Source organism: Schistocerca americana, chromosome 1 (genome assembly GCF_021461395.2).
Source record: "Schistocerca americana isolate TAMUIC-IGC-003095 chromosome 1, iqSchAmer2.1, whole genome shotgun sequence".
NCBI classification, from domain to species: domain Eukaryota; kingdom Metazoa; phylum Arthropoda; class Insecta; order Orthoptera; family Acrididae; genus Schistocerca; species Schistocerca americana.
This window is the reverse complement of record NC_060119.1, coordinates 727,196,008-727,268,096: the sequence shown is the minus strand read 5'-3', so window position 1 is coordinate 727,268,096 and position 72,089 is coordinate 727,196,008. Positions and strand designations below refer to the sequence as shown.

The following is a 72,089-nucleotide window of genomic DNA, read 5'->3' as shown; positions in this document are numbered from 1 at the left end:
TGAAAGTGTGGTGCCAGCGCTCGACTAGCCCGTTACTTTGCGGGTGATATGCTGTGCTACAGATGCGCCGGATGCCGCAAATGTTACAAATCCCATTGAACAGGGCCGACTCAAATTGTCTGCCCTGGTCAGTCATGATGATAGCTGGACATCCAAAATGCCATACCCATGACTCAACAAAAGCTCGAGCAACAGTTTCTGCAGTAATGTTGGGGAGGGGGACAGCCTCGACCCAGCGAGTTGTTCGGGTCGATAGACGATAGAACATAACGAAAGCCGTTAGAGGGGGAGAGAAGGCCAACAATGTCAATGTGAATATGCTGGAAAGGCCCAGGAGGGATCGGAAAGGTGCCGAGCATGGGTGAAGTGTGCTTGTGAACTTTGCAGCAATGGCACATGAAGCAGGAGCGTGCCCATTGCTGGCAGTCCTTGTTGACATTTCTCCACACAAAGTGCTCCGCTATGAGGCGGGCCGACACACGAACACCGGGGGTGGGCTAAATGATGCAATGCATTGAAGACAGCTCGACAGAGCATGGTTGGGATGAGGGGGCGTAACTTGCGCGTACTGTCGTAGCACCAGATCTCACCAGAAATGCCAGGGAAGGTGGTGCGGACGAAGTGTAGTGAAGAAGTAGAGTCTGAAATCAGGTTTTGTGTTTCCTCATCAGCGGGTTGGTTGTTAGGCAGTTCAGAGAGGTCTAACAGCGAATGGATGCTGTCTACTCATGAAAGGAAATCAGCAACTATATTGTCAGCACCCTTTATGTGTCTGACATCTGTGGTGAACTGAGATATGAAGTCCATGTATCTGAAGCGGCAAGGAGACGGGTCAGCTGGCGGGTTTGTAATGGCTGCACCCAGGGGTTTGTGGTCCGTTAAAACATAGAACGGTCGTCCCTCAATGTCAGTATTAAAATACTTAATTGCTTCATAGACCGCGAGCAACTCCCTATCAAACGTGGAATATTTCCATTGTGCATTGGTGAGCTTGCGCGAGAAGAACTGCAGAGGCAAAGTTTGGCCGTCGATTGTCTGGCTAAGGACAGCACCGATGGCAGTATCACTCGCGTCTGTGGTTATGAAAAGCTGTGCATTGGGATGAGGATGCGCAATGGTGCAGGCCTCGGCAAGAGGATTTTTGAGGGCAGTGAAAGAGTCAGTCATAGCAGGGGTCCATGGAACGGGCCGAGATCCAGAAGTGTTGGTGTCTTCCAAGGCAACCGTCAGTGGAGCCTGAATCTCTGCAGCCTGTGGTAGATGTCAGAGATAATAATTAACTGTCCTCAGAAAGCGCCAGAGCTCTTTGAATGACGAAGGTCTGGGTAGGTTTAGTATTGTTTGCACTTTCTCAGGGGGCGGTGAAATGCCGTCGGTAGAGACCTGAAAACCAAGAAAAGTGACAATGGGTTGATGTAGCTGCAATTTGTCCTGGTTGGTCACGATGCCTGCTGCCGCGAGAGTATTCATAACAGTTTGCACATGTTGAATGTTATCCTCGATGGAGGAGCAGAACACAAGAATGTCATCAAGGTATGCAAAGCAGAATTTTAGGTCGAATAGCACTTCGTTGATGAAGTGTTGCCAGGTCTGGGTTGCGTTTTTCAGATTGAAGGGGATGAATCGAAACTGAAATAACCCGATCGGGTTGATGATTGGTGTCTTCTCGATGTCTTCAGGTGCCATGGGGATCTGGTGGTAGGCCCGTTTGCAATCAATGACAGAGAACGTGGTCGCACCTTCGAGGAAACTGGTAAAGTCGGCAATGTTGGGTATGAGGTTCGTGTGATTAGTCAACGGTAGTCTCCGCACATGCAGCAGGACCCATCTTTCTTGAGTGTCATATGTATATGCGTAGACCGGCTACTGGGAGAAGGTTCAATGATGCTGGAGCTTAGTTGTTCAGAAATCTGATTTTTAAGGTCGGAGAGGCGCTTGGGACAAAGTTGACATGGTTTACTGGAGATCGGGCAACCTGTTGTGAGGCGAAGCTTGTGAACCATGCCATTGGTGACGACAGAAATGTTGCTGGCGGCACGGGAGGCGGTTTGTTTACAATGTGTGGCAGGTGGGGCAGGCGAGGCATGGTCGTGGTGATCGGAGCCACTTGGCGGATCCGACGGGAGCCGAGGTGGCAAAGTGTACCAGGAGTCAACGCGACAAGATGGCCGCCGGCCCGAAGCAGTGGCACCATGGTTGGGTGAGCTCGGTAGAGCTCATGAGTCGTTAGTGAGTCCATTGTCTGAGGGCGCAGCCTGTGGCAGCATGGTTGTAGGCGAAATGCTTGGCGCGAGTGCACTGTTTGTGTTGTCAGTGGCGGTCGCACGGCGGCACACAGGAGCCGAAGTTGAATAGTTTGAGATGCTGTTCATGAGGGGCGGGGTAGGAGCTGTCAGTTTGGGAACACATTATGCTCATCGCACATGCGCAATTGTGTCCGGCCAAGTGTCAAACGCTGCCGTGTTAGGAGGGGGTGGCCCTGCGGAGCTGTCAGTACACGTTATGGCAGTCTTGATAGCACAGTTGTGAGGGGTAGCGGCAGGTAAACACATGGAGGTTCGATTGCTGGGATTGCAAGCAGATTCGGTGCACTTACTGACTTTGCTTTGTCCTTGCTGTAGTGTCTGTAATTCCTTTGCTGCATCGGAGAGCTGTAGCTGTGTTTCATGGAACCAGAGGGAGAGCTTGAAGTTTTCCTTGCATAGGCGAGCGACGTGTTCAAGCTCGACAAGGCATTTGTGCATGGTTTCTTGTAACGTCGCCGACAGAGATGAGCTTGTACGGATGAGATGAGCCCGGACCGATGTGTCACGGGGGGACCGTTGCTCGACGGAGCACAGGGGAAGTGAGTCTTGGACAGATGATGAAACATGGTGTTTCGCACTAGGCCCAGTGGAAGTTTGTGGTGTCGCAAGAAGTCAATGCCTAGTATAGGTCTGCCAATTTCGCACACTAAAAAAGTCCACTCGAGTTTGCAGTTTGCGGAGAGTGAGACGACATGGGAAGTTGAACCCGAGCATTGTAGTTTAGTTGAATTCATGGCTTGCAGTGAAGTATGATGAGGGTGGATGTTCGACGATGCTAAGGGCGTAGGCAGCAATGAAACATCGGCGCCTGTGTCCACTAGGAAAAGGTATCCCGACGAAATGTCATTAATGTAAAGATGTCCACAATAATCGGATTGTTCCCAGACAGAATGGAGCACTGGGGGGTGCCTGTCATGTTGTGCGCAGGAGGTGGCACCCAGACCTACCTCCGATTGGAGTTTGGGAAGTAGCAGGGTGGTCTGCAGTTCTGTGCCGCCTCACCAAACCATGTGTGGAAGCAACAGTACGGGTAGTGCAGTTGTATTTCCTGTGGAAGGTTCGTTGCCAGCGGTGGTAGCCAAGGTTCGGTGGCCGCAGCAGGTTCGGTTGCAGGAGGGGGCGTGACAGTGGGCGGAGCCGGTGACGTCCCAGCTGCTTGTTTACTGCTTCCCGGAGCGAGCGGAACGGTCAGCACGGTACGGCCCCGGCCGTGTCCAGACGCAGGGCGATGAGCCTGAACATGAGGCTTGTCAGGCAGGCAGTATTTGGCGAAATAGAGCAGTGATGCATCGTGTAGCTTGTCAGCAATTGTCATTCTTTGCTCGACAGGTTCAGGAGACCTTTGAGCCAGAGGAGATAGTTTATCTGACAAGATGGCGAGGAGAGCTGTGTCAGAGAGTAGATCAGTGCTGACCAGGGCACGTAGCCGTCTCCAGAGCTGGGAAGGTTTGTCGTTGCCTAGTTGCTTGACGTGGAGCATTTGCCGTATTGCTGCCTTAGTTGAGTGTGCAAGGTGACGTAGAACTGTCTTTTTGGCTAGAGTGTACTGGGTAGATGAGTCCAGGGCTTCGACCAGGTCAGCAATCAAGTCCTCCTGGTCGTGCAGGTGGGTGATGAGGCACAGAAACCTGGTTGACTCGTCAAGTTTGTAATGGTCGAACACTTCGTACACAATTTTGAACCAGGTTGTTGCTCTGTCGGGATTAAACGGCGGCAGCGTTGGTAAGCATTGTAGAATGTTCGGAAGAACAGGTTGAGTTCGTCGGAGCACTCCCTGAATCGAGCTGTTGTTTGCTGCAGTATTCCAAGAGAGTGTGCCTCCAGAGGATGTGGCAACGACGGCTGTTCAGGTGGAAGCGTGAAAGTGACACGTTGTGGTTGAGCGCGATCTGTTACGATGTGGAAGGCCAATCCGGGTGACACACCGTAATGTGACGATTGCGGTTGCGGCAGCTCAACAGGTTTTGGGTGTGTTCGGATGACACGTTGCAGAAGAGCGACACGGATGAGGCACCGAGATGTGCCGAGAATGGTAGCAGAAGCTTGACTGGAATTGGCGCGGGTGCAACAGGTGAGAAAAAGTTCAAAATTTGAGAACGTGTGTTAGTCCGCGGAAAGCTCAATGTATGATCAGAGCTTGGGCCACCTGTGTTGCAGGGAGGCTGCGGAGGTGATGGCTGTCCAGAAGCACAGTGTGGGAAATGGTGTCGAACGTGGGACGGAATGTGTGAATGTTCACTGTACATAGCCACTCCACTCAAAACGGTGTGCGGATAAGGTGAATGTTGTGGCACAAAACATTGAGGCATAGCAGTAGGACGGAGGTGGAGGTCAGGCACAGATAACAAGCTATTGTTCCTGTTGCAGGCCGAGGTATTGAAGTAGGAAGGCAGTTGATGACGCTGAACCAAGGCAGGCGCAGGCTTGGTCAGATGCTGAGGAGGTAGACCTGTGAACAAAGCAGTTCCAGCCACGTGGCAGGTATCCACGTGGTACTGCACGGATTGCAGTGTGGCAAATCGTTGTCCTGGCGGTAGTAGGTTGTCCGACGAAGCATTTGCAGAAATCGGCATTGGTGCTGCATTACACGGAGATCCGTAAGAGGTAACTGCACAGTCGATGAGGGAGGGCACATGTGGTGGGAACAAAGGCATTTGATAGCCGGAGTCTTGCACACTCCTAACCTCACTTATTGTTGCAAGCTTGAAAATGTCTAGCGAAATCGGCGGAATCATTGAGTGAGATACATTGTGTTGCAGTCCTGGCGGGTGTACATTGCCCCCAACATGATGCATATCGATCACAAAATCAGGCATTAGGTGCTGGGCCGAAGTCATTGTTAGAATGCTGTGTCGATGTAATACACGTGAAAATGACCGACGTGGAGGTCGCGGACACAGTAAAACAGCGAAAACGAAAGACATTACAACTTGGGGTCACCAGTGAGGAGGATTACTGGGTTGTTTGCACCAATAATCACACCCATTTAGCAATAGTTCATTTATTAACCTTAACACATACAAGGAAAACAAAGAACTGAACTGAACATGGTGGAATAGACAAAGATAATGCTTTGAGTCCAAAGATGAATGCATATCAATGTTGGTGTCGATTTCATTGGCACCACAAATGTATACTAACGTCTAGTGTGTAATACTATGTAATAATGTATAATGCATAATAAAAGAATACTATTATGTCATACACTGAAATTTAATGATTAATGACTCTAATGACTGTCATTTGTATTACTTAAAATCATACTTGACACATATCCAGTTTTGTCAATTTTAAGAGTTTTTATTCATGAGGTGATACTATCGACACAGCCCTGGGAGCCACTCATGCTAGTCACACCACTGGGTAATGCCTTCCGGTTGTTCATAGAGATTACTATTCCACATGAAGTAGCTCATCGTAACACATGCATGAAAAAGCTCGGTAATATCAATGCGAAAACGGGGCCAGTATGCTCCAAAGAATCATTGAGTGGCATTTTGGTAACTAAAGAAATAACACTGAATGTCATTTGGTGCAAGAAGATCTCAATGAAATGTCCTGAGTCATTTAAACATGTATCAGTCTTTCCCAGCTGTGGCTGAAGCAGAGCATTTTGCCATTTTATGTGTCAGTAAGCCAGAAGTCTCTACAATCAGTCTCAGCAGCACAGTAATACATACAGCTGAGGTGGTAGGGCTCCTGTGTTGTGCAGGTTCCTCTGTATGTCCGCCAAGAGAGAAGATTGGCCCTTTGTTGTGCAAACACTGCGTAAAGGTGATTTGCAAGCCAATCATAAAGAGTAAAGAGTGTCTCTGAACCACAAAGGACAAAAGGGCCCCCATGCAATGTTCGCAATATAGATCATACCCTGAACATGTGGAAAAGTTTATGTGCGATGACTAAACAATCCATCAACATCAGGATCATCAAACATAAATGGTATTTCAGGATGGGACAAGAGGAGAAATTAGCTGTGCCAGAGAATACCATGTGTGAGACCAATTACACAATAAAATTTGTTGACACAGAAGATCTTGCTGTGAAGAAGCCACAGAAATTCATAAGGATGACAACTGCTACAGTAAGAAAGAGGAAAGTCTCAACCTAAATGGACATTTGATCCCCATGCTGCAGAAAACGATCTTTGCAGGTAGCATGGGGAGAACCACAGTGTCAATGACCAAGAAAAGCCCTCAGACATTGCTGCAACAGGTACGTATAATATCCAGCTGCAGACAACCATCCAGTCTGGCACCAGCAATGGAGGGTGAAGCACTGACATTGCTAGAAACTTGTGCCTGCAAAATGTCAGAACAATCATAAAAGAAACATTGGCCAAAGAACTCGAGACAGAAGCCAACAGGAAATACGTCAACAAGTAGCTACAAAAGCTTCAGTAATTTTGCATTTAGTGTCATAAACTACAACACATTGTTTATGAAACTGGAGTATGTAAGTATTAGGGAACTAGCCTACCAGCAAATTAATTCATATGTAAAGAATAGAAACCCAATAGTTGAGCATGCATTTATAGAAATTATTAGCATATAAGTGCTACTGCTCAGAAAAACAGAGTACTAAATACAGTGTTTCACAATGCTTCACTCCATAACCAGTGCTGTTTTGGCCTTTTTAAAATAACATAGAACCAACAATCCCATACCAAAAATACATAAAATTTTTAAAGTTGCACACAATACAAACACATCAATTAAAGGCAATGCCACACAAAAACCACAGTATTAAATTAAAAAGCATGCAACACACCATATGTATTGGTTTTATGGAAACGGGATAGCAATAAACACGCAAAAACAGTCACAATGCATTTGCATACAGTAAAAAACAAGCACCTGTTACCTCTTTATATGGAATTATGCACTAAATCTCTCTTGAGAATATAATTTGTATCAGTTCTTTGAGTATAGGTTCAGGAGGATCTAATGTAAGTGAAAGATGCAATATATATCCAATAAGGTGAATACTCTATTAAAAACTGAAACATATAGTATTTATGTCCCACATAATATTTTTTTTTATTGTGAAATATTAATTCTGTGTATTTTAGTTTTGAATGTGTCTATGTTCCTACAAGCACCAATGGAATGTTCCAGAAATGAATACTATTATGATATTCCATCAACATACTTTCTGGTCACATATGAGAAAAGAGAGTTAAAATATGTTGCTTAGTCAGGTAGACTTATTTGTACGATATGCAGTAAGTGGTGGCTGCGGTGTAAGAGCACAAGACCACATGAATATCCTAACTACCAACACCTTGCAGATTTATTGGTTATTTTTCTTTGAATGCTGTTAAATGCAACATAGATGCTGCAATCTGAAAGATATGGTACTTAAATCTACCGTGCTACAGCTCCTCTAGACTCTGTGAAACTTAGCATCAGGGTTGTGAGCATGCCTACAGTTATGCACATTTTAAGGAGGTTCTGCACATGTGCAACTTGCGTGATGTAAATGCCTTACAGGCCAAATACATACAGATTTGATAAACAATGTGCACGGTTCATGACGTGCACAACTAGCTCTTGCCACTCAACTACAAGTTTACATCAGTGCACTAGGTGGTAGCACTCTGCAGCTGACTTTTATCCCTGTTTGCTCAGCATAAATCATGCTAGATAATAGCTCACTCCTCAGATATGCTAATTCACTAACTATATTTTGTAGTAAAATTAGATTGGACATAAGTACATGTTAAATCTGTCTTGAAGTAAACTATTTCATGGGTTTCTGAATGAGTTATAGTACATTAAGCTATGAATTTGTATCATATAGTAATCTGTTTGAGATTCTGCGAATCATAAGGGTCTAAAGCACATCACCATCTATTGTGAGACTGTAGCATTTATTAACGCTTCTGAAATCTGTTGATCTTATGGTTAGTCAGGTTTATCTATGTTATACGCCCACATTGAATATATAAAAATTCACGTAAAGCTGTTATCATTGGTTTCTCTAATATTCACTTTAAATGCTACATCGACAGTAGTGTGCTTTAGGCCCTTATGGATCTCAACACCTCAATTTTATTCTAGTCAAGTGACCATGTTGGTAGACATTAATACTTGAGTTTAATTATTTCCACAAATGACACTTTGTGTTTGGAGTTGGTTGTTTATTGTGCGGGAATCGGCTTTTGTGTGCAGTGTAAACTACGTTGAATCTGTTTTAAATGCTAACAGAAAATAAAATTGTGAGGATTGGTTGTGGGTCATGCTTGAGTAGCTCAATTGGTAGAGCACTTGCCCACAAAAGGCAAAGGTCCTGAGTTTGAGTCTTGGTCTGGCACACAGCTTTAATCTGCCAGGAAGTTTCATATCAGCGCACACACCACTGAAGAGTGAAAATCTCATTCTGAGAAAAGAAAAGTAAATTACCAGCAAAAGTTAGCCACAAAGGAACTAGGGCCTCCAAGAACAGATCCTTTGATTGAGAGAGTGACAAAATCAAATAAGCATGACTACAAGCAAACATTTAATAAGGAAGTGCACAGTTAGCACAAGTTGTTGTGTGGGTGCAGTATAAGAGTATCTGATTTTCCACCTGAAAGTAAAGTCGTGAAACAATACATCTGTTGGGGATCTTGTACATTTTCCCGAAAAAATGGTAAAGGAGAAAATCTCCCACTTACACAAAAATGCAGAATGGAGAGTTGTGAAAGCTTATATATTATTTTGTTATTACCATAAACTGTACATAATTATGTACAAAGCAATAAAATTCCACAAAAACAATTCTTCCTTTTGTCAGATTATTACTATTGTTATCATTATTACTGGCAGTGGCCGTACTTGTATGAACTTGATAAGCATAACTGTTATACAGCAGATGCTATTAATTTCACACACTCAAATTTATCTGAATCTAAAAATTTGTGAATACCTGAAATGTATACTCACAAGCTGCCACTGTATGGAGCTATGGTCCAAGGAAACTCATCTGCTAACAAAATCATATCCCAATGCGAGAATAGTACATACATATTCAGTTTTCACACAGCACTAAAACATTATGGATCTGTGCAAACTGCAAAATTAACTATTGTACCTGGCATAGAACTGATGAAAGGTACTTCAACATTTAAAACAGCTACCCTTAATTACTTGTTAAAAAGGAGTATCACAGTAAAGATGAACATCTTGTAACAGGAATATCTATTACTAACTTCATAATAGTAAGTGTGAAATGATAGCAAAAGTCTTAAGTGTGAAAACTGATTGAATGTTTTGTTAAATATGTGACATTTGAATCAGACAGTGTTCTGATATTTAGTCTGCATGACTGCAAATTGTATAAATACAGCAAGTTACCTAGCAGTAGTTCATATCATGTGGAAGAACCATATGAAAATTATCTCACATATCATTGTGATGAAAAGAATAGAGCTTAGATCTACTTAAATATTCTTCCATATTTAAAAAAAAAGTATGATTATGTTAACAGTTCAGGACGGGATCTAGGGGAGGGGGGAAGGCTGCAAACCGGGGTATCTGCCCTGGGCGGAAATTTCAGGGGGCACAAAATTTGTATTCCTGAAGAAAAAAAAGCCTTATTTCATAAAGCGCCTAGCATGCAGTGCATGTTGGTATATCAATTATTCATATGATTTTGAAATGCACTGCTGTTGGTTTTTGAACATTTTTGGCTGTGTAGCAAAACATTTGATGAACTTTGATGAGATAATAGAATCTTTCACACAAAGGAAAGCATGCCGTGTAAAGCTGTAGCAAGATTAGAGAGAAAAAAATGCTGGGACCTAAGGAATGAAGAATTGGGGATTGTCTTGCTTGTCTCGTCTTTACGGATTTATGTTTCTATATTTTATTTTATATCACATGAAAGTTATTAGCTAATACCCAAGGAAGAGGGCAAATTATATGAAGAGTTCTTATTCTCCCAGTCACAGATAATCCCACCCAGTATTAATTGTATGTGTGTATGTGTGTGTGTGTGTGTGTGTGTGTGTGTGAGTAAGAGGCTAGAATGTCAAACCGGCTGTCTGGGAGCACAAGAGGCACCAGAGGAAATTTTGATTTCTACTGTTCTGAATACAAGTTTGATGGCTTCCATTATAGAATATATACATTTGAATTCCACAGAGGAAAATACAGTGTCATGCAATAGAAGAATGCTGTGTGAAGAGGCATGGTGTGCCACTGCACTTTGGCAAACTTAAAACCAAATAACCAAGTCTTACATTTCCTCGAACAGTCATGTTTTATAAATCAAACTCTTCAGAAAGACGTGCACTACAAAATGAACATATTTTTGAAAAATCAATTCCTTTTAATTTTTGATGTCCCATCTCAAGTGCTTGAAGGATAGGGGGCCACTTCTATCAGATTTTTGCCCCAGTTTGGAAATACCGTAGATCTGGGACTGCAGCAGTTCACAGAATATTAATCATGGCAAACTGTTCATAATAACGCAAATTGTCTTGCCCGACATCATATTGCACATTTTGTACAACAAATGATGTTGTTGTTGTTGTTGTTGTGGTCTTCAGTCCTGAGACTGGTTTGATGCAGCTCTCCATGCTACTCTATCCTGTGCAAGCTTCTTCATCTCCCAGTACTTACTGCAACCTATATCTTTCTTTCATTTTATATCCTCCTTTCAAGACACTGCCCATTCCGTTCAGCTGCTCTTCCAAGTCCTTTGCTGTCCCTGACAGAATTACAATGTCATCAGCGAACCTCAAAGTTTTTATTTCTTTTCCATGGATTTTAATACCTACTCTGAATTTTTCGTTTCTTTCCTTTACTGCTTGCTCAATATACAGATTGAATAACATTGGGGAGAGGCTACAACCCTGTCTCACTCAATTCCCAACCACTGCTTCTCTTTCATGCCCCTCGACGCTTATAACTGCCATCTGGTTTCTGTACAAATTGTAAATAACCTTTCGCTCCCTGTATTTTACCCCTGCCACCTATAGAATTTGAAGGAGAGTATTCCAGTCAACATTGTCAAAAGCTTTCTCTAAGTCTACAAATGCTAGAAACGTAGGTTTGCCTGTCCTTAATCTTTCTTCTAAGATAAGTCGTGAGGTCAGTATTGCCTCACGTGTTCCAACATTTCTACGGAATCCAAATTGATCTTCCCCGATGCCGGCTTCTACCAGTTTTTTCATTTGTCTGCAAGGAATTCGAGTTAGTATTTTGCAGCTGTGACTTATTAAACTGATAGTTCGGTAATTTTCACATCTGTCAACACCCGCTTTCTTTGGGATTGGAATTATTATATTCTTCTTGAAGTCTGAGGGTATTTCGCCTGTCTCATACATCTTGCTCACCAGATGGTAGAGTTTTGTCAGGACTGGATCTACCAAGGCCGTCAGTAGTTCTAATGGAATGTTGTCTACTCCCAGGGCCTTCTTTTGACTCAGGTCTTTCAGTGGTCTGTCAAACTCTTCACGCAGTATCTTATCTCCCATTTCATCTTCATCTACATCCCCTTCCATTTCCAGAATATTGCCCTTAAGTACATCACCCTTGTATAGACCCTCTATATACTCCTTCCACCTTTCTGCTTTGCCTTCTTTGCTTAGAACTGGGTTTCCATCTGAGCTCTTGATATTCATACAAGTGGCTCTCTTTTCTCCAAAGGTCTCTTTAATTTTCCTGTAGGCAGTATCTATCTTGCCCCTAGTGAGATAAGCCTCTACATCCTTACATTTGTCCTCTAGCCATCCCTGCTTAGCCATTTTCCACTTCCCGTTGATCTCATTTTTGATACGTTTGTATTCCTTTTTGCCTGCTTCATTTACTGCATTTTTATATTTTCTCCTTTAATCAATTAAATTCAATATTTCTTCTGTTACCCAAGGATTTCTACTAGCCCTCATCTTTTTACCTACTTGATCCTCTGCTGCCTTCACTACTTCATCCCTCAGAGCTACCCATTCTTCTTATACTGTATTTCTTTCCCCCATTCGTGTCAATTGTTTCCTTATGCTCTTCCTGAAACTCTGTACAACCTCTGGTTTAGTCCGTTTATTCAGGTCCCATCTCCTTAAATTCCCACCTTTTTGCAGTTTCTTCAGTCTTAATCTACAGTTCATAACCAATAGATTGTGGTCAGAGTCCACATCTGCCCCTGGAAATGTCTTACAATTTAAAACCTGGTTCCTAGATCTCTGTCTTACCATTATATAATCTATCTGATACCTTTTAGTATCCCCAGGATTCTTCCATGTATACAACCTTCTTTTATGACTCTTGAACCAAGTGTTAGCTAAGGTTAAGTTATGCTCTGTGCAAAATTTAACAGGCGGTTTCCTCTTTCATTTCTTACCCGTTAATCCAAATTCACCTACTATGTTTCCTTCTCTCCCTTTTCCTACTCTCGAATTCCAGTCGCCCATAACTATTAAATTTTCGTCTCCCTTCACTACCTGAATAATTTCTTTTATCTCATCATAGATTTCATCAATTTCTTCACCATCTGCAGAGCTAGTTGGCATATAAACTTGTACACTGTAGTAGGCATGGGCTTCGTTTCTATCTTGGCCACAATAATGCGTTCACTATGTTGTTTGTAGTAGCTTACCCGCACTCCTATTTTTTTATTCATTATTAAACCTACTCCTGCATTACCCCTATTTGATTTTGTATTTATAACCCTGTATTCACCTGACCAAAAGTCTTGTTCTTCCTGCCACCGAACTTCACTAATTCCCACTATATCTAACTTTAACCTATCCATTTCCATTTTTAAATTTTCTAACCTACCTGCCCGATTAAGGGATCTGACATTCCACGTTCCGATCCATAGAACGTCAGTTTTCTTTCTCCTGATAACGACGTCCTCTTGAGTAGTCCGCACCCGGAGATCCGATTGGGGGACTATTTTACCTCCGGAATATTTTGCCCAAGAGGACGCCATCATCATTTAATCATACAGTAAAGCTGCATGTCCTCGGGAAAAATTACGGCTGTAGTTTCCCCTTGCATTCAGCCATTCACAGTACCAGCACAGCAAGGCCATTTTGGTTAGTGTTACAAGGCCAGATCAGTCAATCATCCAGATTGTTGCCCCTGCAACTGCTGAAAAGGCTGCTGCCCCTCTTCAGGAACCACACGTTTGTCTGGCCTCTCAACAGATACCCCTCCGTTGTGGTTGCACCTGCGGTACGGCCATCTGTATCGCTGAGGCACGCAAGCCTCCCCAAAAATGATAAAATAATTAAAAAAGACAATACAATACCACACAATTTGGCTTCTGCTATGCCTCAACATATAAAAGTATGAGACTATAAGAAATGGAGTAATTTGTGACATTCCCTTTTACAAGGACTACTTTTGTGCTACCAGATGTTGCAAAACAACTTCTCTTGAAAAAACTTGCTTTGGCATGAATATATGTACAGAAATTGGAGCGGAAGTAACAGTTTATTCCATATAAAAAAGTTTTTGCCACAAAGTATTTGTCATTTAATGTACAAAACAACAAAAGCTTTGTGATGAAACACGTGATGAAACACGTGATAAAACAGTTACCCAAGATTCAATTCCAACTACAAAAAGTCTACTTACATCTAATCATCTGGTATACAGCTTAGGTAAGTGCAAAAATGCAGTCATGCTTTTCTGAATAGCCAGTTTATTTATGTCTTTTCTTAAGACAAATCATTTTCAGGAGAAAGTTCGCTACAACCAGTTGCCTAACAGAATGCTACAAAGGCAATCATTATAAATCTGCAGGACAATGATGTACACTGCTGTAGGTGACGTGGAAATTAATAATAATCCTTGTATTCTCATTACTTATTTTAAAAAAAATGTTCATTTTTCTTTTTATTACAATCACTTCTCTTGAAAAAACTTGCTTTGGCATGAATATATGTATAGAAATTGGAGCTGAAGTAACAGTTTTTCCATATAAAAAAGTTTTTGCCACAAAGTATTTGTCATTTAATGTACAAAACAACAAAATCTTTGTATTAAAAATAAAATTTATCAGCTTTTAAAAGATTATCGTTTTCTCTTTGGTGCAATGGCTGATTCCAGTTGAGCCTGTAAAGGAGAAATATTTGTATTACTACAAAGGAAAAATGTTTTAAGGCAAACTCTTAACATAATATGTGAAACAATGAACATTAACATGAATTTCCAAAAAAATCAGCTTATATAAGCACTACAAAATAGAATGCAGGAATCAAGTTAAGGCAGATATAAAACTGATTTATTGATGTAAAGAGAAGGTGTCATTTAGAAAAAGACACATGAGTGTTCATCTCAAACTCTTAAATATGAACAATATTCCACTCCTCAATTGGCAAAATAAAACCCACACATCAGGATTCCTTCCATTAGGAACGTGGTAGTTATTTTGGCTAGCGCCTAGCCATTATCAATACACTATTTTCTAGTCTCAATACATGTCAGTTCACTGTTGTTTGGGCATCAGTCACAGTTCTTTGAATACTGCTGTATAATAATCCATACTTCCCCACCTCAGTAACACAGACAACTGTTATCAAACCTAAGGAAATCCTTATTTAATGCTCTTCAAAAAATGAATATTCTAACGGTGGATGAAAATAATTCCTTCTTTAATCATGCAATATCTTTACATTTGACTAACTTTGTTAAGAATCCTATGTAAAACCCACACACAGAACCTGTTAAGGAGTTCCTCTCAGACTAGGGGGTCTGTATTCTATTGTAGACTAGTTTCTCATATATTTTTTTAAAAATGCCGCTGGAAATGAATTCCATGTGTAATTACATATTATTTGCTCATCTCCATACTTGTGTCTATGAGTAAGCACTGCATGTATCAGTTTTGCAGTAAGAATATTTTGAGTCAAGAAGTGACTCGAAAGGTAACTGAGGCAAGATCTCTTAACTGTAGTATAAAGTTGTAGTATTTTTGTGGACACTCTTTTCTGGCCAAAAAAAAAATTCATTTTGCTAGACAATGTTTTGTATAACATTTATAGTCATTGGATATCTGAAACTGATACACATTTGCAATATCAAACCAGTTTGTGGTATATATATCAACTTAACAATGCATAATGTAGAAAAAAGGAGAGCAAGACAGGAACTTTAAAAATGTAGAAAGGGCAGATATTGATTTACAATATTAATGACATTGTTCTTGTAATGAAGCTCACATGACCTTAAGTGCTTGCTTTTTTTATGTTCTTTCTTTTCCCCCTTTTCTTTCTTTCTTATATTAGAAAACTGATTTAACATACTGTCAAAGAGAAAGAGACACCAAAGCAACTGGGAGTAAATTCTAAGGAGCTATAGTAAAATCATTCTGTAATGATAGATTATTTGAGTATGGCCACAATTAAGCAATTACTTATGCTTAAACATTTTATCAAAATACAATGGTAGAGAGATGATAACCCAAAGTCTTGACACTTTGTTAGTAAATTGACTGTGCTACCAAAAAATGAATGAACTATGTAACATAATAATGCTTTCTAGTATCAGAATACTGAATGAAACTGAAAAAACATCATGCACACTATGAACAAAGAACACATTTTTGCTTAAGTAACTTACCTTTAGCTGTTGATTGGTCTTTCTCAGAAATTCAACTTCTTCAGTGTGTTTCTTCTCTTCAGCCTGTTGCATTTCCTTTGACCTTCGTTCTACTTGTTCTGCCTTTTGCCTGAGTTCAATAACCTGCTTTTCCAACTCTTTTTTTTCTGATTTCAGTGTCTGAACCAACTCTTCAAGATCACCTTTACTTTGTTCTGCCTGTTGATAAGTAACACCAAAACCTATTAGCTTTATTAGTTTCTTACGGCCCATTAAGTGTGTTTTGGTTGTCACTTTTAGAGGTTACAAAATTTTTCACGCATAAAGCACATTAACACAGACTGTCACATTACTTTACTTAAAGTGAGCAACAAAAGCCAAATCTATAATGAAATAACTACCGGACACTGTGTAGGGAGACTCTCACACAACTAACATGCCTACAAGATGCATCTGCCACTAAGTACTGACTGTTGCTGCCATTCCTCAGATGGCTACAAGTCGGTGCAGTATACAATTCACTGGAGTGCAAAATGGTGACTACAGTTGTGCTAGCATAAAATGTCTTATTAAATTGAGGAGAGAACAGCTAAGTTGAAGCCTATATTCATTCTTGATTGTATGAAGAAAAAATGTCAAGTTTTTACAGAAAAATTTCTCAATAACACTATCCCAGTGAAGAGTAGCATACATAACTTAGTTACAAAATAGTGTATAACAATTTCAGTTTCAAATACAAAATGAAATAGGTGACCTTTTATTAGAAATCTGCTGGCTATTGCTGATACTGAAAGACAAATTACTGCCAGCCCAAAAAAATTTGTACACAAGTTATCCCAGCAATCTGGTGTTAAATACATAGTGTCATAAAATTTTTCCTGAATTAAAATTGTAGTTATACCGTGTTACAACTGTGACAGAACTGAAGCAGACAGACAAACTGAAATGAATTGATTATTACAACTGACTTCTAAAAAACATTGTTGGTGGACATATAGACCTGATGTCATATTTCACATCAGATGAGGCGCGGCTTCATTTATCAAGCTATATTAATTCATAGAATACCAGCTATTGGGAGGAGAGGAATCCTCACGGGATATTAGAGCACCCACTTCACAATGAGAAAATTAGTGTTTAGTGTGTCATTTCCAATAATTGTACAGTGGGACCAATATGTTCCAACTGGACTGCTGCCATACAGAACTTTACCTCAAAATTTTCAAAGAATTTTAAACATAATTAACTGGTAATGAAAAAGAATACAGTTTCTTCCAACAAGATGGAGCAACACATCATAGATCGAAGGTTTCACTTAATTGCTTCCAGCAGCTTTCACACATGAAGTAGCCAGACTAAAGAACTTTGGTCTTCACATCACATGCTAAAGTACAATGTTTATGCATCAAGTGCACACAAAACACGCAGACACCCAAATGCAAACAGTGTGTGCTTCGGTGTTTATGTGTGTGAATGTGTGAGCTACTGCTGGAAAAGACCTAGTGCTTGAAAGCTAGTGTGTATGCTATTTTCTGTGCTCCTCACAATGATCTGCTGTAGGTGAATGGTTGCCTTTCCTTTATTTTACATATTGCTCCGTCCATGTATTCCCATTATTGTTATACATAACTGTGAACTTCCAACTACAAACTGGATCATATCTGTTTTGATATAGTGCTTCTTCTTCTTCTTCTTCTTCTTCTTCTTGTTATTATTATTATTATTATTATTGTCTTTCTCTGCTTCAGTTTCTTATACTGCAACTTGCCAAGGATTAGGCTACAAAAAAGCCTATCTGATGTCCCTTCTTATCCATTTCAGTCCAGGGGCTACTTTATGATGATGTTCACATCGAAACTGGTATCACAGACCATGAGGCATAGTGGCAACCATCATTACCACAGCACAAAGGACAACTAAAACAACTAGAAAAATATACATGTCCAATAAACTTGATAAAAAAGCAGTAGTGTTATATCTCAATGAGGACCTTGAAACTTTTAGCACAGGACAGGAGCATATAGAGGAACTATGGATCAAGTTCAAAAGAATAGCTGACCATGCAGTGGGTAGACATGTTTCCAATAGAACAGTTCATAATGGGACAGACTCTCCACTGTAAAGAAACTTCTAAAGAAACAGAAACAGCTGCACAGTAGGTATAATCAACACATACAACTATAGATAGCGAGATGCAAAACAAAATGCATTTGGCTGTCAAGAGAACAATTTGTGAAGCCTTCAGTGACTACCATAGCAGAATATCGTCAAATGATCTTTCACAAAACTAAGAAATTCTGGTCAAATGTAAAGGCTGCTAGTGGCACCAAAGTTAGCGTCCAATCACTCAAGGATGATGAAGGAAATGACACTGAGGGTAGCAAAGCAAAAGCTGAAATGCTTAACTCCATTTTTAAGTGTTCCGTTACAACAGAAAGCCCAGGAGAATTGCCCCAATTTAATACTTGTACTATTGAAAAGATGAGACTGAGAAACACCTAAAAGCATTAAATCTGAGCAAAGCTACAGGGCCAAATAGAATCTCTTATCAGATTCTACACAGAATTTGCAGCTGAGTTAGTCCCTGTTTTACTTATAATCTGTCACAGATCCCTTGAACAAGAAATTATTCCCAGTAACTGGAAGAAAGCACAGGTCACACCCATTTACAAAGTAGTAATAGAACTGGTCCACAAAACTACCATCCAGTATACATGAGATCTATTTGTTGTAGAATCTTAGAACATATTCTGAACTCAAACACAATGAGGAATCTCAATCAGAATAATATCATCCATGCCACCAGCATGGATTCTACACACATCAGTGATGTGAAACCCAAGTTGCATTTTTCTCGCATGACATACTGAATGCTTTGGATCAAGGCAGTCAGAGAGATGCAGTATCCCTTGATTTCCGATAATCATTTGAATCAATACCATACAAGGTTATTACAAATGATTGAAGCGATTTCACAGCTCTACAATAACTTTATTATTTGAGATATTTTCACAATGCTTTGCACACACATACAAAAACTCAAAAAGTTTTTTTAGGCATTCACAAATATTCGATATGTGCCCCTTTAGTGATTTGGCAGACATCAAGTCGATAATCAAGTTCCTCCCACACTCGGCGCAGCATGTCCCCATCAATGAGTTCGAAAGCATCGTTGATGCGAGCTCACAGTCCTGGCACGTTTCTTGGGAGGAGGTTTAAACACTGAATCTTTCACATAACCCCACAGAAAGAAATTGCATGGGGTTAAGTCGGGAGAGCATGGAGGCCATGACATGAATTGCTGATCATGATCTCCACCACGACCAATCCATCGGTTTACCAATCTCTTGTTTAAGAAATGCCGAACATCATGATGGAAGTGCGGTGGAGCACCATCCTGTGGTATGTTTAGCTCCCTGCTTGCTTTATTCGTCGACTTCCGCGGGCTACGCGTGAAACTTGCCTGCACGCGTTCAACCGTTTCTTCGCTCACTGCAGGCTGACCCGTTGATTTCCCCTTAATGAGGCATCCAGAAGCTTTAAACTGCGCATACCATCGCCGAATGGAGTTAGCAGTTGGTGGATCTTTGTTGAACTTCGTCGTGAAGTGTCGTTGCACTGTTATGACTGACTGATGTGAGTGCATTTCAAGAACAACATACGCTTTCTCGGCTCCTGTCGCCATTTTGTCTCACTGCGCTCTCGAGCGCTCTGGCGGCAGAAACCTGAAGTGCGGCTTCAGCTGAACAAAACTTTATGAGTTTTTCTACATATCTGTAGTGTGTCGTGACCATATGTCAATGAATGGAGCTACAGTGAATTTATGAAATCGCTTCAATCATTTGTAATAGCCCTGTACATATGATGCCTATTATCAAAAGTTAGGATTTCTTGGTAGGGAGGATGCAGCAAGTTATCTTCGATGGAGAGTCACTGACAGATATAGAAGTAACTTTGGATGTACCCCAGTGATGTATGTTGTAACCCTTGCATGAGGTGTTGTGAACCATAAGGGCCGAAAGCATACTGTCATCAATTTTGAAATTGATGCTTCTGACGTCTGTTGATCTTGTGGTAAACTAGTTTGGTTTATATCTGTAGGCCCATACTGTATACATGAACAGCTGGCTCACCAATTTATCATGTAATTCATTTCCATATGGGCCCAATGCACAAAGCATGCCTTTGTTGCTTTTGACTGCTCCAGGGTTCGCAACATAATTTAGTGTCTACATAATGTTTGTATGTAGTACTAGTAGCAGTAGTAGTAGTAGTAATAGTAGTAGCAGTACTTCATAATCAGAGGTACATTGACAGTTTTATCTGAATGAACCTCAAGTCAGAGAGTGTGCTTAATGATAATGATGATAAAAAGGACCACAAAGTGTTGAAATATGTCATAATTGTGTGTCTGTGTATGTGTGGTGCATTTAGTATCTGCTCTTTAAGTTCTGAGTTCTAATTGAAAGTAATTTTTGGAGAGCAAGAGAAATACACTGAGGAAAGCATTATATTTATTTCCTATGTTATCAGCACTATAAATATCCTGCCACTCTTATCCTTTAACCCTTTCGTGGGCAAAATTATTGAGCAATTTTTTTAATGAATGGAGAGCTGATGGTAGTTAACAGATAGGTATATTTATCATACAGAATATCAAATTTGCTCCAACTGTGAAAGTGTGGTCACACAACAAGGTGGGAAGTATTCTTCCCACTGCCCTTCCTTGGAGTTAAATGACAAAACAACTTTTTAAATATATGTCATATTTATTTGAAAAATTTACTTGTCTTGTTACAATGATTCTTCACAATTACTTGCCATGAAATTTTCTGAAACATGGGTCTATGCAAAGTGGTATTTGACAATACGTACAAACACAGCGAGTGCTCTTTTCCGCAGCTTTGGTACTACAATGACGGCACCTTCAGTAGGTTTCTCCTAAAATGGGTTGAGGCTCCCCTACAACCATATGACGAACATCTTCTGGTACTTTACCCCTTTTCCCCAGAAAGACAGGTTTCTGTCCACGGCTTTTTCGTGATGAGAAGCCAGTGATCAATTGTCTGGCTAGATGGATCCTGTATGTGAGCTGATCATGCTGTCCACTTTCTCTTTTACTTATTTTCCACAGGATAAAACTGTTCACTACAGTAACATCGACCAGGAAATAAAATATTCTGTGCCACCATTTTACAGAACGTCTGCCAATAGCATACCTTTCTCGTACTTGAACAAACTTATTGACACCACCCATTATTTTGTTGTATTCTGCCACAACTTCAGGACAAGAAATCTCTGTACTAGAACCATCCTTGTTTTTCCTTTCCACTGTGGCTGTTTCTCTTGGGTCATCAATTGAGGAAAGGAAAGTGACTGGATGGTTATTCATCCATTTTACTGCAGAAATGGCTCCTTTTTGTTTCAAACTGGAATTCTCCTCATTCCAATTTTATGTTTTCCTTCATAAATTTGGGTAAATCTTTCCTGCTGGTCTTCACTGTTGCACATCCATACACACCCTTCTTCAAAAGTGTTGACACCAATTTCATGGCGGTGAAGAATCTGTCAAATGCAACTACATTATTTTTATTATTTATTTCCTTTGTTAGATCTACTACAACCCTTTCACCCAACATCAAGTCACTATCTGCCTATACTTGACTTTGTAAACATCAAAGTCAATTATGTATCCAGTGAGTGAATCTGACAAGCACCACACTTTGTAGCCTCGTTTCACTGGCTTCATTGGCATATACTGTTTCATAGATGATTGTCCTTTGAAAGGAATCATCGATTAATCCACTGACATAAATGATGAGGGCTCACAATTATTCTTACAGCTCTGCAAAAGCTTTTCAATCAATGGCCATAATTTATGCATTTATCATATTCTGGATGATTTCTTGGCTTTGCAGTTTCGTTGTTATTACAGTGAACATTCTCTACAATCTTTTTAAATCTTTTACTTGTCATTGCATTAGCAATTGGCTCTACTTTTAGTATAGGATCTGAACTCCAGAAGTCAGAGAGAGCAGGAAGTTTATGAATTCTCATTACAATAAGACATTCTACATAAGCTCTCATTTCTTGAGTAATTGTGTCCACCCAGGTTTTTGACGGATATCTACTACCACGATTTTGTTTTGCATACAAGTTTGTTTCATTTACAATGAGAGTGAAAACATCATCATCAAAGAACTTAGAGAAATAAGTGAGCTCCCGATCATTGGCACTACAGAGAACTTTTGGTTTTCCTTCCATTCGTGTTTCAAAGTTGTTCTTTACATTGTTGAAGTAAGAACAGTCGCCATTCCATTCTTCTTCACTTTCACTGTCCAACGCATCACTACTGGCAACAGCCGGAAGCACGAATAATTCACTGTCATGTTCATCACCATAAATGTCTTGTTCCACAGAAACATGCCTTGAAGCACTGGTGACGGTGTTATCTAGAACATTCAGTTCATCTGCAGAACCGTCAACTCCTTCAGTTTCTGAATCACATTCATTAGGTAATGAAAATAATATATTGCAAATTTCGTCAACATGTTTGAGATTGTTGAGGTCTAGGAAATGAGACATCTGAAAGGAAAGCAATGCCACGAAATAGAGAACTGGGGAGTGTAAAAAATACTATGAGAGATTCAACAGAAGCAAGCACTTGGTTTGGTATGGTAAACTTGACATTCTTTAGTAACATAATGATCTGTGCATTATTTCTGAAACCCACTACGTCAAAAATGTCAAATAAATGTGGTAAAATATAGAAATATTTGTTCTAGAGACGCAAAACAATGGGCTACCAAAGACACGGTGGGAAGGATACTACAAGTAAAGTCCACAAGTAATGTAAGTAAAACACATTTTACAACAAACAGGGAACACCAAATAATAAGACACCATAGCAAAAATCAAAACTATTTACCTTATGCTATAGCTTTGAGGAAAAAATCACAAAATGTCATGCAAACAGCACTGAAAGGCTCCTCTTCAGAGCAACACTCAGCTATACAATGCCTCTGCGCAAAGGTACAGCAAAAACGGCGGGTACTTCTGAGTACCATACACTGTTCACTAGGTGGTAGCACCACACAGAGGTGGGAACTGTGAATCCCACGGGACTAGGAGTGAGTTCATTGTAGTGGGAAGCATGTTTCCCATGGCTCACGAAAGGGTTAATGAGGTTTCAAAAAGTCTGTGCTGCCACTGGATTAACAGTTATAAATGATTTGTAATCACAGAGTATTTCAAAATGAATATGAGGGTTTCAAGGCTTTGTAGCACATATTATATTCACCTTATAATTATAAATAATACACCAAATGGAAGAGAAACACAAACAGTTTTTCTTACAATTATTCAGTATAAACACCGATCACACATCAAGTCGATAGGTGAGTTGTTCCGAAACATTGCTCAATGAGTCAGGAGTAACTGTTGCAATAACACTATTTCTAAGTCGGATAGATCAGCTGGTATCAAAGGCGCATACACATGATTGCATCAGATCTTGTGTGAACATTGAAGTCATGCATAAAATGCTGTGTCAACCGGCTTCTTGTGCCCAAACCACCGGTCGGATTCAATGTCATTTAACCAGTCGCATACTGAGTTATGCCAGTGAGGTGGTGCACCATCTTGCTCCCAAGTAGAGTTATGTTGTTCAGCTTCTTCCCATTGAGGCACGTGCCATAGCTGTAGCACATCAAGATAAGAAACATCAGTTACAGTTGATTCACCAAAAAAGAAAGGCCCATAAACTTCCCCCAGGAATATTTCTTGGGGTTAAGCGAGAAAGACTCACATTCATTCAACACATTTTTCAGTCACTCTTTGTCATTTCATACTCTTTCCAGTGCGCACAAGTATACAAACAAAACTGTTTGAGTTGCTCTTTCATTTGGTGTATTATTTACAATTGTAAGTTGAACGTGATAAATGCTACAACGCCTTATAATCAGTATGTTCATTTTGAAACACCCTGTACATCAAAAGTTGTGCTACTGTTCGCCTGTACTCTAGTTAGAAAGAATACAGTCTGCATCAAATGATATAAATTTAGGAGGAGCATATCACATTCAGCAGTGTGGCTTAAGGCTATCTGACAGGAACTCAAGAAACCTCTTACACAACTAACGAACACATCATTCTAGGAACGAATTTTTCCAGGTTGCTTCAAGACAGCATTGATAAAACCAATACATAAAAAGGGAAACAAATACAAACCAGAAAACTGTAGATCTATAGCTCTTCTACCAGTTATATCAAAAATATTTGAATAGCTTATGCAAAGAGACTCACTGCACTTCTCACTAACCAGTTTGGCTACCAGAAAGGCAAATGCTCCACAGATTCTAGCATCAATCTCATCAAGAATGTCATAACCAACTTAGACCCTACAAGTAAATATGTAGGAGTATTTACAGATTTAATGAAGGCATGTGACTATGTACAGCACAAAACTTTAGTAGGGGAATTAGGAGTATGTGGTACAAGAGGGACTGCAGTGGACTGGATCCTATCACACCTGACAAAGGAAGAGAAAACAATATACAGAAAGCACAAGAATGACAGAAGAGAAAATAACATCTGAAGCATGAACTATAAACTTCTCTGTTTCAAAGGGGTAATTTGGTCCATTGATTTTTCAATTTATACACAAACTAGGTTAGCATCCGCTAGTTCGCTCTTCGCTCATGTAGAATGTATGACCTACAAAGATTTTTTTCTCTTTGTTTTCATTTTTATGTTGTTCACAAATTGCAACACCTCCTAAGCTTTTCACATAAATTAATGCCATATGAGCATGGTCTTTTCCGAATGTACTTTCGACCAAAAAGCAATTCTGGTCACTGGAGTCCAAGGTTTTTGTTAATCGTGCCTTTTGCATTCTTGTGAAAATATTTTGATAGCAGCTTTCAGCCCCTAACAAATATTTATTTATATCTAACTGAGAAGTGATTTCCAATTTTCATAAATTTAGCTGTAATTTTTTTTTTTAATTTATCGTAATTTTCTTAAAATTTTCATCCTCTATTGCACTCCTTTAGCAGCTGAGAAACACTGAAACACTCATTTTTTTTAAATTTCTATCTGAGAAGTCAAATGCCAACTGTCATAGATGTAGCCTTAAAAATCCTTTAGCAATTAATTATTTTCAAAAAAGCCTTCATCCACTATTTTATCCCCTTAGTCATCGAATTTCCATAAATGCTGAAACAGATCTTTTTTTTTATTTTCTGAGTGTGAAAGCAAATACCAGTTTTCATAGTACTAGTTAAAAAATTCCCTAACAGTGACATACTTTCAAAAAGGCTTTCATTTCATTAGGAATCCCTCTAGGAGTACAATTTTGGACAATCCCTTCTTAAATAATGCCTACACATAACATCCACAACCTCCAAACACCTAATTTCTATTCTTAGCAGTTTGGGCTGGGTGATGATGAGTCAACGAATCAGTCTGACCTTACTTCACCCCTTAGGGGTTGAATTTCCAAAAACAGACACACACAAGTTTTCATCTCTGAGAAGTCAGATAACAGTTTTCAAAGATAGCTTTAAAATTGATTTCGCAATGAAATATTTTCATAAAACATTTCACCTTCTATTTCACCCCCTTAGGGTTTGAATTTCCAAAAAACAGTAAGATATGTATGTTTTATTTCTAACAGAGAAGCCAAATACAATTTTCTTTAGATTTAGCTTCAAAAATGCTTGCATAATGAAATATTTTCATAAAAACTTTTATCCCCTGTTTCATCCCCATAGGCACTGAATTTGCAAAAGCAGTGAAAGGTATTTTTTTTTAATTTTTAACTGAGGAGCCAAATTTAAATTGTCATAGATTTAGCTTAAAAAATACTTTCATAATAAAATATTTTCATAAAAAATCTCATCCCCTATTTTACCCCCTTACGGGTTAAATTTCCAAAAATACTGAAACACATGTTTTTTATTTGTAACTGAGAACTCAAATACTAATGTTCAAAGATGTAGCTTGAAAAATATATTAATAGTTCTAAACAATGATATATTTTCAACCTTTTATTTCACTCCCATAGGGTTAAATTTCCAAAAATTCTGAAACACATATATTTCTTTATTTCTGACTAAGAAACCAAATATCCATTTTCTTAGGTCTACCTCCAAAATTGCCTTGAAAGCCACACTTCTCAAAAAAATCCTTCAACGCCTACTTCACCTCCATACGGTTGGAATTTCAAAAAAACCCTTTCTTAAATGACATATACAGTATATGATCCATACCTTCTGCTAATTGCAAGTTTCTATCCTAAGTGGATTCGGCTGGGCGATGAGGAGTCATCACTCAGTCAGAATATTGCCTTTTATACATAGAGATCACTTCAAAACATTATTAATTGTGGTAAAATAGTTATTTATGCATATGTTGCAACTATACTGTTCATGGATAAAGACATAGAAAATTTAGAAATAAAAGCTAACGTAGAAATAAATAATGCTATTCAAAGCTTTACTGAATTAAATTTGTGTAACAATATCACTAAAATACTCTGTGTAAATTTCAAACTAAAAAAACTTTGTAGTGAAGACATCAATATTTGCACTGATCAGTGCATAACAGAAAACTCCAGATAACAAAATTCCTTGGAACAACAATCAATGATAATGTAAACTGAGATAAACACATTGATTATATAAGAGGGAAAATCAGCTCATACCTATATGTACTGCTCAGACTCAGCTATCTAAAAAAAACAAATATTATGAAGATGATAAAATGCTCACTAACCCATTCAGGATTAAGTTATGACATAGTTTGATAGGGAGGTACCTTAAAACAAACATTAATAGAATTTTAAAGTTAGAAAAAAAGAGTGATAAGGATGATAGCCAACCTTATATATCGAGATATCGATATTGTCGTTCGATTTGAGTTACGAGTGTGTTGTAGTATGGTCTTTGGCTCAACAGATGTTAGTACTGAGTTAGTATTGCGAAAACAAGATTGCTGGAGGACGCTTGACTTTCGAGCAATGAAAATGTATTGTGAAGTGGTTTTTCAAGTTTGATAATGCCGCTGAAGTGCAACGTCAGAGGAGGCTAGAGTTTGAAACAGAACCGCCAACCCGCCTAACAATTAGACGTGTCATTGACAAGTCTGAATTGCATGGAACAATTTGTGATATTCACAAAGGAAGATCAGGAAGACAGCATACAGCTACAAGTCCTGCTTTGTTGGCTCTCACATGGGAAATGTTTGTTAATTCTCCACAGAAGTCTGCTAAGCAATGTGCACATGAAGTGAGGGTTAGCAGTGCAAGTGTACAAAGAATTCTGAAAGCTGCAAAGTGGAAAGTTTACATTCCACAATTACTGCACGCAATTAGTGATGATGATCCTGATTGCCGAATGCAATTTTGCGATTGGTATCAGCAAATGGTAACTGATGACAAACAATTTGTGATGAAGGTAGTGTGGAGTGACAAGGCACAATTTAAACTTGATGGAACCATGAATCGACATAACAGTGCGTACTGGGCAGAAAATTCGTATGTTTATGTAGATAAAGCAGTCAATCTACCAGGGGTTCATGTGTGGTGTGGATTATCATCTAGGGGCATAGTATGACCCATTTTCTTTGATGCTACTGTCACTGGAGAAGTGTACCTGGAAATGTCATGCACATCAATTTTTCCAGGTATACATACACTTTATGTAGCTGATGAAGAGGTCTTCTACCAATAGGATGGGGCACCACCACAATAGCACCTAGCTGTATGAGCTTTCCTGGATGACAGTTTCTGGGGGCAATGGATTGGATGAAGAGGGCCCATTGAGTTCCCTCCATGGTTGCCAGATCTAACACCTATGGACTTTTACTTATGGGGAACTGTGAAAGATAATGTCTATCAACGTAAGCCATACATGCTGGAGGAACTTCGCCAGGAGATTACAGCAACAAGTGCAGTGATCGTCACTGTAACACTGACTGATGTAGTTGCGGCGACCACTCATCATTCTGTTATGTGTATAGCCACTAACGGTGAACATTTTGAACACTTAAAGTAACCATGTGCTAAACTGAAGGTTGCACAATACATGTGTTCAATTATTAAATACAAAATAAACACATAAGTAATACTTTTCGTTCCTTAAAGTGTGTATACATTTTTTCTGGTGGATTCTGTAGAATCAAGTGGCCAGCATTTAAAGATCCTAACACTACTCTGCATACCCTCATACAAGTTCTGTGTTGGATAAAATTCAAGCATGCTCCCGATACTCAAAAGAACAAGAAATAACACAACCATGACAAGAAACAAAAAATATTTTCAAAAAATCTCTCAAAATTTACTTGAGAGAAAACTGTTACTATAGTATAAATGATTTTATGAGTTTCACAGTCAAACAGTGTTACAGTAAATTAAAGTGCACTGCAATTACCGAATCTAAAATAACTGTCACTTATATTTACAATTACAAATAGCACAAATGATGTAAACAAAAACTGCAGTCTACTACAAAATAAGCCTAGAATTTCATTATAAAAAGATCATAACTTACTAAATGCTTAGTAAAAACTGTGTACTTATCAGTGCTTGAAATATGATTATCCAAGATCTATAAAATGTATTTTGTGTATGGATACAATAAATAAATAAATGTTGCTGCCACATTTGTAGCAAAAATTCAGCATGATTATAACAACCGTATGTGTTAGACTACATTACATTACATTAATACTTGTTCCACAGAGCATGAATTGGACATTTTGTAATGATGTGGAACATATCTGTGTAACATAGGTATTCCTTATACAATATTAGCACATGACCAAAGATATTTATGACAGCATAATTCATTCCAAAATCAGATTTAACCCAGAATAGTGAAGATCATCCTTCCTTCTAGTGGTGTAGCTATGCATTTTGCTATTATTTTTTAATTGGGATGGGTTATTAATAACAAATTTCATAACTGAATATATATATATATATATATATATATATTTTTTTTTTTTTTTTTTTTTTTTTTTTTGTGGAGCTACCATGAATATCCTTAGCTCCGTAAATAAATGTGTGCAAGATGACCTTTGCTGGGATCCAGCTATCATACTGATTACATGTTTTTGTGCAATGAACACTTATTTCCTTAACATTGAATTATCCCAAAATAAGATACAAAGGTAGTGAACAAAAACAAGCATAGTACGTTAATTTACTTATTTTTTTATTGCTAAAATTTCTAATAACACTAGCAGTATAAGTACCTGAACTCAAAGATTTCAGCAGATTGTCGATGTTTTTCTTCCCATATTGTTTCTCATCAATGCACACACCCAGAAATTTTGAATATTCTGCCTTAGCAAAGTCTATATTTATCAATGGTGTTATGCCATTCACTGTACAGAATTGTATATACTGTATTATTCTCAAAATTTAGTGAGAGTCCATTGCACAGAACCACCTAATAATTTTCTGAATGATATAATTTACAATTTCCTCAGCTGATTCTTGTTTGTTGGGTGTTGTAACCATACTTGTATCATCGGCAAAAAGAACCAGCTTTGCATCTTCATGAATAAGAGTGGCAAGTCGTTAATACATATTGAGAACAATAAGGGACCCAAAACTGAACCCTATGGAACACCATTCTTGATACCTCTGCAATTACAGGACTCTGCTGATTTTTGCAGAATATCTGCATTCTTCCAGTTCAATATGAATTAAGCCATTTGTGCATTGTCCCACTCATACCGCAATACTTAACCTTATCTAGAAGAATTTTGTAAGTCACACATTCAAAAGCCTTTGAGAGATTACAAAATATCCCAATGGGTGATGTTTGCTTATTCAGAGCATTTAATATTTAATCAGTGAAAGCATATATACCATTTTCTGCTCAAAAGCCTCTTCTGAAAACCAACCTGACATTTCATTAGTACTTCATTTTTACAAATACATGAAGCTACTTTTGAATAAATCACTTTTTCAAAAATTTTGCATAAAGCTGTTAGAAGTGAGATTGGGGGGTAGTTATTAGCATCAGACCTATCCCCTTTTTTATGCAATGGTTTAACAATAGCATATTTCAATCCATCTGGAAAAATGCACTGTTTCAGTAAGCTACTACATTGTGGCTGAGAATATGTTGGGGACAAGCTTTTAGTACTCTATTGGAAATACCATCAATTCCATGTGAGCTTTTACTTTTGAGGGAACTTATTATTTTCCTAATTTCAGTAGGAGAGATGGGTTGAATTTCAGTTGTATCAAATTGCATAGTTATTGATTTGAGTTGAGTTGATTTTGGGGAAGACATCAAACAGCAAGGTCATCAGTCTCATCGGATTAGGGAAGGAAGTATAACGTGCCCTGTCAAAGGAACCATCCCGGCGTTTGCCTGAAGCAATTTTGGGAAATCATGGAAAACCTAATCAGGATGGCCAGACGCGGGATCGAACTGTCGTCCTCCCAAATGCGAGTCCAGTGTGCTAACCTCTGCACCACTTCGCTCGGTCATAGTTATTGCCTCTTCCATATACAGCCTTGCATTTTTGAATGAATGAACCCTATTTTCTCTACAACACATGTTAAAAATGATTACAAAAAATATTTTGTACTTCTGACTTTGCGTTAACAAACTTTTCATTGAGTTTGAAAGAAATACAGTCTATTGTGCTCTCAGTTGCCCTGTTTGCCTTTTGGCAATATTCTAAATCGTTTTAATTTTATTGTCAGATGTGCTAATCTCAGACATAGTGCACATATTCCTGGAGTTTTTAATAACTTTTCTTAATACAGTGCAGTAGTTTTATAATGTTTGTTTGTTTCTGGATTATTACTCCTTCTAGCTATAAGATACATTTCCCTTTTCTGTTTACAAGATATTTTTATCCCTTTAGCAAGCCATGGCATTTTAGATGGTTTGTTGTAATTATGTCTCACTGTTTTCTTAGGGAGACACTTTTTCGAATACACTCACAAAGGTATCATGAAATAGGTTAAATTTTAAATTAGCATCAGGTTCCCCGTACACCTCACCCCAGTCTAACTGTTTCAGGCTTTCCCTAAAATTTACAATTGTTAAATCATTAACTGAACACACTATCTTGGAGGACTGTTTTCATTACTGTATGGAGCTATGTCATATGATATGACAGACCATTTTTAACAAGACAAGTTTTAATTTGATTTAATTTATCAAGGTCTATAAAAACATTACCTATCAGTGTGCTGCTTTCCTGTACTACCTGAGTAGGAAAATCAATAACTGATGTCAAATTGAAGCCGAGCAAGGTGGCGCAGTGGTTAGCACCCTGCACTCGCATTCGGGAGGACGACGGTTCAATCCCGCAACCGGCCATCCTGATTTAGGTTTGCCGTGATTTCCCTAAATCGCTCCAGGCAAATGCCGGGATGGTTCCTTTGAAAGTGCATGGCCGACTTCCATCTCCGTTCTTCCCTAATCCAATGAGACCGATGACCTCGCTGTTTGGTCTCCTCCTCCTAACAACCCAATCAAATTGAAAGAACAAAGTAATACTTCAAGGTCAAGCTTTCTATCAGACTCTTTCAGAAAATCTCCATTGAAATCCACACAAACAATAATTTGCTTCCTTCTGTATGACTGACAGCACAATGAAGAATCCAATTTTTCAAGAGTAGCTGAAAATTTCCCAGTGGGGACCTATACACAGCTACAATTATAGAAGTATCATTATTTAGTTTAAGCTCACACACATGGTTCTGTACATTGCTCTACACAAATTTTTTTTAGTTTATAATTTTTTAACACTATGATAATTTTAACATATATGGCAACTCTTCCTCTCTCCATAGTGTCTCTACTTACATGTGCTGAAAGCTTATATCCATCTATATCTATCTTTTCCATATCTGTGATTATATGATGTTCAGACATGCATAGTACATCTATTCCACCCTCAGTTTCTAAATCTTCTATAATGCAGGATTATATAAAGACTCTCATCCATATTTTTATGTGTAGATATTAGTTTAGTTATAGTCTATATAGAGTTATCTGAATATAACAACCACTCTTTTGTAGTGAGATATAGTTTTCTTTTTGTTTAATCTTGACGCTAAACTGCAAATACATATCTCCTACTGTAGGTAATTACTGACATGAAAATATGCACTGGTTTCTTTATAATAAATTATTTCAATTATTATGTATAGCTTTCACTCCTGTGAACATATAAACTCACCATCAAGGCTTTTCTCATGCCAAAGGCAATGCTGCTTTCATAGAGAGTTTGGTATGCAGCAATTGTCATGTTTATGTCATCTCGCACTCGTAACAGAAGCAGACCACGTTCTGCACAATTGATAGTTACTTGTCGAATCAGTTCATCTGGACAATGGTGGTGTTTCAGTTAATACAGAAATTAGATTTCAATGAAGCTTAACAATGTCTGTATTTCTAAGACATTTGTGGAAACAGGTCTGATTTCATATACATACCAAAACACTGTGAATACAGTTCTCGACGAACAGGACATATTCCTGATTCACGAGCCTGCCGCTGTTGTAATAACATATCCAGCTGTTCTTGTAAGTTTATAACATCAAGGCGAGTTGCTGGTGTGCTTGAGACCTGCGGAGTTGTTTGACACTAAAATCTCATTACAAGTTATTCACATCCAAACTCTTGACAAAACACTTAGTGACTGGCAAAATGGGGAAATAACTGTGTCTTGTGACTTATTCTGACAGCACAAGAAACGTTCAGTATTCATACTGGGATCATGTAACAAAGATAATCTATTAACTACTTAGCTACATAGTATATTAAGCACCTTATTTTATGGTTGAATGGCAAGGATTCTAAGATTAGTGCCTGTCTTCAGCAACCATATTTAATATGACAGGAAATGCTAAATTTCAATCACATTCTATTGCTCAGTAAAGATTACTGTTCATGGTTCACCTTCATTTTTGTTGCAGTTTCTCTAACACTGCAATTGATTCAACAGCTACAACGCACTGTTGTCTGCGGATAACTCCAGAGAAGTAATATAAGAAATAAAATTTCTGATTTCTGTTGATACTACTGAAGTAAACTTACGTGACACATCTCTCGAACATTCAATAACTAAATCTTAAGTTATTACATCTTTTGCTGATGCAGCATGTTGTTTCTTCTTGTCCAGTCCCTAATTTGCTTACTGATGCAGAATGAGATGGGATGGTTCTCACAAAATGACTGCTAAACAGTCACCTGGCCCCAAAAATTAAATACATTAGGAATAAACAAAAAATACAAAAGAAGAAGTATAAAGCTCAGTACAAGAATATTTACTTGCCAAGTACAGCCATTTTCAATTAACAACTGAATTTCAGTTTCTTTTAAACCTATCTACTACTGATGTCCACCTGAAAGACAAGTTAATATGAGGAGTGTTCGAATGAAACTGTATGAAACAATACTGCTAATTGAAGGCATTGTTCAAAAGTATTCACCAGAGGCCTGAGCATAACTATACCACAGACTCATAAGGTGAAGGATTCCCTGTTCCCAGAATTCCTGTGGCTATGACTGGAGCCAGTCCTCCATTGTTTCTTTCAGTTCGTTGTTCAAATTGAAGTGCTTCCCTCTGAGATGTTTTTGTAGAGGAAGAAACACATGGAAGTCACAGCGTAACATTTCCAGGCAGTAGGGTAGATGCTAAAGCCCCTAACACTTGAACTTGGCCATTATATATTGTGTGACATTGGACACACGTGGATATGCTTTATCATGGAGTAGAACTAGGCTATGGAGTGTCTCATAATACACATCACTATTAATGGTTTTTCCATGCTCAAGGAATTCAACTAGTAGAAGACCTTGGATGTTGAAAATGATGCCGAGTTTCACCTTGTCTACTGAGAGCACAGCTTTCAATTTTGTGGGGTGGGGTGATGACGTTTGCTTCAATTGCATGCTGTCCCACTTTGTCTCTTGCTCGAAGTGAAGGCACCTGCTCTTGCCATTGGTGATAATCCACTCCAGGAAAGGGGGGTCTTCATCATACCAGAACAGGTGTTGCAGTGTTAACCTCATGCACATTTCCTTTTGTGGTTCACTGAGCTTCTTCAGAACCTACTCCATGTGTACTTTCCAGTAACCCAACCTGTCATGCACAACTGTCCATACAGTTCCAACACTGGCCCCACCACCACTGCCAACATTTCCATTATGACCCGCTAATCACTTCTCACGAGGTTGTTCACCTTGTCAATAAGGTTGGCCATGATTACCGTCTTTGCCTGTCCTTGTCTTAGTCATCACTCAAGCACTCCTGGCCTCCACAAAAATGTCCATTCCACTTTCTCACTGACTTCTTGGAAATTTGATAACACCTTTCTGCTCCTTAATCATCGAATTTTGCAATGTGAACATGCACTGCTACATCAAATAGACAGAACACACACTTGCATGCTTCTCTCCTATGTCATATGCCTGTGCATTTGCACTACCACACCGGACACTACATTCATGTCTCTAGATATCTCACTACATTATCCCACAGTGGAGTATGCAGATTTCAACAGGTTTGGTTGTTATGACATTTCATACCTTTTAATTTGAACACTCCTTACACTATTATTGTTACAAATATTATTATTACATTCACAATTGACTGAAGGAAGGCATGTATCTGATTATAAGTAACAAACCATTTTTTCTTGATGACAGTGGCAACATATCATGGAATAGATTCCTCGAGGTACCAAAGGAACTAGAGAGGCATTCCCATCCATGACCACTGAACTGCCACCCACATTTCAAGATGAAGTGTTGAATTTGGGCCCAATATGCATGCTTCTAACTAGGTGCTGTCCTAGATGTGCTACATATCATTTGGATCAAGTGATATGGAGGGAAAATACCCTCTTACTTGTAGTCCTTCAAACATGATATGGGGAAAATGGAGTGTTATATTTCCTTGGCACAAGGGATGCACCACATCAAGAATTTTTAATGACTTGTTCTTTGGCAATAGGGTGTACCAATGTATACATGATCCATCAGTCCAGGTAACCATTCTGCATTCCTGCACTCATGCTAATCTCTGTGTCATGAGGTATGCCATGAGCATAGGTATGAATTAGATGAGATACATTTTGTACCCAGCACTGAAGATGTAGATCTAGATCGAGTGCCTGCTCACTTGTTGTCATCCTTAACATTTTGAAACATGAAAAGTCTAGTGCCTGCGTGACCTTGAGATGGCGTGTCCCATATGTGGGACAACAATGAACTCGCCATGATCAAATGAACTGATGTTGCACTTATTCCTCATACAACATTTGTTACACACATGAACAATCAGATTAGATGATGAGTATATGCCACTAATCTCATTAATTCTGTTCACTGTTAACCCAGACATTTTCAGCCTTCTTCTGCATTACTGTAAGTGTCTAAAATCAGGACTTAAGGTTTCTTTTGGTAATCTGTTTCACTCCTATGTATAACTATGAAGGAGGAATCTGCCTACTGACTTGTTCCAGTGAAGCACATTTGTATTATATGAATGATCAAACTTCTGGAAACTTCTCTGTACCACCATATTGAACTTTATTTTATGTCAATCAACGCAGTTAAAAGTAATACTGAAATTCACAAATCTATGAATCTTCATTCCAATCACTGTTAGTCCTACATCAGGCTACTAATGACACCAGTAAAACTACTTTATTACTCAAAATTTTCCTGGACCAATGTTGTTGCTCTTCTTTGCACATTCACAAGAGCCAAACTAAAATTTGATTAGAAATGATTCAACAGGAACTGTAATACTGTGGATACGTGTACTTCTCTCTTTCAAGAGAGCCCTCTGAAGGTCATATTAGAAAGAGGCCACTGATGCATTGCTTACTGTGTGCTTCAAATATGTAAATTCTGACAGCAGATAGCTTCCAAAATTTTGCTCATATGTTATCATGAATCTTTTGGACTAAATGCTTAGCAACTGCTGTACTATTTTTTTTGCCCATTTCTCTACTCTAGCAGTTGTAGTTTCTGAAGTAAGTGACCACAATAAACATTTAAATTTCTTCTGTGAGGTACAAAGTCAAGCTGACTACTTCAGTACTCTCATCTATTGCCTCTGCTTGTAGCCAACGAGACTTTTTTCAGTTAAGGATGGAGTGATTAAAAGACTAGAGCAATTACCGCATTAACAGAAATCACTGTGATTGAGGAAACAGTGTAAGATATCAATGACAGTGCACATGCATTTTTCTTGTTAGAACTGAAGTTCAATAAACACCATGTCAAAGAATGGTACCCTCTATACAAGGGATATAATAAATGATTTTGATTATGTACAAATGATTAAAAGGGTGAACATCATGACTGAACATTTGGTTTAACTAAGTGAAGCCCTCGTTTTCAGCTGCATGTGGGTTTTTTTTCACTGATCCATTAACCACTAATGTCTTCCTCAATAGTTACATAAATGAAATCAAAGTAATCATTCAAATGCATCGTCAAATGTCCTAGTGTCAAATGCCAGCAATATAACAGATTTCATTCTCACACGGATGTATTTTGATATGTATGTCAATTCCAAGAATATCCTGTATGGTATGATGCACATCAAAGAAATTGGAATATTAAAATGAATATCAAGGTGTGGTTACATCTCATCCATTCCAGAATTGTCACGATTACAAACTGATATTTTACAAGGTTTTAAGGCTAGATTTATAACTGAAACTAATGATAAAGATAAAATTTGTAAAGTGTTTTAGGGGGAGACTTTGGACTCTGCAAGTAAAAATAATGATAATTTTGGAAGCTATGATTATTTTGGGAAGGGATTTCAACAAATATATTTGGAAGACACAAAGTATTGTAGGAATCAAAATGGGATAAACATAGAGACTAGATATAAAAATAATGACAAAATTCTTCATGAAAGAAATTGAAAAGCTGATACATTAATGAAGATACTTAGATGAGTTAACAAGCATTTCTTCTTTATAAGGAGCCTGCCTGAGAAAATTCAGTAGAATCTAGAAGTGGAAAGCCAGGATACCAGTGATTCAGAATGTCATTAAGTTTTTTAAAAAAATGTGACATAGAAGCCATTCATTTGTGTGAAGCATGCTAATCGTACAGTACTGCCAGTTTGTTCTCGAAGAGGGAAATGCTTATTGTTTGCTATAGTTGCTGTTTCACTGACCAGTTATACCCCTGCAACTGGTTGTAATCTCATTAGTGAGGCACCTCAGGACAAGGTTTTTGAGAGTTTTGTGTTTTGTTCTTCCTTACCAGATGCCAAACCTGATAGCCACATCAAATACTTTTATGAGCCCTGGGTGACACCGTGTTCCCAGATCGTAGTCTCATGCCACATGGAAATCACTCAGCATACACTCATTCACCAAGACTTGAAAGGTTGGTTGGTTTGTGGGATTGAAGGGACCAGACTGCTACGGTCATGGGTCCCTAAGACTTGAAAGATTGGCTCCTGCACACAGGCAGCCCTCTTTCTTTGACAATGATAATGTGGGTGGTAATTCAGTGATCACGGATAAGGATGCTTCCCCAATACTTTTGGTATCTCATGGAATCCATATTTACACAAGCAGTATTTAAGACATACAGCCATTCTCAATTAATAATTGAATTACAGCTTGTTTTATATCCCTCCATCACTGATGTCCACCTCAAAACAGGTTATTGTTATTGCTATTATTGTTCTTACAACATATTATTGGTACACACAGGCATGACTCAAGTAAAAGCACATATCTGTTGCGCAAGTTAAATCTACTGTTATTTGAACTACAAAAATGGTTGTTTTCTCAGTATTTTTGTGGTGTCACTGCAAGGCACCACACTGGCTAGCTTGTAGGCTTCAAATCAGCCACTGTCCGTCAGTACACATTGGACCCACACGCCACCACTGTCGATGCTAGCAAACCAAGCGCCGCCACTCAGCTGGTCTTACAAGACAAGCTAGCACACTGCCCAGTTCTACAGCCAACTGTAATAGGAATGGTTCACTGGTTATAGCTTCAGAGATCTCAATTGCAGAGATGCTAGTTAGCATAGCCTTCAGCTAAGTCAGTAGCTACGACCTAGCCAGGCGCCACATACAGTTTATGCATTGACAATTGATCTATATGTGTGAAGCAATCAGAATTGTAAAGAAGTATTCACAGTTCAGTCTGTAACTGAACTTGTAAATATTATTGTACAAAGTCAAGATTGACGTTCACCGCTGATGCTGAATTAAAGCTAAGTATTTAATTGTATTCCTGTCTACTAACTTTCTAATCACCTAAGATGTTCCAGTTCACTGATCCTCACATCAGCCTATGTGATCAACACGTGCAATGGCCACACCTCGTGATCAGACTAAGAGTCAAATTGCATGATTCAGCTGGGTCACCCTTTTTCAATGAGGCCCATAGTTCCGCCTCAAACATAACAATTTCATATGAATTCATATGAATTAAAACTGTACTTGAAAACTCTGAAATCTACAAAAACTATGGGATGACAGTTTTTTCCCATCAGAATAGCAGAGCTTCTTGATGATAAAGATTAAGTAAAATAACCTTTTGGCAAATATGACAAGAAATCACAGAATAAAATTACACTGAGTGTGGGAATTTTTGTGCTGTTTCTATAGCTGTTTGAATAGTTCACCACTTGAAAATTTACTCCACTCTGCAGTGTGAAGGGCATAAACACAATGTCATCACTTGCCTCTATTTTCTGTGAACAGTGACATAAATATGTATTAACACATCATTCAAATGGCTAAAAAAAATCCATATCAAACACAATTGTATTGGCAGACCTCCAAGATAGTTATATCAATGAATTTGCCTCATCAGATATGCTATTCTGGTGCATTAAAATATTATAATCTTATTCTAAAAATCTTTGAGACCATTGTATACTTTAGAATATACCATTCAAATGATTTTTGGTAGCATAAGTAGATAGGGCTTACTGAAGACAAACAAACCTTGTATGAACCATTTCCTTGTGACATAAGCATTACCATACTTCTTGCAGGTGCCAGAGTTAGAGAGGGCATACATCCTGCATATATAATTTTATTACACTTTTTTTGTCCAGGGCACAAAGGTTTACAATGTACTTTATACAGGGTGAACATTAATAAAACTGACAGACTGCAAGGATGGATTCCTGGCTGGAAAGCAAGGAAAAAAGGTCATATGAACATGTGTCTGGAAATTTGTCGTCACGAAAGATGGTGCTGATGAATGGAAGTTCCTCTGTTCACATACCGTGTGATCCTTGTGTGTTGCAGACTGTGAGATTGACTCAGTATACTTCAAGCAGCAGAATGGTCCAGTATTCATGTTGGGAACAAGCTGAGATGGTGTTTGTGTATGGCCAAGCAGGTGCAAATGGTCAAGAGGAAGTACAGCTACACACAAACAAGTACCCTCACAGACATCAACCACATCACACAACATTTCAATCCCTTTTTTCATGTTTGTGTGATCATGGGTCCTTTCAGACAGACGAATGTGAAGGGAGGCAGCGAACTGTGTGTAGACCAGATTTGACAGGATATTGAGATGAACCCTAGAACAAACTCCAGGCAAGTGGCCCACCAACTTGGGGTAAGCCAAAGTATGATTATGTGTATCTTGCATGACAAACACTACTATCCCTATCACCAGCAATGAGTGCAAGCATCATCAGCAGCATATTTCCCTCTACAGGATTTCTGTCATCAGTCCTCTTTACTGACAAACCATTCTGTTGCTTACAGTATTCTGTGTCAGTCACACAGCCTGCAAAACACAAGGAATACACGGCATGTCGTCAGAGAATCTTTCATTCATCAGTGCCATCTACTGTGGCAACAATACATTTCCAGACACATGTTCATGGGATCTTTTTTCTTCCATTTCCAGGCAGGAATTTTCCAGGCAGGAATCCATCCCTGCAATTTGTTGGTTTTATTAAAGCTCACCCTGTATAAACATACAGTAATTACTCTAGTTTCTTATTCTATAACACAATTAATATTACATGTCATATACTGCCAGTCTATACATAGAAAAGAGAAAGATAAACAAATGCAACAAAAGAAAATATTGCTTATGCATGTTTTTCATTTACAAATTCTAATGTTCATTGCAAGATACTGAAATACATCTTCATCAAACCAATATTTCTGATCAGTACATTAATTAAGTTAAGTAAATGTTCATGTAATAATTTGTTACCATTGAGTTACAAGACATTAAAGATGTGTACTAATTAACAAGTTCATTACAGTTTGGAAATACAGGTCACTTAAGAAGGAAAGCAATTTTTGTGCTGAATATTGTAAACTGTTGATTACAAATGTAAAGATTAACGTATCCGGCTACAGAAACAAACCTGCTGTCTCCAAAGCTGGCCATTCTCCTCACATTCCCGAGGAGGTAGTATGGCATTAAGTATTTCTTCTGTTTCCTTAACACTTTGAGCACTCTGTGCTACAGCTGACTTTGCTCTTCCTGCAGGCTGTGTAGGTGACAGAATGCCAGATGCGGACTTTCCTTCCCATGCCTGAAAAAAATAATTGTTTCATTGCAGATATAACAGAGTTACATAAAGCTCCATTTTCATCATGTGGATCAGTACTTGTGTACCGTCTATTTGTGTTGCAAAATGTGTATTTGCTTGTCACTGATATAGGTGAATATTCAGTCAGCTAGCAAGCAGAGTTCATGACTTTAACTTACATAATTTTTATTGGCTAACCACTTACTTGCAGCTGACTGACTCATGGTACAGCACATAAAACTTGACCAGTTTTTAAGTTATTGTTCTTTTTCTAGTATATTTATAAAGATAGAGGGAAACATTCCACGAGGGAAAAATATATCTAAAAACAAAGATGATGTAACTTACAAAATGAAAGCATTGGTATGTTGATAGAGACACTAACAAACACAAACACACACACGAAATTCAAGCTTTCGCAACCCACAGTTGCTTCATCAGGAAAGAGGGAAGGAGAGGGAAAGACGAAAGGATGTGGGTTTTAAGGGAGAGGGTAAGGAGTCATTCCAATCCCAGGAGTGGAAAGACTTACCTTAGGGGGAAAAAGGGACAGGTAACAACACACACACACACACACACACACACACACACACACACACACACACACACACACACATCCATCCGCACATATACAGACAGACATATGTCTGCTTGTGTCTGTATATGTGCGGATGGATATGTGTGTGTGTGCGAGTGAATACCTGTCCCTTTTTCCCCCTAAGGTAAGTCTTTCCACTCCCGGGATTGGAATGACTCCTTACCCTCTCCCTTAAAACCCACATCCTTTCGTCTTTCCCTCTCCTTCCCTCTTTCCTGATGAAGCAACCGTGTGTTGCGAAAGCTTGAATTTTGTGTGTGTGTTTGTGCTTGTTAGTGTCTCTATCAACATACCAATGCTTTCATTTGGTAAGTTACATCATATTTAGAGGGAAACATTCCATGTGTGAAAATATATATACATAAAAAACAAAGATGCTGTTAACTTACCAAACGAGAAAGTGATGGTATGTTGATAGACACAATGAAAAACACACAAATACACACATGAATTTCAAGCTTTCGCTACCCAAGGTTGCTTCATCAGGAAAGAGGGAAGGAGAGGGGAAGACGAAAGGAAGTGGGTTTTAAGGGAGAGGGTAAGGAGTCATTCCAATCCCGGGAGCGGAAAGACTTACCTTAGGGGGAAAAAGGGACAGGTATACACACACACACACACACACACACACACACACATATCCATCCGCACATATACAGACAGACATATGTCTGCTTGTGTCTGTATATGTGCGGATGGATATGTGTGTGTGTGCGAGTGTACACCTGTCCCTTTTTCCCCCTAAGGTAAGTCTTTCTGCTCCTGGGATTGGAATGACTCCTTACCCTCTCCCTTAAAACCCACATCCTTTCGTCTTTCCCTCTCCTTCCCTCTTTCCTGATGAAGCAACCCCGTGGGTTGCGAAAGCTTGAATTTTGTGTGTGTGTTTGTGCTTGTTAGTGTCTCTATCAACATACCAATGCTTTCATTTGGTAAGTTACATCATATTTAGAGGGAAACATTCCATGTGTAAAAATATATATATAAAAAACAAAGATGCTGTTAACTTACCAAACGAGAAAGTGATGGTACGTTGATAGACACAATGAAAAACACACAAATACACACATGAATTTCAAGCTTTCGCTACCAAAGGTTGCTTCATCAGGAAAGAGGGAAGGAGAGGGAAAGGCAAAAGGATGTGGGTTTTAAGGGAGAGGGTAAGGAGTCATTCCAATCTCGGGAGCGGAAAGACTTACCTTAGGTATTTGTGTGTTTTTCATTTACATTTTTTTCATTGTGTCTAACAACATACCATTGCTTTCTCGTTCTTGCACACACACACACACACACACACACACACACACACACACACACACACACATTTTGCTGCTGTGGGCATGTATACACATCCTGCTATGCTGTTCCCCAGGTGTTGTGGATGTGTATATGCATGCCCCTTGGATTTTCCTACAGTACTATGGACATCTGAATGCATCCTGAGCCACTGACCTCTCACTGCCACAGATGTATTACTTCCTTGTCTCACTGAATAAAAAGGTTTTGAGTATTTTTCATACAATATATGAGCTTCACTGCATGTTATCATTTGCAAAAAACCTTGTTTTGATATATTGAAATATGATGGCTGTTATGACCACATGATTCGTAATGCGCAAGGACATGAATGGCCGCATCATGTGCTGCAGTCCTTTGGATGTGAGATCCCATAACTTGAGAGTGAAATGAAATATCCTTCTGCTCTCAACTGTAAATAAAATTTCAGTATCTTAACTACATTTCATTCACAGTCATGTATGAAGTAAAATCAATCACGTGCAAAGTTTACGTAATGCACTTTTACCTCAGTGAACCCTTCAAAATTTTGTTCAATGTTTTACTTAATTTGATGCAGCACAGTAAGTATGGGGGATAATGAAAAGAAATTCAGTAATTTATTGGGTGAAGACATTAGACTGCAAGATGTGCAAAAACCATTTTTTCACCTAACGGTTTTTAAAAATCGGATTATAATTATTTCATATCAGCCATGGAGCTGTCTCTCAGCACAGGCACCAGAATTGGGCAAGCATTACAGCGATAGCAACAGCTGCCTCAGCGCAGAATCCAAAGAGCATGTCTGAAGCAGCAAATGGGTTAAAAGATTACTTTCTGAATTCAGTAAGCAAACTGAGGTATACAATTAACCCAACAGATAAATGTGCTACAGATCTGCTTGGTGCTGAGCTCCATATGGAATGTAGTTTCCATTGGATACTGTCACTCTCACAGATGTGATTAAAGCTGTTTCTAAGCTCCCCAACTCTATGTAGTGGCTCATGGTGGTTCAACAGGTTACTGGCCTCACTGCAGGTTGGGAAGATGATGCAGGAATGTTTGCCAAGGCAGCAGGTATGTAGAACCTGATATTGGGCCATTATGGATTCATACAGGCAGTGAGAAACAACAATATGTTTATTGATAAGCATTCAAACAGCAGCTGAAAGTGCTGCCTTGTTGCAGTCAGCGTCCAGTGGCATGGGCTAGCCAAGGATGGTGGTTCAGAATGTGATTTTTCACTCTGCATTGGAGTGTGTGCTGATATGAAACTCCCTGACAGATTAAAACTGTGTGCCAGACCGAGACTCGAAATCGGGACCTTTGCCTTTTGCGGCAAGTGCTCTACCAACTGAGTTACCCAAGCATGACTCACAACTCGTGTCACAGCTTCAGTTCTGCCAGTACCTCATCTCCTACCTTCCAAACTTCACAGAAGCTCTTCTACGAACTTTGCAGACCTAGCACTCCTGGAAGAAAGGATATTGCTGAGACATTGCTTAGCCACAGCCTGTTGGAGATGAGGTACTGGCAGAACTGAAGCTGTGAAGATGGCTCGTGAGTCGTGGTTGGGTAGCTCAGTTGGTAGAGCACTTGCCCGCAAAAGGCAAAGGTCCTGATTTCGAGTCTCAACCTGGCACACATTTTAAATCTGTCAGGAAGTTTCATATCAGCGCACACTCCACTGCAGAGTGAAAATCTCATTCTGGAAACATACCCCAGGCTGTGGCTAAGTCATGTCTCTGCAATATCCTTTCCTCCAGGAGTGCTAGTTCTGCAAGGTTTGCGGAAGAGCTTCTGTGAAGTCTGGAAGGTAGGAGACGAGGTACTGGCAGAACTGAAGCTGTGAGGACGGGTCATGAGTCGTGCTTGGGTAGGTCAGTTGGTAGAGCACTTGCTCACGAAAGCAAAGGTCTCGAGTTCGAGTCTCAGTCCGGCACACAGTTTTAATCTGTCATGAAGTTTCAAGGATGGTGGTGCTTGCTTAGCTCAGCACATGGCAGCAGGAGCCAGCCAGGGCACAGAATCGCCAAGCCAGAGAGGCAAACTATGAGGTACAGCCCAAATAAGCTCCTCAGTAGGCATGTAGAGCTGCATCAGGCGAGACAGGTGACAGGCACACTGGAGCAGCAAATTCTTAAGTAATCCAGTTATACTGTTATGGTGCAAATGTATGTCCAGCTAATAGCCTGTGGTGGGCCCAGTGCAGGAGGCATGGATGCAAACTAGACCTCCAGGTAGAATGCAGCATCTGCGGCCCACTGGTTAAAATGAATCTAGCCTGTCGGAACTTCTGCTCAAGTAATGAAATGTTCGATATCATCTAAATTTTTGCCAGGTTTGGTTGACCTTACTACACAAATTATTTATTTCTTATCTGTGAAAGGTTATAAAGTTTCTTAAATGTGAAATACAATTTTTCCATGAATATATCTTTCTACTTGTATTTCAATATACTATCTTACACAATTAGTAGTCACCATTTTAAATGTGTACGATCTGAAATGAAGTTTACATTAGATCCAATAATGTGTATTTTTCAATGTTATCTTTAATCATTTATAATGTCATTAATTTTACTATCAATAAAGAAATCAAATTTATAAAATAAAAGAAGATTCTATTTCTAATATTGTCAAAATTTGCAACCTTTGTCATTAATCATTGGGCCTATAAATCTTCACTTAAATAATTATTTACAGAAGACAAAATGTAAGCTAAAACTGACACACAATTTCAATTACAAGTCACGTTAATACTAATTTGGACTATCTCCTGTTCTAGAAGGTACTGGGAGCTTAATTCATAATAGAAAGAGTGGGATGTGCCTTTTAGAGTTTGGTACACGTTGCTCTCAGCTTATGACCAGGCAGTCAGACAGCATTAGACAGGGTTATACAGTTTCAAGTGGTTGTTACATGGCATCAGATTGTTTAGTGTGGTAGAGCTTTTTCAGATTACTATATTCTTTTTATGGTGGAAACCAGTTCTGTGATGTATTTTTCAAGAAGTATTTATTACGATGTAATCAATAGTCACATTTCAAGCAAGTATCAATAAAAGAATGTGGACAACAGGAACATAATGTTTTAGTTTCTGTCATTGAGATGAACCCAGGACCAAATATTTTTATAGGTTACAACAACACAAAGGAAGAAGCCTTGACACTGAGATCACCATTGTGAGACAAGTAAAACTTTTTTCAATTATGATGCCAATTTCCTTATAAAGTATTCTATATGTTGTCAAAATGAAAAAAAACTGATTACAATGTAAGTGTGAACTTTAATGTCCACCAAAATAAGTAAAATAAATAAGGGAAATGCATCAGGTGAAGTGTGTGGTAGCACAGTGCATGAATGCAGGGCGAGCAGTTGATCGGCATTAAGTCAGGTGCAAAGGGGGTTGCCTGAGCACAGACTGTGAACCATGGACTCCCTGGAAGGTGCCCTGAAATCAGATGAAGTCAGCCAGAAGTTGGCAGCTGGAAGGCACCAGTTCAGCACACATCATATCAGGACTAGGTGCAGCCCATAGACCCACACCTAGTGGAGGCAGCATCTAGCAGTAGTTATGCAAGATGACCCACATCAAGTGAGTGACTGGTGTGAAGCACTTCTCAGAGCTGAATGTGCACAATGACACATATCACATAGCTGTAGCTGATGTTATTTACATTTTGTGGTGATAATTACTGCTATATTTTTGCATGTGCTGAAGCATTTGCTCTACGTTAATACGTCCTTCTGCACAGCTATTAACTCATCCAGAGAGTTAAGGAGGTTCAGTTCTACGGTACTGTTTAGGAAAATTGAGTTCTGAGCAGGTAGCATGCCTAAAGGTTTGTTAGGCCACTTTAGTAAAGTGTATGTTATGTTTGAAATTGTGGCTCCTGCTTGTGGTAGCAGGAAAGTGGAAAGTTAGCCTTGAAATATCAAAAATCATACTATTTACCAATATGTTGCTACCTTGCAGCTCCAACCATTATGTATTCTTAGGTAGCCTCTGTCTGTACCAGTTCATGACAGCCACTATTGGGTCACATAAGCATATATCCCGAGTGGACCCTCTTTGTGGAAATAGGGTTGCAGTGCGGGGATATCAGGTGGGCATCCTTCCACTTCTGTCTCTCCATGGGGTAACTGTACCTTACAAGCTACTGTGGCAGTCTGAATCATTTGGGATGGCATTGCACAAAACCATTCACTTCCACAATCTTCACAATGTCACTAATGACAGTCTCTTTGAGTGTGGCCTGAACATTTACAACAATAGCAGTTCACATCAGATTTCTCCTATCATAGTCTCTTTACCACATCTATTTTCTCCAATGCCATCACTATGCCTATGGCTTCAGCCAAGTCCTTTGGAAACTATTGTGCATCTTTCTTGATGCTTCAGGTGACAGCCCCCACAGAAATGAGTATAGCACCCTCTGATCCACTTCCAGCAGGATGACATTATTTGTTTCATCACTATCTGTCAGCAGGTATGTATTAACATTAATTTTTCATATTCTATCTACAAAGCTCTCAACAGATTCACTGTGCTTCTGCAACACCCACTTAACTGTTTGTGATAGTATCAACAGCTATTCTGTCTCCTGTATTGCTCTCCTTAGTTCATCGAACAGCTGAGCATTCTTCGCTCCTCAGGTAACATAAAATAACACTTCTGAATTGAAGATTTAGGATATCACTATTGATGTGCATGAAATTCAGGTTCGAGTCTCAGTATGGTAAAAATTTTCGTATGTCACTGCTGGATAGTAGATTTATACTAAATAGAGCTGATGTCATGTAATTCATAGTGAACAAATAAACTGTGAAGTATTTTGTACAGCTCTGGATTGTCAAGAGTGTCTGCTCTTTCAGACACGCAGGCAAGTACATAGCATAAGTTTTCATACTTCCTGTCAAACATAAATTGGTCATTTGCAGCAATTGTTTGTCCAAGATTCCAGCTTTGCAGCTGTCAACAGGTTATCTCCAAATACCGAAATACCCTCTTCTTTCTTGCCTGAAACTGATCAACTAGGCTATTGCTAATTGAATCTGAGGTGGAAGCAACTAAAATGGATGAGGCTTTGTGCTCTCTCACAGCTTGTAACTGCCTACACTGGTCTTCATTGCAGCGTACCAAGTGGTACTTCAGCCAATAGCACCTTTCTACTGTGTATGTCTGTACTGGACACTTCAGAATGCACATACAACAATTAGTATTGATTTTCATGTTAGTTTAGGTATAGTGAGCTTATGTAGCCACTACAGGGTTAATTATGAGTAGCATAAAACAAACATGACAACTATCACATTAATAAGTGATAGTGAAGGTCTTCTGCACTTATAAATTTTCTAGGAAGAGTCACAATCAGAAAGAGTAAGCCAATGTGGCACCCACCCCTGCATTACCAGCTGCCACTGTAAGTAATGGCTAGAGTACATGGCATGGCACAGACAGAGAACATGTAATGTTGATGATGGAAAGTTGTTGTGTCCACGGCAATGTTTTACGCTCAAAAATTATGAGATTTCTGGAGGAAAACTAGTTTCTCTCAAAGAATCAGCACAGACTAAAGAAATACCACTCATGTACAACACAGCTTCCTTTATTCATACATGACATTTTGCACACAACCGATACAGGTGAAGAGGTAGATTCTGTCTTCTTTGATTTCCAAAAGACGTTTGACCCCAAATCGCATAGTTACTACTAACAAAGATTCAGCTGTATGGATTGTAATATACATCACTGGCTCAACGAATATTTGACTGTAGGATAGCAAACATACCACATAAATGAAAGTAACATCACGTGTGTCCCGTGGAAGCATAGTAGGACCTCTAATGTTCTGGATACACATAAACAATTTATCACACAGTTACTCAATGATGACGTTATAGTCTACTGAAATGACAGTGATGGAAATCACAGAAGAAGAATCCCAGTTAATTTAAACAAAAGTGTGAATGACAAGTTTTCTGGAGTATTATTATTACAGAAAATATTGCTCAGCAGTCAACAGGAATATGTATTTAAGACTATTAGGTGCTTTCCAGTGGAGCATATGGTATCTACAGTAACAACAGAAAAACAACAGTAGAAATGTTTAAAAAAATACTTTTGTGACCTGAACTACACCAGTGTAATTGTTCTTAATGTATCTAAACAAAATGATCTTTGTAACTGTAGATCAAGTATCGATAAAGAAATTACTAAATTTAATAGTGACTTGGAATGAATTTGCGGAAAATATCGATAAAGAAAATTACTAAATTTAATAGTGACTTGGAATGAATCTGTGGAAAATACAAAAATATAATACTTTTAGATTTAAGAATCCTAAACATGGACTGCCAAGCAACACATTGCCTCCATCTTAATTGTAGAGGCAAAAAACAAACAACATTACATCTACACAGTTGCATGAAGAACCTCATAAAGGAACAACATTCAAAACCTGTGACACCACTGCCATATAATAAGTTTGATTGCCAGGAAATCTAAAGCAAGGGACCACTTACCATTGAGATGGTTCACATCTGATACAGTGCTGAGTGCAAAGGAAATTCATTTAGGTCTACAGAAATTAGAACATTCAAGTACACTCTATAATCCTGAAAACCAGGAAGTATCCCTATGAAATTCAACTTGCACTGAGAAAGACTTGATGTTCCTGTATATTTATGCACCTGTTATTCTTCCATATGAACACGGGGAAGGCCCAATAGTACCAAATGACCACTATATCATCTTCAGACAGTAGGTGTCACTGGATGCAGATATGGAGGCACATATACTTAGCACACTATTCTCCCAGCCATTGTCAACTTCCATGACCAGAGCCATTACTTCTCAGTCAAGTAACTCCTCAATTGGAGTTCACTCCACTTGCCAACAGCACTCGTCCAAAGGCTATCCATGCTCCACAACACTTAACTATGGCTATCTGACGGGAACTTATGTTACCACTTTGGTAAGGCAATTGGCCATATTTATGTAGCATAATTAGAAATTAAGCTACTAGAACTCCACCCCGCCCGGCTAGCCACGTGGTCTAACGCACTGCTTCCCATGCGGGAAGGTATGCCGGTCCCTGGTATGAATCCACCCGGCGGATTAGTGTTGAGATCCAGTGTGCCAGCCAGCCTGTGGATGGTTTTTAAGGCCATTTTCCATCTACCTCGGTGAATGTGGGTTGGTTCCCCTTATTCCGCCACAGTTACACTATGTCAGTGATTGCTGTGCAAACACTGTCTCCATGTATGTGTACACCATAATTACTCTACCACGCAAACATTTGTGGTTATACTTCTCTGGTACGAGACGTTCCCATGGGGGTCAACTTGGGGCCAAACCACACAATAACCCTGGGTTTGGTGTGGGGCAGTGGTGGGGTGGGTGGACTGCTGTGGCCTGTTGTGGGGTTGTGAACTACTGAGGGCTTCGGCGGGACGGTGCCCTCCGTCGTTTCTAGGGCCCCAGTTTAAATATACAATACCCAATACTGGAACTCCAATACAGGTTAGAAAATCTTAAATGTAATCTGCTTATGGTTAATGACCACTGGATGTCCACTGATGAACTAAAATTAAGTGTACCAAATGAATATGAATGAGCAACAAGTCACTGTAGAACAAATCTAAAACATTGTGACGTATTTGTATTTATTAACAAAAAGTTGCAATTAAGTTATAATATTCCTTCCAATTCAATGCCCTTTATCCAACCAGTGCTGTATTGGGACTGGTATGGTGCTTCTCCTATTTTGCAGAGGTTGTATATAGGCTAGTAGCTTAGCTCATGTAGATTAGCTCATGTAACTGTAAGTCTGCACTGAATTTATTGTTTTTCTTTAATCAAATTTTTATATTATTCACAATCATAACACCTAAACTTTTCATGCTAATAAGGCCATAGAAGCAGGGTCTTTTCTGAATGTACTTATGACCAGAAAGCAATTCTGGTAGTTGAAATCCAAGGTTTTTGTTAACCATGCCTTTTTCTTTCTTGTAGTGATATTTCCCTAGAAACTTTCATCCTGTAACACACATTTCTTTTTATCTAACCAAGAAGTGAAATACCAATTTTTAAAGATTTAGCTTTTAATTTTTTTTTAATATAAGAAAATATTTTCTTAAAAATTTTCATCCCATTTCACCTCCTTAAAGGTTGAATTTCCAAAAATGCTGAAACACACTGTTTTTATGTCTGAGAGAGAAACCAAATAGCAATTTCTATTGCTCTTGCTTCAAAATTACATTAATAGTGATGTATTTTCAAAAATATTTTCATCCCCTATTTCATCCCATTAGGAGTGGAATTTTGAAAAACCCTTTCTTAAACAATGCCTACATCTTCACCAAAATTCCAATATCTTATCCCTAGTGGATTGGGCTGGGTGATGATGAGTCAGTGAATCAGTCTCACCCTATTCCATCCCCATAAGGGCTGAATTTCCAAACACAATGAAACACAAATTTTTGTCGTTTTTAACTAAAAAGCCAAATATGAGTTTTCAAAGATCTAATTTTAAAAATGCTTACCTAATGGAACATCTTTATAAACCATTTCATACCCCATTTCACACCCTTATGGGTTGAATTTCCAAAAACAATGAAATGAGTATTTTTTTAATTTGTAACAGAGAAACCAAACACAAATTTTCATACAATTAGTTTCAAAATTCTTGAATTACAAAATATTTCCATAAAAACTTTCCTCCCCTATTTCACCCCCTTAGGCGTTGAATTTTCAAAAAATAGTGAAACATGATTTTTTTTACTTCTATCCAAGAAGCAAAATTCAAATTTTCATAGATTTAACATTATTTTCATGATGAAATATTTCCATAAAATATTCCATCCCTGATTTCACCCCCTTAGGGGTTGAATCACCAAAAACACTGGAACACAATTATAATAATTATTTATTTTTTAAAAAAATGTTACTTGTTGTTACATTCCCATAGAGGTAACATTTCTAAAAATGCTCAAAAACATATTTCCTTATTTCTGACTGATAAACCAAATACCAATTTTCGTAGTCCTAGTTTCAAAATTGCCTTAACAGTGACAGTGACAGTTTTTAAAAAGTCTTTCATCCCCTATTTCATCATCTAAGAGGTGGAATTTCAAAAAATACCTTCTTCAACAATGCCTACAGTGTAAGATCGACACCCGTTGTGCTGTACATTTCAAATTTCTGTCCTCACTAGTTTGAGCTGAGCAATGATGAGTCAGTGAGTCATACAGTTGGGACATTGCCCTCTACATACAGACATTATTGTGATGGGCCCAATACTATCGAGTACATTTTATAACTAATGTCAGTTCCTGCTGGGGCTGGAATCCCATGTATCCCTCATGTCTGCATCTCTGCATCTAGCTTAATGGCTTGGTCGTACATGATGTTGTTACAAAGGTTTTGTCTGGTATCGGGCTACTCGAAAGGTGAATGCCTGCTGGAGCAAATGGACCTTGATGGATGACAGAGAGCTGTGCGCCACAGTGCTGCGCTCACCTAGTGAGTGCACCACTGTCTCACCATGTGAATACATGGCCAATAGTGTTCCTCACAGCATAAATACTGTGGCACCTCGACTGTTCAGTCAGTCAAGTACTTTGTCTGAAAGCATTCGTTACTATCTCCACTGTCCTTCTGACTACACATTGACAACTTTGCTTTGATATAGGTTTTCCTCTTTGGTCTTGATTTTGACTGTGGCTCATACCTCACCTGTTGACAGCACTGTGATGAAATTTCTTGGCACTTCATTGTTGCATAGGCTGCTACTGACTTGCTCCTGTTGTGTTGTGTATGCTGTTCGGTCAGCCCTGTTGCTCGACTCCGGTGTGGGTTTTGAGTCTCGTCTGCAGACAGTCTTTCCACCTTGCATCATCATCATTTCTCTCCTGTTTTTATGATATGTGCTCTGGTATCTGGCTACTCGCTGATATACTAATTGGTGACGAGAAAAAAGAAAGTTGTTTCATAGCATGGAAGCAAATTGGTTAGCCCGCTCAAGCAACAGCAACAACTGATGCACCAGCAACAGATACAGATGAACTTGTTACAAAAGCCACTTCAGCTCTTGACAGACAAAAATTGTTCAAATGGCTCTGAGCACTATGGGACTTAACTACTAATGTCATCAGTCCCCTAGAACTTAGAACTACTTAAACCTAACTAACCTAAGGACATCACACACATCCATGCCCGAGGCAGGATTCGAACCTGCGACCGTAGTGGTCATGCGGTTCCAGACTGTAGCACCTAGAACCGCTCAGCCACCCCAGCCGGCCTTGGCAGACAAACTTTGTGTGCAGGGGGCTGCTGTGCCCCACAGACCAGTGTCCTCTACACTTGACACCACATTCTGTCCACCATTGTTTCCTCCTTTCAGTGATGGTACGGAGAACTGGGACACATGTTTGCATCAACTGTAGCAACATTTCACAATGTTTTAAGTTATGGATGATTCAATGCAGCGATCGTTCTTTGTGTGTTGGGCATCTCCAGACACTATTTTTCTCCTCTGAAAATTAGCGCTTCTCTCTGACTGTCACCCTCTCCTTTCAGGAGATACGCATTCTGCTGACTAATTATGATTACTATCAGTACCATGTGGTTGCCTCCCGCCTAGAATTTCATCATTATCATAAACAGCCAGGACGGTCATACCACTTGTGGGTCACTGACTTGCAAGGACTCAGCCAAAAATGTGATTTTACTTGCGTGAATCAAGGGTGTAAGGTTTCCGCTGATGCCTGACTGAGAGATTCACATGCCAGTGTTAAAACTGGATAACCCGTCGTTAGAGGACATCTTGCTCGTCACTCAATTATGTGAAAGTGCACAGGTGGCTTATGAACAATTCATGGCAAAGCCACAAGTGGCAGCAATTCTCACATCACCAAGTGCACCACCCCAGTGTCGTAAAGAGAGGATGACCACCATCTTGCAGCAGTGTTGCCTTTCGTCTTTGTTTGATGTCCCAATGACTTCTTAGCCTCCAGTTGGCCCTCAACAGTGGCTATGGGAGCAGCTCCATTCGTGCCTGCAGTGTTTTTTCTCTTGCTACTGAGCTGACTATCCATATTGCTGGGAGTCCTGTACACCCTGTGGCAAGGAGGGGCACCTCCCCTCAGTATGCCACAGTTGTACGACACACCCCCACCCGGTGCTACGACCACATCAGGACACAGTACACACACTGCAAAAAGCAGTCTCCCAGCGTGAGCCCTTCAGGCAGAAATTGTTTCTCATGCTTCACATGTCTCAGCAGGATGTCCGTTTTCAGGTGGACACTGGGGCCACCCTCTCCTTGATCAATCAGTCAACTTATGACTGACTGGGTTCAATTGACTTGTCCCCGCTCTCATGCAATATGATGGCCTACGGAGACAGTGCAATTCCTCTTCACAGGCAGTTCTCAATGCGTGAACTTCAAATATGTTACTCGGCTTTTGACATTCTTTGTCGTCAACCTTCTGTCGGCTAACGACATTTTTGACCTTTGTTCCTTCATGGCATTTGAATTTTCTATCTCAGATGAAGTCAAAGTGATTTCCACTGTGGTCTCTTTCCAGGAACCGGATGACCTCTGAACAGCATTTTCACCTCTCTTTCAATCGGATTTGGGGTGTACTTCAGACTTTCTGGTGCACATCAGCCTTTTGCTGGATGCCACACCTCATTTTTACCATGCCAGACCTTCCAGTGGGCTTATGGACTGCTGTGAAGCAGGAACTCATTCATCTGCAGGCAGCTGGGCCTGTCGAACCTGTCAAATCTAGTGCACAGGCCATGCCTCTAATCATCACTCGGAAGCTGAATGGGTCTCTTCGCTTGCATGGGGATTTCAAGGTGACCATCAATGTTCAGTCACAGGCAGAAGCCTATTCTATTCCCTGGCAAGACCTCCTCACCAAACTGGCTGGGGGGAGAATATTTTTGCAAGATTGACTTCACTGATGCGTACCTCCTGCTACCCTTAGATGAGACATCTCAGAACACTGTTGTCCTTAACACACTGTTTGGGCTGTATTACAAGCAACTACCCTTTGACACTTCCTGAACCCCTGCAATATTCCAGCGATTTTTGGAAAAGCTGATACAGCATATACCAGTTTGTGTCAATTTGTTGGATGACCTTATTTTCACAGGATCCTTCTGCCAGGAGCATTTGGAAAACCTCTGCACCCTGTTCATGACCCTATGGAGAAGTGCAGATTTTTTTGGCCAGGAATGGAGTATTTGGGGCATTGGCTCTTTAAGAGGGAATCTGGCCTACTAATCAGAACATTGCCACCATCACTTCTTTACCTTGCCCAACAAACTTACCTGAATTACCTGACATGTTCTACATCCTGGAGGACCTCCTCACTACTGATCAATTGGAATGAAAGTAAATCTTATCTAATCTGATCTAATCTAAGCATTTTTGGGCAAGCTCACCTATTATGCTAAATTCTCGCCCAGGTGGCCCACATTGGACAACATCTCAATCAGTTGCATAAAAAGGGTGTCTCTTACACCTGGACCCCTGCCTGCAACCAGGCTTTTGTGAAACTGAAAACCATGCAGACACTCGCACCCTGCCTCATGCCCTATTCTACTGATTGCCCATCGGTTGTGGCAGACAGTGCATCCGCCTATGGTATCGGAGTGGTTTTAGCACTCAGGAATGGGGATGGTGGCCCACATTGGACAACATCTCAATCAGTTGCATAAAAAGGGTGTCTCTTACACTTGGACCCCTGCCTGCAGCCAGGCTTTTGTGAAACTGAAAACCATGCAGACACTCGCACCCTGCCTCATGCCCTATTCTACTGATTGCCCATCGGTTGTGGCAGACAGTGCATCCGCCTATGGTATCGGAGTGGTTTTAGCACTCAGGAATGGGGATGGTTCCCAACAGCCTATGGCAGACACATCCAAGATGCTGACCCCGGCACAATGGAACTATTCCCAAATCGAAAAGGTCTTGGCAACAGTGTTCGCAGTAAAGAAATTTCATGTCTACCTTCTTGGGATGCAGTTTTCTTTAATTATGGATCACAAGCCATTGGCGGCATTATTTGGGGTGCATTTCAACCTCCCAGAATGGACATTATTCCTCAATCCCTACAATTATACTATCCGGTAAAAGATGACAGCCCAGCATTCTAATGAGGACACATTGTCCCATCTACTGGCTTGTCCAGACTCTGATTTCACCCAAGAAGAAGTGCTCTGTTTCCACACTGATGCCAAAAGGCAACATACATTGTACAGCTTTCTCCTTACAACCAAGTGTGTTGACACTGCAGAGTGCCAGAATCTTACCCTGTGGCAGATCCATGACTGGCCCCAATATCTCACTCGTTGGTCGATGGTAGAGTTCCACCTTCAGAAACAGATTTATCACCGACTCTCAGTTGTGGATATCTTTGGATACTGAGGTGGAGGCACATTGAGTGGTTATTCCGGCAGAATTGCATTGTCAGGTATTGAGTTTGCTCCACTGTCAAGACCCACATGAAGACAGCGGCACGCCACCAAGTGTACTGGTCCAGGATCAATGGCAATATCAAAAAGATGGCCTATAGTTGTGCAGCATGTGCCCAGCTCCAGGTAGCACCCTCCTAGTCCTTTGCCCCCTGGCCTACTCCTTGCCTCCCTTGGGATTGCACCCATCTAAATTCCGCAGGCTCATCCAGGGGTTCTATGTGGTTCCTCATCATGGATGCTTATTCCAAGTTCCCCTAAGTTGTAGGCATGGCATCCAACACAATAGAGGTTACCCTTACTGTCTTATCTCAAGTTTTAGCCACCAAAGGTTTTCATCGCACATTGGTCTCTGATAGTAGCCCACAATTCACAGCCTTGGCCATCAAGGACTTCTATGTTGCCAATAATATCCAACACATCTGTCACTCTCTGTTCCACACTTCCTCCAATGGTGGAGCTGAATGTCTGGTTCGGACTTTTAACCAGCAGATGAAGAAGGTTATCAAATCCTCCACCACTATGGCAGCCCTTACTTTATTTTTGAGACTTATTGGACCACACCAATTAATGATCAGAGCCATGCGGAGCTCCAGCCTCAGACCTTGCTTCATCTGCCAACACCGTGGGAACCTCATTATCATCCCTCCCAGCATTACACCGCTGGCATGGCAGTGTGGGCATGCTCTTATTGGAATGCTGAGGCTTGGATACCATCAACGGTAATGTCCACCAACGGGCAACAATTTACATCAGAACAGGCTCGAGCGCCATCTCCACAACAATCTTCGGCCTCGAACACAAGCATCCTCTCTGCAGTCCCCATCTTCCACCGCCTTCTGGTGCCAATGTGACACGCTGACCAGAAACCTGGGCAGCTACCACGGACATCCCGTTGTTGCCTCAGCTCTCCCCTATAGCTTCCTGTGGATCAGTAGTCCTCCATGACATGTCCATCTCCAGAACTGTTTCAATGGACATTGGTGACTGCACTTCCTCCACACAACCTAAAGTTGACAAGGCTGCACCTTCACCCGTACCTTCATTACACCTACCACGATACCGACCAGGACATTTCCGCCGGAATGAACCAGTTTCTGGGGAGAGGGATCTGGTATTGGGCTGCTCAGAAGTTGAATGTCCACTGAAGGAAATGGACCATGATGGAGGTTAGAGGGCACTGTCGCTGCAGTGCACCACCGTCTCACCAAGTGGATACACTAGCCAATAATGTCCCTCACAGCTGGCATAAATACTGCTCCACCTCGACCGCTCAATCAGTTGTGTACTTCATTTGACAGTGTTCATTACCATATCCACTGCACTACTGACTACTCGTCGACAACTTTGTGTTGATATTGGTTGTGCTCTTTGATCTTGATTTTAATTGTGGCTCATACTTGACCTGTTGACAACATTGTGTTTAAAGTTCATTGCACTTCATTGTGGCATAGGTTGCTAGTGACTTGGTCTTGTTGTATTGGGTCTGGTGTCTAGTCAGCCCTGCAGCTCGATTCCAGTGTGGGTTTGAGTCCCGTCCACAGGCAGTCTCCCTGCCTTGCTTTGTCATTGTTTCTCTCCTGTTTTTCTGACATGTGCACTGATGTCTGTGCATCATACATCAGAGGCAGGACATGGAAACCAGCTGACTGTTTACCTAGATGTATGTAGAAAACAGCCTAAGATCAGATCAAGGCTGACCAGAACACCAACCCTTGTAACTGATCCACTAGGCGCAACTCCTCTTGTCCTGGAAGCAGGCACCTTAACATGCTCAGGTATTTGGAAATTATAGATGTAAATTATCTATACATAGAAGCAAACTTTGAGGCAGCAGCAGTACTGTTCTCAAAACTGGAAACAACGGCTGTATCCCTATATCCTCCCCCTAACTACAAAGACAGAAACTCAGGAGAAACTGATAAAATTGTTCCTCAAGAACAATAACTGCTAAGTGATAGTTTTAAAAGTATAACCATAAGATATTTACTAAATATATTAATTTTCAAGTTTTAATAGTTAAATTATAAGCCCACTGGATTAACAGAATGGTTGGATAACATGCTGTCAGGCTTCATTTAAACAGAGGGCAATCAAACACATTCATGTTCAGAAAAAACAGAACACCTTGAATGGCTAGTATTCACAGGACATGTACGCATGTACATTAGTATGGTATGCAGAAATGATCAGCATTTGAACCATGTTGGCCTGTGGGTTCAAGGACAACTTCGATATCATGGTGCAACACCACCTACTGGTAAAATGTGCCTGTGGCTCTCGTCCCTGTAAACCAACGGTAATGGATCAGTGTGCTTGAGCAGATGTGCAGGATGCCTCGCAGACGTAAGTGTGAACTGTACGGTCAAATCAGTGAGTTTAAAGAGGACACATTATTGGCATGTGAGAATGTGATGCATCCATCCGGGAAATTGCTGCTCATGAGGGATGAAGTGTTTCAGCAGCACAAAGGTGTGTGCAGAATGGTTCATGGGAGGTCGTAGGACATGACAAGATGGGTCAAGCTGTGCCACCCATAACATCCTGAGAGGATCAACACCACATCCGAATGGCATTGTAGGACAGATCTGTGTCCTCCTCAGCTCTGGCGTAACAGTGTAACACATCATACACTATCAGGGTTGACAGTGTGTCGCTGTTTATTATGGGGACAAGAATGGCAGCACATAGTGTTTCTGAACAGATCCAGGCTCTGTTTTTTTTTAATGGTGGCCACATTTTGGTTCACTGCAGACAGGGGGAGGGGCATTGCAGTGACTGCATTCACACAAGACATACAGTGCCAACTCGAGACTTTATGGTGTGGGATACTATTGGGTAAAAACACAAATCAGGGCACTATGGCCAGTATGACTTACTAGTTGGGAAGTGTTCATTGGAAACAGCGGTAACATCAGGAGTGACCAGGGAAGTGTGATAGGACAGTTACTATTTTCTATATATTTGCAAATGATCTGACAGACAGGGTGGGCATCAGTCTGTGGTTGTTCACTGATGATGCTGTGGTATACAGGAAGGTGTTGAAGATAAGTGACTGTAAGTTGATACAAGATGACTTACACAAAACTTGTCATTGGTGTAACTATGGTAGCTGGTTCTTAATGTAGAAAACAGTAAGACAATGCTCATGAGTGTAAAAAAACAAATCTGTAATGTTAGGATAGAGTATTAGGAGTTTTCTGCTTGACATAGTCACATCATTTAAATATCTGGACATAATGCTGAGAAGCAATATGAAATGGAATGAGCATGTGAGGATTGTGGTAGGGAAGGCAAATGGTCGACTTTGGTTTATTGGGAGAGTTGTAGGAAAGTGCTGTTCATCTGTAAAGGAGACCCCACGTAGGATACTAGTGCAACCTATTCTTGAATACTGCTTGAGTGTTTGGAATCTGTACCAGGTCAGACTTAAAAGAGACACCGAAGCAATTCAGAGGAGAGCTACTAGATTTGTTAATCTAGATTTGTTCAATCAGCATGCAAGTGTTACAGATCTGCATCAGTAGCTCAAATAGGAATCCCTGAAGGGAAGAAGACATTCATTTCGGAGAACACTATTGAGACAGTTTAGAGAACCGGCACTTGAAGCTGACTGCAGAACGATTCTATTGCTACCTACATACATTTCACATAGGGACCACAGAGATAAGATACAAGAAATTAGGGCTCATACAGAGGCATATAACAGTCATATTCCCTTTCTTTATCTGCAAGTGGAACAGGTACGGAAACAACTAGTGGTGGTGGTGGTGGTTAGTGTTTAACGTCCCGTCGACAACGAGGTCATTAGAGACGGAGCGCAAGCTCGGGTTAGGGAAGGATTGGGAAGGAAATCGGCCGTGCCCTTTCAAAGGAACCATCCCGGCATTTGCCTGAAACGATTTAGGGAAATCACGGAAAACCTAAATCAGGATGGCCGGAGACGGGATTGAACCGTCGTCCTCCCGAATGCGAGTCCAGTGTGCTAACCACTGCGCCACCTCGCTCGGTGGAAACAACTAGTTGTGGTACATGGTACCTCTGCCATGCACCATATGGTGGCTTGCAGAGTTATGTATGTAGATGTAGATGAATGACATTGTGTGAGCCATGGTGATAGCCTTTCTGCACAACACTCCAGACGTCATTTTTTAGCAAGACATTTGCCTTTACAAATGTCTGCTTGTGTCTGTGTATGTGCGGATGGATATGTGTGTGTATGCGAGTGTATACCTGTCCTTTTTTCCCCCTAAGGTAAGTCTTTCCACTCCCGGGATTGGAATGACTCCTTACCCTCTCCCTTAAAACCCACATCCTTTCGTCTTTCCCTCTCCTGCCCTCTTTCCTGATGAAGCAGCCGTTGGTTGCGAAAGCTAGAATTTTGTGTGTATGTTTGTGTTTGTTTGTGTGTCTATCAACCTGCCAGCGCTTTCGTTTGGTAAGTCACATCTTCTTTGTTTTTAGATATATTTTTCCCACGTGGAATGTTTCCCTCTATTATATTCAACTACATTCTTAAATGTTCTAATGGAAACCTTTGATTAAATCTGTCCAATGCACTACAACATTCATTGCAAAACAGAAATCCTCTACTACATCTAAAAGGCTGCAAGTTGATACACTACAGCCACAGTAAATAATACAAAAATCCTGATGGTCCTGTGCTATAAGAGATCACATCACACTATAACGCTTATAACAAAATGAACAGAAAAGTAAAACGGCATTATATGAGGTCTGTTCAAAAAAATCTGGTACTTTGTTCACAACATTTTTCTATGCTTTTCTTTTACTTATTATGAATGGTCTTCTTCAAAATACTATCCTCTAAAATTGATACATTACTGTCAATGTTGTTTCCACTTCTGAAAGTAGTCCTGGTATGCCTCTTGCTGGATTGTGCAAAGCGTCATATGCGAATTTTCTTTTATCTTGTCTATCATTGCAAGTCTTAATCCTTTCAATGAGGTTTTCAAGTTTGCAGCAGCCAGGTCTGGAGAGTACAGATGATGAGGCAGCACAGTGATTTCATATTTTGGGCTCTTCACAGATTGCAAGGAAAAGTCTTGATTCATGAGCCATGGGCAAACTTGGCGGCAACATGGTGCATTCCAAGATGCTGCATCAGGATTTCATGACATGATCTAACTGAAATGTCACGTTCTTCTATAATCTCTCAGACAGTCAGTGTTCTATTGGCATGCACAATTTCATTGACGTTCCTGACATAACCGTCATTAGTAGATGTCAAATGGCGTCCTGAAGGAGGGTCACCTTTGACATCAGTCCAGCCATTTTTATATCACATGAACCATTTGTAACACTGAGTACTGGTTAAGCACTCATCACCGTATGTTTCCTGCTTCATTTGGTATGTCTATGTAAAGATTTCTTGAGATTCATGGAAAATTTAATGCAGACGCATTGCCCCTCTCACTCTTCCACCTCTAAATTCACAAACTGAGTGACACAATGTTCTACTCAATACAGCACTGAACAATAACTAACAGCAATTACACATTAAACACAGATTTGTGCAAGGGAAGCCAACCGCATTTCACTCAAGCACACTATTGTCACAAAATTACAAACGTTCCGTAATGTTTTGAACAGACCTCGTAAGTCAGAAATCAAGGCAGCAAAATGCAAAGCCTATGATGAACACTTTTGTAACGTACCGAAGAGATGTAAAGCAGAATTGAAGGTGATTAAAACATAGGTAAAAAGCCAGTGCTATTAAAATCCCCCCTTGACAGTTACATCTTAAAGACATGTGTTAGCCTTGTTTACCTGTTCTGAACTGCCTTAACAGATATGACTTAATTGCAGTCTAACAACTTTTGCATTGTACTTGATAATGGCATAAAAGCTCAAATCTAGATAGTACAGAAAATAAATATAGAAATACATGCTCAAATGGCAGTCCACTAAAAAAAAAAAAAAAAAAAAAAAAAATTGCACAGCTGTGGTGTTACGAGTCACATCTTAAAGACATGTGTCAGTTTTGTTTACCTGCTTTGGACTGCCTTAACAGATATGACATAAAAATGGTCTAATAACTTTTAGCATTGTACTTGGTAATGGCATAAAAGCCAGAATAGACAGTACAGAAGATAAATATGGTATACACATTCAAATGGTGGTTTAACTTTTTTTTCAAAAAACATGCATGACTTTGGCTCAACACCACAGAAAATATTTTTCCCCTGCTCAATATGTGAATGGAACAGGATAGAGGATTGATAATAATGGCCTGAAACGTACATTTTAGTAATACTTGATAGTTGAGCTCATAATTTTAAGGCAATAAGTGATGACTGTAGTAATCAATCAAGTACTATTCTATCACCTTCCAAACAGAACACAATGAAACATCCTAACAATGGTCACATTCTCACAGATAACAATAGAAGTTAGTATACAGTTTCTTTGCTGAAGTGTTCACCAACATTGGAATAAATATGGAGGCAGGAAACAATAAGGATATGAAAAAAAATTGCAATTAAATAAGAAACACAAGGGTGTCCTCCTTACATTCATAATTAGACTTCTTGCCCACAAATAGTGGTGATGCAAGTAATGAACATGAGAAACACAAGCAGTTGGATATGTGAAGTTAATTTCAATTCTCCGATTCTGCTAGAGAAAATTATTATGTGTATTGGAAAGCTAATACCAATGCACTGTCCCAAAAATAAACTGAAGGAACAAGTTACGCTTATGCTGTTCTTTTTGTAAACACAGAAAACAATTATCAAATAACTACTGGTTGAATACATCAACATTGTATTATGTTATCACCATGGCTATTAATGTTCTTGTTTTTAAAGAAAATAACAACAGGCAGCCTTACATATCAAAAAGGTTATGCAGCTCTACAAGATTTCACAATTAAAAGTAAGATTTCATCAAAGCAAAACTTCTCATGTGTTACATACAGAAAAGTTTAGAATCTAATTTGCTAGACATCTTCAAGAATTTGCAGTTCATTTGCTGAATGTTACTTTATGATCATTACGAACAGAGAGAATATATTACCTAGGTCCTATGAATCTACTCTAATTGGTTTTTTAAGCTTAGAAGGCTTAAGGTTTTTTTGACAATGTTTCTTCGTTTAGAAGGAGTATAAGGCACAGCTTTCCAAACATGTTTGAAGATAGAAAGTTTAACATCCTATCAATGCTGGAGTCAGTTGAGAGCAGCTCAGATTCGGGCAACAATGGGGTATGAAAACAACTGCAGTCTATTCACCCAGATGTCTGCCTGAAGTAGTTTAAAGAAGCCGTGTAAAACTTAAATCATCATTTCAACTGAAAAAGGTTATAATTCAGTGCTACTGATATGCATTTTCAAGTATGGCTTGAACATGAAGACTGTTAGCTGTATTCTTATGCTCAGATTAATGCAAATTGAAAAGTTTGGTCATGAAGACTGTTAGCTGTATTCTTATGCTCAGATTAATGCAAATTGAAAAGTTTGGTTTCAATCTGTAGTTGCTTCCACTACATATTTGCTAACATATTTCTTCATTTTTCTTTCTGAATTGGAAAAGTCACAGCTCAGATTCTATGCTACATTGTAGGTACCTCAATAACTGGCTGAATAAATCAGTTCAAAAGTCAAAGGAAGACAAGAAGACACAACCTCAAGTACGGCAGTACTGTAGTGTCGCGGAATAGTAAAGAGTTGGAAATGTGAAATATTGTCAAAGTTTCGTTGCCTATGCCGAGAGCCAGAGGCAGTAGGTTAGCCAAGAGTGAAGAGGATTGCACATATATCGGAATGTGTCGTCACACAGGGGCAATAGCCTGGTTACACACAACAGGAGAGAGAGAGAATTGCTTAGCACGCGGGTTTGTGTTAGACGGAGACTTTCGTAGAGTGCAAGACAGAGGTCTAGCGTCAGCTGTATTGCATTTCAATACTTCGGATAAGTCTGCCATAACAACACGTAACTCTGTCGCAAGAACACCTAAGGGGCGAGTACGACAGAGGAATCAGCAGTATAAGCGGAACGAATGCATTCATTACAAACGAGCATGACGTCAGGACGTCGCTCGTGCTTCCTTTAAACACGCCAGCTTTGATAGCAACAAGGCACTTGCACTCACAGTTAGATGTGTACTGGGTCGCTGCGTAGTGCTCAGCTCGGTGATCGACATGTTAATCTTTATTAAGGAAATGTTGCAGTAAGGGCAGCCCATCCAGCAGCAGACGTGAGGGGACAGTACCAGCTCTGGTCCTCTCTGCTGTCGCTGTCAGTCATCAGCCCAGGATTAGCAGACATTGTAGCAGACTCGCTTGCCGCCAATGCTGACCACATTAGTGAGCCATCGCCGAGATCGTGCGGGGCGTAGACCCTGTGCATCCGCCATCACAACCGGGTGAGCTGACGATGCTGGGGAACTGCAGCTCGTTCCGCCCGTCCACCGCGGACGAGCCATCAGGAGGAGCAGGGAAGAAGACGGGGTGGGATGGAGTACACTCCGCACTACGAGAACACCTCTCGTGCCGACAGCGTCAGGACTCCAACCCAGAGCCTCCACACGCAGCAGCTTGCTGTCCGCAGCCGAGCCACCACCCAGCTGGGCACTGCCAGCCACGCACGGCCGAAGTAAGGACATTCCTCCGCTACGTCACAGCACGCAGCGCTGCGCTAGAAAGACTGTGCGGACCGGATCTGGTGTCATCGCTACGAGTCAGCGAGGACTCGGGGAAGGTTGTTGATATCACCAAGCCACATTGTACTCGGCAGGAATAAAGGTGTTATGAATTAATAATGTTTCTTTGGCGTTTCTGACGCTTCTACAGCCATTTCCTAGCATCCTGACAACTGGAGAGGTCGCCGCTCGGTCATCCAGTCCACCGTAGGCGACCGGGACCACCGGAGTGCCTACAGTACCAAGTAATGTACTGTTGTACTGAATAATGACTGTGTTACTTTCATTACCGGATCCACCGAGATGGCCATGCACATTAGCGCACCACTTCTTGGATTTGAGGAGGAGGGGCTAAATCTGCCCAGTGTATTAGTGCTGAGAGGCAGTGTGCCGGTCAGGCTGAATATGGTTTTTACATGGTTTTGCACATTTGCAAAGTGAATATCAGATGGTACCCATATCCCACTTGAATTCCCATCTGGCCATCCTGATTTAGGTTTTCTGTGGCTTCCCTAAATCGCTTAAGGCAAATGCCAATTTCCTTCCCCATACTTCCCTAAGGGCATCTGACTACATTCTACCACAAATCCAAAAACTGACATGCCAACCCTATGAAGATATGGGAAAAAGACCAGGAAAAATGAGAAGAAGGCTTAGTTTTCTCTATAGAGAAAATTCTGAAACCTGAGTTGCCAGTTAGAAGATTTTGTTCATACAAAATGTACAGAAGTTGTGGTCTGATGACATCTTATTTTAATTTTGAAATACTGAAATGATTTATACATTTTTTTATTAAATAGGAATGGTGTACTGCTACTTTCTCTAAAACTGAGAATATTAATAGCCTTGGCAATAATGTAATAACAACATTTGAATTAAAGTCTGCTATATATTCCTATGCCAGAACCACATGACAAAATTAGTAATGAAAACCAGCTTTTTAAATTAGAAAAATAACTGTTAGGGGAACAGCAAATAACTGGGTTGAATTATATCTTCCTGAAAGGTAACAGTTTGTGAAAACAGAGCAGGAGAGAAATGTCACAGTTGTTAAACATAACTCAGCCTGACTGGAAGGTTGGGGGATGGGGAATGTTGTCCCTCAAGAATCTGTTTGGTCTTGAAGGCAAAGAAGTGAATGCCGTACTGCGGCTGCCAAGGGGTGGAGGCGGGGCAATAAGAGTATCAGCCCTGGATGCCATATATGTTTGTTATGACGCAATCTGAAAAGAAACACGAGGGCACATAAAGTATATGAGGAATGAAAACAGTGTGTGTTCAGTACTAAGCAATATGTCATTAACAATTATTTGGGGAAAAAAATGCATCATACAGATCCGAAGCATTTACAGTGACTTCTAAGTTTAAACAAAGCCACTTAAAGTAGGTTCTTAGGTACTAGGTAATATGTTTTGTCTCTGTCTGTAATGATCATAAAGCAACATTCAACAAATGAACTGCAAATTCTTGAAGATGTATTGCAGTTGAAATGATGATTTAAGTTTTACGTGGTTTCTTTAAACTACTTCAGGCAGACATGTGTGTGATGCTTTCGAATAGGATGCAGCTGTTTACATATCCCGTTGCTGCCCAACCTTAGCTGCTCTCAACTGACTCCATCAATGATAGGATGTTAAACTTTCTACCTTCAAACATATTATGAAAGCTGTGCCTTACCTCTCTTTCTAAACGAAGCAAGCTCCTCTACTTTCTTATCATACAAAAAGGGGAAAAAAATGATTTAAACAATATATAAAATTATAAGTGTATGCTTCTGTGGCCATTGTCACATACAATAAAATTTTTCTGGGTTTGTGACCACAGTGTCAATATATATAAAACTACCAATGTTTCAGTCCCTGTTGCAAGCGACCTTCTTCAGGGTGTTGCTTGCAGTAGGAACTGAAATGTTGGTAGTTTTATATATATTGACAATGCAGTCACAAACACAGAAAAATTTTATTGAACATGTAAAATTGGTTTCTGTCTGTCCATTCTCAAAAAAGTCTTTTGACAATCATAAAATTACAACTACATATTTTATTTAGCTAATTACAAACCAGACACAGCTACTGTTCAGATGCAAGAAGGAGCTGAATCACAATCTGCCCGCTAGTCCAGATTTAATGTACTGGTGTGATATTTGCAAGTGGATCATACAATAGATATAGTTTCTTTAATAATGTTGTGATCAGTTTATTTGCTTTCACAAAGATCCTTCGTTACCAACCATGTATGTTTGCACTGCTTGAAACTTTAAACGGCATTTTTGGTCATTGATAGCAGATTCAGAGAGCACTTCTACCAGACTAGCAAAGAAGAGTGCATGCATAAGCAAAATCAGGACTGTTATGGGGCTGAGTTATTTCATTACTTCCAGAACAGTGGCTACCCCCTGAGGAAAGAAATGAATTTTTGAAATGGATAAAAATGAAAAGATTCAATTGAATTTTGGTCACAAGACTAAATTATTTTCAGATGATCATTACTATCATCCCTATTTCATTAGACTGTACTACTGACTACATAACTTACCAATAATCACATTTTTTTTATTTCAAATACTAGCATTGACATATGTGGTGGAGTTGATAGTTTGTAAAACAAATGTATAAACATCTTCCTCTCAAAATTCACTCACTAAGCAGAAAACTTTGTACTTTGTACAAAGAAAAATTGAGAGATATCTATCACATATGCTTGAATATCTCATGAAGATTCCTTCTCAAAGTTGTAGGTAGTCCCACAACAGACCACAAATTTCTTCATTATTCGCTTTGCAACAGTAAGTGAACTGACTGACAGCACAACACAACAGTAACCATGTAACAGCTGTGTTACACTGCTGCACATTTTAAACATTTATTATTATTATTAATGGCAGTGCTCAGACACAAATCTTTGGCAGCCTGAAGGCTTTCAATTTTTGCCAGTTCAAAAATAATGAGTTCTGCAATCAAGTGATTTACAAACAGTATGTAACCTATAGCACACACATTTTAACTTGGTAAATTTCAAATGCTGGTGCAGGGTGTGGATGAAACAAGTGTCACTAGGCAGACGAGTGGTGCAGAGGAAGCATGCTGTGTAACAAGTATCTAGCCTCAATGTAGACAGTTAACTTCCTTTGTTGAGGAAGAATTGTAGCTGACATTTGTGACACACTGAGAACTTGTTCATCATTCCATTAAAAAAAATTGTTGTTAGCAATTAACAGTATAAATTGTCTCATTAGTTTGTTATTTAATAAAACAATTATAAAATGGAATAGGTTATCACACCCTTCATCATTTCAAAAATAAAAATGTTCACAGAAAATCCTTTTTTTTCATTCTAGAGTGTTGTTGGGCAAAAACGTTAATGATGGGCGTAAGGGGGGGGGGGGGCAGCGGGAGGTTCAAATGGTTCAAATGGCTCTGAGCACTATGGGACTCAACTGCTGAGATCATTAGTCCCCTAGAACTTAGAACTAGTTAAACCTAACTAACCTAAGGACATTACAAACATCCATGCCGGAGGCAGGATTCGAACCTGCGACCGTAGCGGTCTTGCGGTTCCAGACTGCAGCGCCTTTAACCGCACGGCCACTTCGGCCGGCGGCAGCGGGAGGGGAGGAAGAGGGAAGATCTGACTGCATTCAGGGGTACCGGTAATGGTCTCAGAAAGGTTGGAAACCACTGTTGTAGAAAAGTCGGAATGACAACCATTCACTACAATGTGCGTCCATACCTGTGGTCACGGGGGACGCCCCTCCCCCTCAGCTCTCACGAAGGGGAAATATACAGCTTAATTGGGTATCTTTGTTTCAAGAAAATGGTAAAAAAAAAATAGGTTTACCCAAATTGTTAACAGGGTAGGAACTGGAATCGTTTATGACTACTTCCAAGTCGCCATTCGTCTTGTAATGTGAAGCCAGACTTGGTGGGTTAGACCATTTGCAAATGATGTCGTACAGTTTTAAATAGACGCTATGCACAGCTGCAGAAAAAGTTTTGCTCACATTTAATATACTAACCCCTGCTGTTACGAATTATAAACGAGAATCTATAGTCCATATTTATAGTATAAGAGAACGTAGTCCGTCATTATCATTTATCCAAAATATTATACCCGTGCCCAATGAGACTAGCTAATACCGGTTCTTTAAAGAGGAAGCAGATGTGGTACCGGTACGTACATATCTCGCGGAATGACAGATGACAGTGACTAGCAACAAAAAGAAATGCGGCTTATAACAAAAATAACCATTTTCAAAGGCTTGTTTCTACAATTTTCGCCATATAGTTTCCGTCGGATTTGTTCAATCCTAGCTTTCTCAGAGGAATAGTTGAAAATCATGCGGTGATCGGCCTAGTTTCAGTCCATGCGAAAGTCTTAAATGCGGAGTAGTAAAGCTTTCCTATGTTTATATATCGATAAGATTGCCTTTAAATAGACTTTTGCAAGAATTAAAGATACACGTTACTGCATGACGGAGTGACATTTAGCGGAGATAGTTTTTAAGTCAAGGAAAACTTTTTTCCCCTTTCAGTCCGTGAATTAGTGAAACTTTCTGAAATCCACTAGAAAGCGCGATGTACACGATAAATTTGAATAAAGACTTTCCTTAGCAGTAGCTATAGGCCTAACACTACCGGTACCCGTCTGACATGTGCATTGTTCAGGTTTCAGCTCGATCGTCAGACGCTGGACACTTCAGAGCTCCTCGTCAATTTAATTAGCAAAGGGTTACGTCAAATGTGGAATACAGCATCTACTATTTCTTTTATGATTATCGTTGAAACACGTGATACTTCTGTTCTAATATACCACTCGCTACCCTTTCACATATTTTGTAATCGATAAACACACAGTTTCGATTACTAAATGATTCAGTATAACGCAAAAACGTCCCAGAACTGACGCCAGCACATCTTTCTTAATGCCAGTTATAGTTGTTTAGAAGCGTGTCTGATTCAGTGATACAAGCGGTGCGTGTTGCATGAGAATAACAATTCTATTTAACTATACCTCAGATGGTGGTTTCTTCTCCGGATGCCTAGTCACCAATACTGGATTGTCGTATTTCACAAGTGTAGTTGGGTATGATACAACTTTTTCTGCCATTTCGGAACAATTACAGTAAATAATGCATTGCTCACTCAAACGATGAATAACTATTTACGTGTTTCCTTGACAACGAACATTCGGCGAATCCTCCCGAGACCTCAGTTTCAGAGAAATTTTTTGTCAGAAGTGTTGGGTGAAAAAAGGCATGCAGACAGAGTCGCTTTGCAGTGACGAGCTTCTGATGATAAATTTTGTTGTTATCGATTCATTCTCAAACTCTACGAGGGCAATGGTTTTTCTCATTTTCTTTCGATGTATATTTTTAGAAGTGACGTGGATGGATAAAGGAGAATACGGTATACAAGATTTTGCCCCTGTTCTACCTCAGTAATTTATTACGTTTCAGACAAATGAGCTCTCTGAAATTACGAGTCTCTGATCTATATTAATAACGGGGAATTCCCGATGTCGTTCTCTTCAGTCCAACTATAAGTTGATCCCTGTTGGGGAAAAACCGCGCAATGTCCGGGATCATGGCTACATGTTCAGGAAGTGACATCAAAACTACGTGTTGATGCCCAGCAGCACGTTCCGAGTAAGTCAAGTGTAACACTGACACAAGCTTCTCCCGTGGGCAAGTGTAAACACTGAAATCGCAACATGTTCGCAAAGAAACAGCTAAATATGCCGCACACAGCAATTTAAGTTGTTCCCTTAGGTTCTACCTAAGCACACTCTCAGAAATCACAACACATTCGGAAACAGACCACCCTACACATGTAACAAGGAAGAATTTGAATGTTATGAATGCTAGTTTCACTCGCAGCGGTTTAAGCTGCCCTTCTGTATTCCGGACTACACACACCCTCTGAAATCTCAACATGCGGTATTCGGAAATAAATAGTCAAATATTTCTGACAAGCAAGGGATATAAATTTCATTACTGTGACTGAAGTTCCTGCCTAACCAGACCCTCGCAAGTCGCGACATATTTGGAAAAAAGACCATTATTTGTGACAAGTAGAAATACAAACGTCGTTAATGATTGTTTCACTTACAGCAATTTCATCCTTCATATATCAATGAGGCAGAGATCACAAAATCGAAGAAATTCGTCCCTGAGAGAGCGCACTCTTATATGTTACATCAAATATTGCAGAACATACTTGTATTACTGTTGTGAGAAAGTCTGAAAATCTGATGCAAAAGTGAAGAAAACCAGCATATTTTGTAACCACAGTCATGTGGTCTCTCAGACCCCTAGAAAGCTGGAGACAAGCATAATTTATTTTCAGGGAAGCGCGCCTCCTTTCGATTCTTAGTAGCTGTAGAGTCGGAACTATCCACATGCCTTCATTATCTGAACGATCCGAAAATTGCTGAAATAGTCGGGTAGCGGTTGGAGGACGATATTAAAAACTGTGATGTGATTGTTTTACTAATATTATTGGTAGCCAGCACAACAGCTTACCTAGAGTGTAGTTTCAGACATAGATGATTCGTGCTGTACGCAAAACAGTAACAACAATATCAACATTGCCGAAATTCAACAATCTCAAAACAGAGGTAAGGCTTTTTTGTTGCAAAAATAGATGTTACAAGTGGACAGAAATACCGTTTGCTAATATGCGAACTCTAATATCAAAACGTAACATAATAATGCATTTACTGAGACTAAAAATAAAAGCTGAAAGTAGGTATGAACCAAAACTTCTCGAAATGTGGTCATTACTAATAACTGATGATTTCATAAGCAATATTGTTCTTCACACTAATGAAAGATTAGGAAAAATGGGGGATCTGTGTAATACCAGTTACAGTGATGCCGGTATGAGAAATATTGGCTATTTGGAAATGAGTACATTTATTGGGCTTCTAGTGCACACAGCTGGATGAGAAACATTCGGTGCGATAATGAATTGTATCAGATTTGCTATTATTTTGATAGCTCTGTGAGTGACGATACCAAAACGAGAGAAGAGTGGAAAAAATAAGCTATTAGCTCAGACATCAGAACTCTTCAGATGTCAAGCGTTCTACATACCTGGGGAGAACGTGTACATTGACGAAATACTTATAGGTTTCAGAGGTAGGTGCAAATTCAGAATATATACTTCTGATTTAAAAAAAGTGTAGCATAAAAGTGCAATGTCTAACTGATTCTAGGAATAAAATCTTTACAATGTGTATGTTTAATAAGACATCTCAGCCTGTCTGGAGACTATCCCAACCACTGCTCAAAACAAATGTAAGTGCAACCAGTGATAACTGGTTTTATCAAAACCACTTATGCAACATCTGTAAGGAATGGACTGGTATATGTTGGTGCAACAACGACAACACGACAAAAAAATACTATACAAGAAGGGCTGTCAATACGTGAATTTCCTAAAGCGGTGACTCTTCTTTCCATTGGTCCGAAAAAAGAGGAGAGCCACAATATTGGTGTTATCTATGCATGACTGCAAAGGTATAGGTAAGGAAACAGGAAAAGAGGAAATAGTTGCATATTACAACAATACCAAGGGAGTTATAGACACCCCAGATGAAAAATGCATCGCATATGTTACTGCAATACTTACTCAGATATCTCTCATAAGTAAAATTTTCAGGATACTAGACACAGTCAA

At 39.7% G+C, this 72,089-nt stretch overlaps 1 protein-coding gene across 1 annotated transcript; it reads right to left on the bottom strand.

Annotated features, from left to right (window-relative positions):
- Nucleotides 1-14,186: 14,186 nt before the first annotated feature.
- LOC124545128 (33 kDa inner dynein arm light chain, axonemal) lies at nt 14,187-69,516 on the bottom strand. Its single transcript, XM_047123954.1, has 6 exons — nt 69,421-69,516; nt 40,219-40,389; nt 32,307-32,439; nt 32,051-32,196; nt 15,854-16,051; nt 14,187-14,347 (listed from the first exon to the last, which is right to left on the bottom strand). The coding sequence occupies exons 1-6, from the start codon at nt 69,514-69,516 to the stop codon at nt 14,306-14,308; spliced, it is 786 nt and encodes a 261-aa protein (XP_046979910.1). The 3' UTR covers nt 14,187-14,305.
- Between the last annotated feature and the right edge of the window lie 2,573 nt (nt 69,517-72,089).

Coding starts and splice junctions, on each gene's coding strand:
- LOC124545128 (XM_047123954.1), bottom strand. CDS start 69,516: ATGGCAGAAAAAGTTGTATCATACCCAACTACACTTGTGAAATACGAC. Junction 32,440..40,218: donor GCCAGCTTTGGAGACAGCAG/GTTTGTTTCTGT, acceptor ACAACTCCGCAG/GTCTCAAGCACACCAGCAAC. Junction 16,052..32,050: donor GCATGAGAAAAGCCTTGATG/GTGAGTTTATAT, acceptor ACTTATCAACAG/GCAGAACAAAGTAAAGGTGA.